Here is a 69,140-nt window from a genome sequence, read left to right as displayed (position 1 = left end):
ACTCCTCCATTTCACTCGGAGGCATACGATAGGTGGGTAAAGAAATGGGCGCCGCACCAGGCATGAGATCGATAGCAAAGTCAATCTCGCGCTGAGGAGGTAATCTAGGAATTGCCTCAAACACATCTTCAAACTCCCGAACTACCGGCGTGCTAACTAACACCGATTTAGCCATACTCTCCAACAGAGAAGTATAATTATCAAGACAAAAAGGGTAACTGACCTGAACTGGGAAAGTAACTATCTCGCCCTCAGGTCCATGGATTATCACTGATCTGGCTTCACAATCAATCTCTTCTTGCATCCTCGTGAGCTAATCCATACCCATAATAACATCGTAATGATAAAGAGGTGTGATAAAGAAATCAACACAAATCGATCTACTTCCTAGATCGACCAAACAATCCATACAACGCTTGTTCATAGCAGAGAAAATCCCCGTAGCGGTAGTAAGCGTCACTCCTTGCATAGAAACAGTGCTCAAACCCAAATGCCTAACTACCGCATATGATATAAGAGAAGTAGTGGACCTTGTATCCACCAACATAGAAACGAGAATACCTTCAATGTGCATTGTAACCTCGAAGGATCTTGGCACCAAGTCAGACATAGGCTCTTTAACTGAGAGCGCATGAACTCGAGCCTGCTGCTAACGATTCGGCGGAGGAACCATGGGCCGCTGAGGTGGCCTGAAGCTAGGTACTGCAGGTCTGAAGGATGGATAAGCTGGCGCTGAACGAAGAGGTGGAGGAGAAATAACCTAAGGCATCGGATGGCTAATCCTCTGCGGTGGAGTAAAACCACTGGCCCGCATACGTGAAAAGTAAAAATGATTCAAATGCCCCATCTTCCCACAATACGAACAGCGAAGATCAGCTCGCATTTGTTGAGCAGGCAGCGCTGAACGCCTAGGAGGAGAATCTGTCCGCAGCCTCTTGCCGAGAAAAGGTGCACCCTCCTCATAGGAAGAAATGCTAGCACAGCATATCTTCGATCGGATCTCAGGCCTCAATCCCTCAGAAAAGCGCCGCATCCTCATCGGCTAATCGCCCAGAATCAAAGGAACATACCGACCTAGCTCAGTGAACCGGTTCTCATACTCCGTCATCGACAGCCCTGCATGGCGGAGGCGAAGGAACTCACTCTCCTCATGTCAGTACGTAACCGGGAAATACTTCTCGTGGAAGCGTGCCTCAAACGCCTGCCACGACCCACAGGAGGAGAGTTCTCACTCGTATCCTGTGCCTCAACCTCTTCCTCGTCTTGCTCTGTTTCTTCTTCAATCTCAGCACCACCTTCAGCATAACTCTCATCCTCATCACTCTCTGACTCATCCTCACTCTCTGTGGCCTGTCGACGAGGACCAATCTCCATCTGCTTAAGGGTCATCAGATTAATATGACGAACAGGAACCGGCTTCTCTGCTTCAAGCCTATAGCCAAACTCATGAGGTGACCAAAAGGAAGCGATTCGGTCCTCCTAGTCGAACGAGAGATAAGGATAATCTGACGCAAGATGTACGTTGGCACACACAACTTCTCTCCTTGCCCCACCTGATACAGAAAATCTACCATCAGGCGCGTACACTCGCTGCGATTGCTCCACCTAGGATATACATTGAACGTACACATGTGGTGAAGCAAGCGGAAGTCATCCGTCATGTTGGTAGCCAGAAGACTCTTATTAGGCTGCCATTCGACCAGACGACCACACAGGAACCGGGTGCGACGGTCCCTCTCAAGCATACTGTTCAAATTCTTCTCGCTGGCATGCACCTCACCAAGTGGCACATTCAGGAGTCGGGATTTCAAAGCGACGTTGACCGTAGCCTCCCGACCGCTACCACAAGGAATCTTAAATTGCAGAGGCTCCAGCGAAGGATCACGAATATTGGCATAAAAAACTCGAACAATACTTGCATTCGCGCGATACTCGCCTTCAAACAAGGGACACCAACCAGCCCCTTTTAGACGCTCCAACAATAGGAACTCACCAAACAGCCGCGGATCAACATGAGCCTCAAAAGGACTCTACGGCCTTCATAGATTTCATAAGACAACTCCGCCAATAAGGTCCTACCAATGGGAGTTCGAGGATCAAGGTCCCGCTTGGTCTGAAATTCACGAGCGGCGGTCGTGATCTCGGCGGCACCTCTCGGCCTCCGTGAACGGGTTGGGCGGCTAGGCCCGACTTCATCCACGGGCGCTCTTTTCTTCCCCATCAAAGAAAGAAGGGAGGAAATGGAAAAGATGGCCATGATAAACTCAAAGAGGGCCATGAGAAATGAGAGAAAGAGAGAAATAAGAAGAATGGTGAAGCTTCCACACACTTGAGATCCTAAAGATGGATTTGGGAGCCCAAATGAGAAGAAAAGGAAGTGTAAACAGCAATGGGGGTGAGGGTTTTGAGATAGGTTGGTAGGGTTTGCACGAAAAATGGAAGAAAAAGAAGATTTGGAGAAGATTTGGAGGAGTTTGGAGAAGAACTTGAAGGAAAGGAGAGCTTGGGAGGGAGGATTATGAAGGAAGTAGGGTATAAAAAGGGTTTAAAGTAGCAGACCGTGGAGGGGTGGGCCACACTAGGCCATACATTCGTCGGCCCGAGCCGGCCCGCTGATCGGCGAGGCCTCGCCGAACCGGCGATGACATCGCCGGTCTCTAGACCGACCGGCGATGGCTCCCATTTGGGCAAGGTCCTCCTGGTCCCTTAGCTCCTAAAAGATGTGGGTCCCCCCCCGGGCCCCACTAGAAATGCCCCGATCGGCCTCTTGCTTGATTCGACGCCTATCGGACCATTCGGGAAGAAATCTGATACAAACAGAGATTTCTTAAAGATTGAAGGGTTAAAATGAGATGATAAACCATTTAAACTCATTAATAGATGGTCTAGGAAAGGTTTCGGGTCGCTGTGTGTGATCAGGAGAGAGCACAGACTCGATCTCGGCAATCGTTTTCAGGAAACTTTCGCCGATAGAAGCAACGGAACACAAACACACAATCTACGATAAACTCGCACCCAAATACACTAAAGTGGCGACAGTGTGCGGTGTGTGACCATAACCCAGGTCTAGTTTAATCCAAATCATGCTCTGATACCAACTTGTAACGCCCTGAAATTCGGGGGTCGAGCATAACTCAGCTCCCGAGTTCCAAAACATCACTTATGCAATATATTGATTGATGGATGTATGTTGTCTGTATTAGTGCATAAAACATGGAATAGATTAAGCCAAAGTGCAAATATAATTCAGGGATAAGTGGAGAAAGCAAGTGGAAGACTTAAAGAAATATATGTGTGTACATGTGCAAATCCCTGAAATACATACACATACCAGGTCGTAATGTAAGTGTTGCTATCAAAATTTCAAGTATCAAATTACATCATTTAATTCCCAAAAGAAATCCCAGCATCCCTCGCATCAGAACAAGGCTCACTAGAACCCGTCTAAAAATTGCATAAAAGATAAAGCAGCCTCATCATCCTCGATCTCCCGCTCTGCCTCAGAGGTCTCATCAATATCTGCAGCTAAGACAGAGTCTGGTGGATGTTTAACACCGCCCCAGATCGTGGGAGTGAGTAATCAACTCAGTGGAACAATAAAGCAAAGGTTAACATGTTATCAGTTCAATCAAGCAGTAATGATAAGGCAGAACAATTAAACAGGTCCTAAGTACTCTTGTTAATGCAAGGATGTATGTAGAATGATGCGTGCCCTCACATGTACACCCTCGACATCTTCATCTTACGTTACGCATGACATCGCCTCAAAGTGCGCCACATCTACAAAGCACATGCAAATGCGGTGCATGAACATGATTACCAAGTTGTTATTAGTCCTTTTCATATAGCAGGATTGGGAAGCTAAGGTACCTACCTCATATCACCATCCAAACAGTGATCCATTATAGGGTCGTCAGTCCTAGGCATCTCATACGATCATATGGTTTTAGGTCATTACAAAGAGCTCGTCACCAATCAATGCACGCCTATCATACCATCGTTACTACACTAAGGCTCGTCACCTCAATGCGGTATCCAGGTATGCTCGAGGTCACTACAAAGGGCTCGTCACCAATCAATGTAGGCCGACAGCACGAATATAGTGTCCCATACCACCATAATCGGCTCACGAGTTTGGTTGCTCACTGGTCAATACGGGGAGGCTCGTCACCCTAGCATAGGCCGACAGCTCGACCACGGTGTCCCATACCACCATGTCCGGCTCATAAGTCTTAGCGGATCAAGGTACGATGGTTAACAGAATTTCATTGGTAAGTTCGGTCCCCTAGATTCAAGCAGTAGCATCCATACATGGTGAACATACATCGAACAATTGGGTTACTTGACAAACTCAACTAGCACGAGCGCACGTTGGGTTGAACGACATAGAGTGCGCAAACACTCTGCGTGGCCAAACCATTGCCGACAACTCTAATACGACTCGGGTTCGTCTAATCACGTCCTAAGTGGCGAAAGCAATCTTAGCCACGAACTTAAGGCCGATTACCAATTTCCTGGACTATTCATAGTCCCAAACACATTACACTACAACAGATATTTGTATTGAATGTAGAACAGTAATGGAACAACAACTTCAACCATGTAGCATATGAGTACTTGAAGAATATCAATTTAACATGAATGTAAGCATAAGTAATGCTTGAACTTAAACAACAAGGAATGTAACTTGCATAAAGGAAATTATATACACTAGTGGGAGAGTTGAGAATCGCTTCTCAATGCCCATACTAGGTTGATATATCACACTTTAGATCATTCAGACATTTCTACAAACACTTAGAATACATAATACAACATACATGACGTATGTTGAAATACACGCATTTGGACAATTCCTTTTGTCAAGGAGTTGTCACACATACATCTAGCATAAATACATGACAAATAATCATGGCAAACACAGGTTCATATTTTATACGCATACGGTACTTCCTACATATACATAGAATACACAAATCTCAATATAACACATGCATATCAGGAACACAAAATAAACATAACATTTGGCATGTGAAATCTCATCCATAACAAGAATAAACCATTCACTGGCATTGAAAGCCTTGAAAACCATAACCTATACGATTAAAGTCCGCACCTTAATCTAGAAAAGAACACCGAACTTATTTCAGACGATTTGTCTTCGTCAACGGCGACAAGATAACCTAAAGCAAGAATAAAAATGAGCTACAACAACACAAAGACTAATCTAAGCTCTAACACAGATTAAGGTTAGGTTAACTTACCTAAGGATGAACTCAGAATCACCGGAATAACGATTCAAAAGTGAAGGTTCAAGGATGAAGAAGAATAGGAAAGAATCTAAGATGATTCACCAACTTCTCTCTCACTTTCTCTCTTTTCCTATCTCTTTCTTAGCTAGGGTTAGAAAATTCGTATGGAAAAGAGAGCTAGGGTTTTAAGGTTTATAAATAGGCCTAACATTGATGAAAATAACCCCAAGGCCAAGGTATACTTAGGGTATAACCAAAACCGGCCTCTCACGATCCAACGGAGCACTTCCGGTGGGCCTATTACTACGAAAGGTCGGACTTAAGCTCCCTGACCATGGATCTAGGTTAGGCTGAGTTTTTGTACCGATCAGATTTATAGATCAGTCATGGCGGACCAGTTTCAATTCAACGGTCACCAAAACTCGATCAGGTCCACCGGCACTTTGACACGTCTGGGCCATCTTCCCTGATCCGAGGGTAAATTTGGGTCAGAATCCAAAGGTCAGATAGCTTAAAATCGTCACGCAAGCGACACAACTCAAATTTCATAAAATCTTATTAAATTTCCAACCGTTCTCACACTCTTCACTCCGGACTCAATCAAATCGACCCAGAACATCATCTGGACTTGATTTTTGAGGTGATAGCCAAGTCCAACATGGTGACCAATATAGCCTAAGATCATCATATCGGACTTTCGACACGCGGTCCAGGTCCGATCTAGATCTTCCAAAATTTTCCAAGAACAACTGGACTTAGCGATAAATCCCAGATTTCAAAGTAACCTAGTGCTAATGATTCTACAGGTTTTAAGTCATGCAGATCAAATTTAAAGTGATTGATGCAAATTTCACAAGCAATCGAGTTTAACACTAATTACCCCAAAAACAACTTCTAAGGAAAATAGAGGTGATACTCGGGTCTTGGCACAAAATTTTTGAGGTCATTACAAAAACTTGCCAGGTGAACCTCATTACATGAAAGGAAAGACTCATACAAGATGGCCCACTTAAGGTTTTTAAGCCCAAAAATATCTGAGAGTTATTTTTTAGAATTTAGATGCTGCATTAAATGATTTGGGAAGGTGGTGGACCCTACCGACGTGGTCCCACATAAATTCTATGTCAAACAGACTTTTATACAATGTTGGTTTCTAGCCATCTTCAATTTAGATTTATGATCATGTGAGACCCACATCTGGTGAAATGAAGGATTCATATGGTAGCTCTATGTATGGGTTTTAAAAGGTATAAAGCGATCCTCATTGGTTTGGTGAGTACAATTTACGGTGATGGCCTAAACATGCGTACTTGGAGAAACTGTGCGGGAAATATAGTGCAGAACTAGTTTTGGCCCAATCTTGAGTATGTCCCCTGATCACAGGTGACCACCTTTCAGTGTCCCACCAGGTGCCCTAATTTGTACTATATATGTACTTCAAAAACTATAAGCTGGGACCAACTGGTTGTGCACACATAATATTTGGTATAGGGCCAAACATAAGTACTTTAATTTTCTGCACAACTGTGCCTTACCCCATTTTGGGATCCACTCCCTGATCATGTGGGGTCTAATTTGGCCTAAGTAAAATATTATTTATCTATTCATTGGTATAGGTTAAAGGTTCCAAGTGGCGGCCTACTCATATCTCCAACATGTGGTCCACTACAGAGGCCCAATGTTGGTACAAAACACAAATAATCAGACAATTTTCAGCAATGGGGTCTGTCACAACTTAGGGCCAAATTTCCAAACACTTAGGGAATAATTCCTGACAAAAGGGTGGGACATCCCAACTCACTTATATAAGGATTAAACATTCCCTAGAGTGGGACCCTTAACTACAGAGTGTGGGGCCTACTACAAGGTATCAAAGAGGCCTACATGCAATACAGTCAAGTACAATGGCAAGTGGGGCGCACATGCTAGTTTCCAGATTCGATAAACTAATAAAATGCATAAATCACAAGTGATCCCACACCCAAGTGGGTCAAAAAGAGGATGAATGTTATGTATAACATATATCCAGCATAAACATTTAATAGCACATGAAATATATTGATCAAATCTCTATGATCATATTCTCTGTTGAAAAATTCAATCCAATGGATGGTTTAGTAATACATCATTTAAGCTGTATATAGGTTTCCAACCACACAAAGCCTTGGATCCATCTGGACCATACAAAACAATTTAAGATTTATCCTTACAGACGTATTTGTCAAATCAGAATTCTCTAAATTTTATCATGAAAGAATCTAATCATAGGGACCATACATATGATTATTAACTATCTCAAGTAAGTTAAGAACAAATATCAAATGCATCTGACCGTTGGGATCACGGATATGGCCCAAACAAGAATGGTCATAACAAGCCCCCAAATACATTTATCGTATAAGACCAAGATCTCAGTTGTCCGAACTCCCAACTAAGACCGTTGAAATTAAAAATGGGTCTGTTTTAGGCAAATCAGAATCCTGCATGTGCTGCTGGATAACAACCAAGTTAACTTGATGCTATGGATGATTGGACCGTTGGATGGCTACGAAATATAGTCCAGAGTTAGTTCATATTGTGGTTAATATTATTCCCAAGTTTCAACTCTGATCTTAGCAAGGTCGATTTTATAGGCATTTTACAAGTTGTTGTCCAGATAAAAAAATGGGATTACATATGAAGGGTATGGATATAATGTTCACCATGGTGGACCATACTGACATGGGCCACTTTGCTGACCACTATAGCCATAAATACATGCACATAAGAACTCCACACTAGTGGGGCCACACATATCAAGAAAATAAAAAGAGGAAGAAAGAGGAGGATGGAAGGAGGGGTGTAGACTCACCTCAATGGATGGATGGTTGGATGATGATGTGTGGTCCACTCCCTCTTGATCAATAGTGAGCCACACCTTGGCCCCAGTCTCTCTCACTCTCTCTTAAAATCTCAGAATTTTTCTAATTATAGGAAAATAATAAGTACAAGAGAGCTCCTGATCTTATATAGGGAATTGGGGGTTGAGGTGGCAAGTTTATGAGATCTTATTGGTGCTAAAAGTGAGGTGGAATGTGATGTATGGTTTAGGTAGTGGATGAATGAGGTGGATGGTGCTAAGCATGTATTGGCCAAGGTGGAAGAAATCTAGACATGCATTAGCTAATGGATGGATAAGGGTTATGGGTTATAGGTGATGCATGGTGGATGATGAAGTGGAGTGTTGTAATTGGTTGTTTGAAGTGATGTAGTACAAATCAAGACATGCATTGGATACATGTATAGGATGAGGTGGACATGAGTCATGATTAGTTTCTAACGCATGGGGAGAGAGCTAATGATGAGTTTTAGGATAGAATCCAATTTTATCTTATAGTGTTTGTCTTACATGTGCTAGCTTCTTATTTTGTCATGTAACAATTGTCCTATTTGTTGGTAATTTTTATGTTCTAAAAGTGAGCTTTAGGGCCACATGGGCTCAAGTCCAATGGGCCTAGTATAATAAAGGTTGCTTATGTTACTGGATACATAATTTGGGCCTTACATCTAATGGGTCATATCTCATTAACGGAGCGTCGGATTGATGTGCGGTTTTCACCATTACGATCGCAATGACAAAGCGGTCCACATGATAAAGGTTTCAAGATCATCCGGAACAAATCACTTGGGTGAGTTTTTTAAGTGCACTAAGGTGCAGTATATGGTCTATCAATGGTGCGAGTTGGGACACGTGTGCATACGAGCGATGTTGCAAAAGACCGGGATCCCACAGATATGCCTCATTTATGGTTTGGGCCTGGAAGGACAATCCAACACCACTACACCAACATAAATCTCAAGCACACAACTAGGTAGCGGCTATAGCTCAACCTGTCCATGAAACCTCACATACAAGTACTAGATAGAGCACGAGTAGCATGCACGAGTTGATGATGAAGGGTAGGCCCACACATTCATGGTGGCCCACACTCCTATCTCTATCAATCTCAGTATCCCTCCATCTTTCCATCTTCCTCTCTCTCTATCTCCATCTCCCACTCAATATCCCTCTCTCACTCTCTAAAATGAAAGGACAAGGGTAGAAAGGCTTTATATAGCTCTAATCAGAAAGTCAGTATATTACAAAAGTATTAAAATTTGAGGACGGTCGGTCGGACCAACTGAAACTGACAAAGTACCATTTCCTTAGGTTCTCAAATAATTGAACCCAAGGGTTGATAACCCCAAGTGTAAGGCTGTGATGCAGTAATAGCTCAGTGAGACCAAGGTCAAATTCTCATGAAATGGGGAACACAACCTATAACCAATCTAAAGGTAACGATTTGCCTGAGTTTTTAATCCAGATACGTAAATGAGTTTTAAAACAATAAAAACAAAAGACTAAAGATCCAAGAATCCACACATAGTACTCACAATATCGCATTCATTAATTTAACTTTTATAACTCAATTGGAATCAAAGTCTTATCCTATCCAATCAGAAGATAATTTTGTTAAAACAATCATCAACACCAATAAAACATAATTTTAATTGAACGATCTTCTTATAAAGCACTCATATCTCAATCGCAGGGAATCAAAAGTGTCAAAAGCATCCTTAGGAGACAATATATCAATTAATAACACAAATTGATTCCTTCTTGTAATTAAGCATTGTAATTGCACTTCCAAGAATCTAATGTGTACGGAGTTGACAATGGATAAAAGATGAAATAGTACAAAAGCTTTAAAGTAATATCCAAATTTATTTCAATCTACTATCATAATTTAAACCATTGTTATTGAATCAAATAAACTAAATAATGTAATTAACAACAAGCTTCATCCCTTAGCCTTAACTACTAACATCCCAGAGTAAAAATAAAGAAAAACTAAAAATGACAAACTAGAATTGAGGGATTGAAGATGAATGGCGTCTTCATGGAAGCTCTGCCACCCCTAAGTCACTCTCCCAAGCCCTAATTCATCTGTAAAATAACCTAAAACACCCATTTAAATATAAAAAACTCCTGCCAATTTTAAATTGACTTCAAAATTCTACACTTTTGTTATGCTTCAGTCGCATCGAACATCACTTTGGTTGCACTGAAGTCACACCGAGTCCAGCTGAATTTTCCTTTGGCCGCAGTTGAATTTCATCAAAATTTGTTTGAAGTCTCTGTCTCCCTCAGGTTGCACCGAACCCTTCTTCGGTGGCACCTAACCTAACTTTGGTGGCACTTAAGTGTTGAGATGAATTAACTATGAAAATCATTATTTATTGCTGAACTGTTTTTTAAACTTTCGATTAGACTGAATCAACCTCAGGTGGGACCGACCTGTTTGTAATTTTTATTATTGAATCGTGTGATTTTTCAGTATTTTCTCCATCCTTTGTATTTGGTTTTCTTTAATCTTTAACACGTGAAATCTTTAATATTTTCTTCCAAATCTCTAGTTCTTCATTGGTAATTTTTTGAGTTTTAATTCCTCCATTTTTTAGTTTGTCACTTGAAATACACCGAAGGAAGTTTCTCAACGTGAGTTTCACAACTTTAGTTTGCTCAACAGTTTGTGGGTGGTGGGCACTACGAAACTAAGTTGCGTATCAAACCAATTCCACAAAGTCGCTAGAAGTGGCTAATGAATTTTGTGTCACGATCAGAAGTAATGGTCTTGGGAATTCGGTGCAGTCGCAGACCTCTTTGAAGAATAGATTCATCACATGTGTTGCATTGATGGTCTTCTTACATGGGATATAGTACGCCATATTTAAAAAATGATCTACCATCACGAACACCAAATACAAGCCACATTGCGTTCGTGAAAGACCAAGCATAAAGTCCATAAATAAGTCATCCCAAGGGCTGTCGGGCATATGTAATGAGGTGTAGAGGCCCTATTCTGAGATTACTCCTTGGAGGTCTAACAAACATAACAACGCTACACTGCTTTACCCTTGTCACGTACCAATTATAGTCAGTAATATCGTTCCTCAACAAGAGCTCATGTCTTTTCTCACCCAAAGGTGTCTACCAAGGCTACCTAAATGTAGCTCATGGATAATCTACTCCCTCAGAGAACTTTGGAGATGCACAATTGATTCCCTTTGAAGAGAAAACCATCTTGCATATGTAGGTCACTGGAATAACCCTCTTGGCACCTCATCCATGCATCCTTAAAGTCCTCATCCTTGACATACAACTCCTCGAGACAATTGAAGCCAACTACATCATTTCTCATCCTAATAAGTAGTGTTGTATGCATCGCAGTTAAGTACATCAACTAGCTTGTTCCGCTATCCTAACTTATGCTCTAGAACGAACGTAAATTCCTACAAAAATGCGATCTATCTAGTATACACACGATTCAGGTTAGCTTGACTATTAATAAACTTTAAGACTTGGTGGTAAGTGTAGAGAACAAACTCTCTTTGAATCAGATAATGTTGCCAATGTCGCAACACTTGAACCACTGCGTATAGCTCAAGCTCATATGTCGACCACTTCTTTCAACCTTTGCAGAGTTTCTCACTATAGAATGTTACTAGCCTGCCTTCCTATGATAAAACTCCTCTAATTCCGACATATGAGGCGTTACACTCAACCTCAAACAGTTTTTCGAAACTGGGAAAAACCAAGACCAGTGTTGTGGACAATTAATGTTTGATTTCAGCAAAGCTCTTATTAGCCTAAATGGTCCATTGAAATGGCCATTTTTTCATGCAATTTATAGTGGGTGCGACTATAGTGCTAAATTCCATGTGAATCGATGATAGAATGTTGCCAAACTTGTGGACACTCCACACTTCATGAATGTTCGTCGGAATCGACCATTCCCTGATGGCTCGCATCTTTTCATCATCCACATGGATGCACCTAAAAATCCTAAGAACAATATGCTATCCATTAAAAAAGTACACTTGTTCAAGTTGGGGAACAACTTGTTAATTGCTAGGACTTGTAGCATCTACTTGAGATGTTCTCATGCCCCGTTTCACCCTCGCTATATATCAGGATGTCATCAAAATATACTACCACAAAATGGCCCATGAACAACTTCAATACTTGATTAATCAGATGCATAAAGGTGCTCGGTGTGTTCGATAGACCAAAGGGCATGACCAACCACTCATACAACCCTTCCTTGGTCTTGCATGTCGTTTTCCACTCATCACCGGGCCAGATACGAATATGATGGTACCCGCTCCTTAGATTAAATTTTGAGAACACCTTAACACCTTATAGTATATCAAGCATGTGGTCAAACTGTAGTATTAAAAACCGATATTTAATGGTAATCTTGTTAATTGCCCGATTGTTGACACACATGCGCTAGCTCCCATATTTGTTCGACGTTAATAAGGCTAGCATGGCACATGAACTCATGCTCTCCCTTAAAAGACCCTTACAGATCAATTCCCCCACCTGTCCTTGAAGTATCTCACGCTCTTTCGGACTCATCTGATAGTGAGGGCGGTTGGGCAAGCTAGCTATAGGGACAAGGTCTATGTGATGTTGGATGTCCCGCATGGGGGTAATCCATCGAGTAATTCTTCAGGCAAGATTTCTTTGGATTCGTTTAACAACAACCTTAAACTTAGAGGAATGTCTAAGGGCTCCAATTCTTAGTCCTTTACCATAATGGTATACACCTCGTTGGTTTCCTTGGATTTCTTCATGAAATCTCAAATGGTCAGGAGGGAGCTCCCCTCCACTTTAGAAGCTTCGAAGTGGTTCTTTGGTGCCATAGGGGCAAGGATAATCTTTTGACCATCCTTCACGAAGATGTAAATATTGTTTCTTCATCGGTGGGTCGCATCACGGTCCAATTGCCATGGTCGACTAAGTAACATATGACATGCTTCCATATTGACCGCGTCACAAAGTACTTGATCCTTATAATTCCTACCAATTGAAAACGAGACAGTGCATTATTCAATTACCCTAGTCTCATTCACCTTTTTTATCTAGCAAATTGAGTAAGGGTGAAGGATACTTTGTCGTAGGTAGCCTCAACTTGTCCACCATCACCTTCGAGACAATGTTCTTGTAATTGCTAGTTTATGATTACATCACATACCTTGCCATTGACGGTACACCGCGTAAGGAATATATTGTACTAATGTGATGCACCTCCTTCCTTGGAGTGTAGAATAATCGCCTCACGACTATGGATTTGCCATGATCCTTGACCAACCATTCTTCATCACTAGCTCTTTCCTCAGCGACTTGTTTATCTTCATTAAATACATATCCTTCTTCCACTGCCTCACCTTCAGTGCCCACTTCGTTAATGACCAAGTGGGCTGTGGGACGTTGATGACAGGTGTTTAACAAGTGGTCTGGTTGGCCACAATGGTAACAAACGTTCAGCCTTGGTCAACCATAAGGATTTGGAATCCTACTCGGACCCACTGTTGTGGGTGTTGCACATTGAGGCCTAGATGGATCGCTCATGTGTCATGGTTTGTGGTTGAAGGAGGTTGATGATACCCTCTTATTGGTTCCTTTTCTTTGGCCAATGCTAAATCCTACGTGGGACCTGTTATTGGGGACCGAGTCAAAGGATACGACCGAGTAGGAACTCTTGCAAGCTGTGTGTCTGCCCTACTGGCTGATTGAACCGCTTCATCCATGGTCCTGACAGGGTGCATCTGAACTTGGTTTTGAATTATTGGCCATAAACTGCCTATGAACCGTGCTACCTTCTGCGATTTGATCTCCGACAAATCATTTCATATTGTCAACCGCTTGAATTCTTCAGTGTAATATGTGACAGTTTAATTCCCCCGCCGACAATTTTGGTATTTCTGGAACAGTACCTACTCGTACTCACTGGGGAAGAATCGTGTTCGAAGCAGCCATGATCAGATGGGCACCTTGTTCTGTCGGGCACGAGAGAGTTGTAATTGATCCCACCATGCAAAGAACCGGATTTTAATTTAAACGCTACTAATTTCACTTATGTTCTGGCACGTTCGTGTAATCAAAATGCCGTTCTACTTCGACTAACCAATCAAGAAAGTCTTCTATATGTAATAAGCTATTAAAACTAGGGAGTTCGGCCTTACCTCGATAGTTTCTTTCAGCACGATCAGTTGATCGTCTCCATGGACTGGTCGTTAGGCAATGAAATCACCGATGTCCTTGTTGCTAGAGCTCAATTCATCTGGGGTAGCCCTACGATTTACCTCCGAAAGTGCTCTATAGAAATAAGGGTTATGTCGTACAACGATTACGAGCAACTAAGTATCACCTTGGGCTCGGGGTGGAATTTGCGCATCCGCAATACGATTGAGAGTCGCTTGTAGCCCTTAAATGGTTAACTGACTCTCCTGGTGGAAAGCTTTCATTCTTCTAAATAAATAACGAATCCCTGTATCACCATCCACAAGATTTTGGTCCATTCTGTCGTTAGTTGCCATCAACCCAAGGAGAGCCTTCCCTTTGATATCAATTGATGCAGGGAGGGACGTGATGATGTCAATCACTGTCTTCCTCAGGGAATAACTACTTTGAATCCATGGAGCTCTCTAGACTCCTCTAAATCCACAAGTGATAAAAAAATAGAAATAATTTCTAATAAATTTGAAATAAATTAATTGATGAAAAAAAATGTAATTACAATCCCTTAAATAATGAGCCTAAACCCAGGACAAATTTTTAGGCTTATACTCCAATTCAAACTCCCTAAAAACATGACTTACTATAAATAGTAAACTTACTATTTATAGATGATCACCATTCCTACTAAACTTCATGGTTTTTGGCCAAAATTGTAAGCGTCCAATTTAGCCTGACCATATTGTTCTCCTAAATTTTCTAAGCCCTTTTCATGTTAGGGACAACTCCTAAAACTTGAAGGATTAAAACTTTTAAAACATGCTATTTATAGCAAAAAGGAAAATAAAATGGACTTTTAATTATCGATCTAATGAAATATCGCAAATCCAGCATAAGTTGGTAAAGTAGCTTCTCTTACCCTAAAATCATGTATGATATGTTGACAAATTCTGCGCCTTCTTTGGTCCATCTTAGCCATGAAAGTGTCTGCGACCCCCTCTACGTGCGTTGTAGAGCTAGCACAGCTTCAGACACGGGCCCTAAATCTCAAACGGGGGAGGGGCGATGCCAAAGCACTTTAATCCATCTATCAGTCTTGCTAGGGTCAAGTCAACCTCAGAGGGTAGTGAGATACCCTCGTCGCATAGGCCCGTCAGGATGTAGACATCGAAGCTGGAAAGTGTGGGTCTAACCTCTGAAGTTCTCTGCCAAGGCAGTCAAGTGTCCCATGTTGGACTGACCCAGGCAGATTTTGAACAAAGCTGCCCAACGGTGTTCGGTTCAAAAATTGAATAAAAATGGACTCTGACTCCTCTTATGCCATTTGTTGCGGATGCCTTTCCTCCTCGCAGTTTGGGAGGCGAGGCGCCTCCTGTAGTAAAGTCTGAAAGATGGGGGCCTTCCTGAGGGATGAAAGCAGAGTCATTCATCCCATCATCAGCTGGAGCAGTCCGTTACCAATTGGTTCGGCTAGTGGAGTGCTGCCACCAACCTTTACCTTGGCGGCCATGATTCTGCAAACCATTCAAATTCGAATGCCCAGGTGAGTGCGTTTGGAATCTCCTCTCTTGTATACTTCTAAAGCTGGTCGGATCATTGGTCATGGCCGAATGTGGAAAAGTGCAAATCCTCAAACCTTATGGAACCAGATCCCACCTTAGGTCAAACCATTGGAAACGTGCCCACATCTCCCCAGTGGCTAGATTCAAGTTTAAGTATGTGGGGCCACTCTCTGTAGGGAAGCCTGAAGGTAACCATTTTTCCAAAGAGTCGGGCCCAAATGGTTTTCAAGATGATGCACATGGCCCATGTTGGCCACTTGAATGGGTTTTGATTCTTTGGCACGAGAGATGGCTTGAACCCATGATTGGCCACATGAATTAATAGGAAAAGAGGTTTTTCTCTATCTCTTTGGAATGTGAATGGGACTCAAATGATCCATATGGCCCACACTTTGCCATGTAAAAAGCAAGGGAAGAGGTGGATTCAAATGTTTAAGTGGGCCCAAGTAGTTCATCCCCTCCATCAAACAAGATTAGCTTGTATTCGGCCACAAGATCAAAAGCCCGAGCGGTTCCAAATAGGTCATGTTGCCCATGATGGACCACACAAAGTACTCATAATGCCACAAATGATGGGCCCAAAATATCCAAACCAATGTTTGGGTGGCCTTGGGGCACCAATATGTCAAAGCCATCCAATGATTACTTGGGCTTATGCAAATGGGGCCCAAAGGCCTTGACCATTCTTCACATTTAAATGGGGCCCAGAGAACCCATGTGTCACACCCCAAGTATATGGTTATGATGTAGTAATCATCTCGGTAAGACCGAGGTCGAATCCACAAGGACTGAATCTTGTACGTATTCTGAAAGTAACTAGAACTAGAACTAGACGAAGATGTAATCTAAATCAGGAAAAATTAAGAGAATAATTGTGAATAGATTAATTAAAAACTAATAAAAATAAAGGTGGGAACTAGGGTGCTAAGGATCCACTTGTAGCAATTGGGAAGCTACCTTGCATTGATTCAAGGACATAACTGGAATCAGAGTCCTATCCTATTCAATTGGTAAGAAGAGATTTGTTAGATTTCTGAACTTCTCATGGATCTAATTATCATTAAATAAGAATGGTGAAGATTTGGAAGTAATCCCGTCACTTAACCATGCCCAGGAAACTATGACAACAACAACAATTTACCAATCTCACAGTCAATCATAAGAGAATTGTGAAAGTTAGGAAGGATTTCGTCACCCTACCATGCCCATGGGATGATGGTGAATAATAGATCTTACTAATTTCACAATCTCATAATGAAAAGAATATATTCAAAGCTATTGCAGATCTACTGTAATTTGAGTCACAATAAACCATTAAAAAACTAAAAGTATTCCTTAATAATCAAACTAGAATCCATAAGAGTTCAATAACCATGAATCAAAGCAAAGCCACCTTCCTAATCATGTTACAAGCTTCACCTCTTAGCCCTAGATAAAAGGTTTAGCCTGACATGGTTAGGCTAGCTCTCTCAAAAACATAAAGAGAAAAAAAAACCATAAAACAAGAAGGAAAGAAAATAAGATGGAAGAGGGAAGGACTCGGTCGACCCTCTCTTATGCTCTCGTCCCAGGATCCAAACTCTGATTTCCTTGATGATGCCTCTCCTTTCTCTCTCTCTTTCTTATATAAACATGTAACGTCTTGAAAAAATCCATACAAGGACCTGAATACCACCTCAGGCAGAACCACCTAAGGATCGTATCCTGTCGTTATTTAGGCAGAAATTAATTAAGTACTAAATTAAATAATCAGTGGATTAAGCTCAGGCCACCATTTTCACAAATGAGAAGGCCTAAAATCATTAATACCACTGACTCAACATTACATAAAGACTTAGGAAAAATCCTAAGAGCCGGTTGCTCTCGGGAGTACATTAAAACTTTTTATTAGACTTTGACCACACGTCAAGGATCCAGTGATCATGAAACCATAGGATTATGTCAGTCCTACTTTTCTTGACAACCATCGTAAAAATTAAGCCCAGATAGTGTCCAAAAACGTATAATTTGAGCGCCGAGTGAAGTGTGTGAGAAACATGAATATCTTTAGAAAACAAAATGAAACTTAAGTGAGTTGGGCCGTTCACTCTCACGCAAAATTGAGGATTTCGGATAGTCAGTTTCTAACCAAAATTCACCCACGGGGAAAGAAAATTTCCCTGCATATATCCGTATAACTGTGGCCCCGATTGGGGAAGTATGACCGTTGAAATGACACAGGTCCTCCACGGTCGAACGGCTTATTCGATCGCACTGAAATCGTATCCTGTCATACATGCATTGTGAAGAAACATACCCAATAACGTAAGTGGATCGTGGGCCTCCTTATCAGCCCTGTTTGTCAAAAACAGTCGCTAAAGCGGTATAAAATAAGTATACCGAGGCCCTGGGGCCATTGGCATCACTTCTGGGCTTATAAATAGCTCTTATATCACCCCTCCCCTCTCTTATACGAATTTCCTAAAACCCTAAGGGAGAGAGGAGAGAAAAGAAGAGAAAAGAGGAAAGAGAGAAGAAGGAGTTTGAGGGATTGCTACAGGAATCCTCTCCCACGATTCCACGCTCCAAATCACCTCCCCATTTCATTACACGATCTGTTTCGGCTACGATTTTGGGTAAGAAACCCTAACCCTAATATCGTTGTAGAGATTCAGATTGATTATTTGTCAAACTAGCTAACCTATTATGCCATTTAGGTGCCCAACGTTCTGTTTTCAGGAACGTAGTGTCTAGACCGAGTTCGAATCGAGTAGTCCGACGAAAGGTGTGGATTATAAATGTTTAGGTTATGGTTATCAAAGCTTTCAATGTCACCTATTTATACCTGACTTGATTGCTGCCGTATTGTCCTAGATACGTTAATTTCAGTATAATATACATGTATGAACTATGTTGAGCAAAATATGCATTCCATATGTTTGTTGAAATGTTTGAATGAGCATTTGAATATGATTTGTGCTTGCCATAATTGCTGACCTAGGATTAATCATTGTTATATGTATGTTGATCTCTTCGTATAAGGAATTACTAAAATATATGTTGTAACTAACCTAGTCTATGTATTTGGTGAATTATAGTCCAAATGTTTGATGAATTGTCTGAATGAGAAATTTGTTGATGTTTTGTATTTGTTAAGAGTATTAAAATAGGATTCTTTATTACCTTACACATATGTATAGTTTCTTTCATGTAATCACATTTGTCTCTACGAATGCATTGATAAATTGCACGTGTTTGTTAACATGATCAATGTGTTAATGAAATGCTCAAATGAGAAAATTACTTGGATTGTTTGTTAAATGATGAATTGATAATCACATGTGTTTATTTACTGCATCTGAGTAAGATTGGGGCTACAACGTAGCCTAGGAGATTGGTAAAAGTTCTTCGTTCGGGTGGCCGAATTGGCCTCGCCACATTGGGTATACTCGATGAATCCGGGTCGCACGAAGATTGTCGATAGTGGTTAGGCCACGAGGAGGGGTGCTTATGCACTCCATGTCGATCAAGTCAGCGTGTGCCCATACTAATCGAACTTTCCTAACAAAGCAATTGGCCTATTATATGTTTACCATGTATGGACACTACTGCTTGAATTTAAGGTACCCCTCTCCAATGTAAAGGCCCACTTTAACCATGGTACCACGATCCGCTAAGACTCATGAACCGGGCATAGTGGTATGGGACACCATGTTCAAGCTGTCGGCCTACACTGGGGTGACGAGCCTCCCCATAGTACCAGTGAAAAATCAAGACTTGTGAGTCGAGCATGGTGGTATGGGACACCGTATTCCTGCTGTCGGCCTACGCTGAAGTGACAAGCATCCCGTAGTGACCGCGACTACAATTTGCCTATCTTATGTGCTTAACTATGAGTGACGAACCTATATGGATCCTTCGGTTCAGGTCAATGATATAAAGGGAGGTACCCTAGCTTCCCAAATTTGTTTTATGAATAAGCTTAATTAAGTACTCGGTTAACACGACCATGCATCGCATTGCATTAGTTAGGATTTGCTTTAAATGCGATGAAGTTTGCATGGGAGGCAGTGATGTCATGTGCAAAATAGATTGTCGGAGTCACTTGTGAGGGAGCTTTAATGCGAAGGCATACATCATTACTTGCACTCCATTCCTGCATTAATAAGAGTAGTTAGGAAATGATTGTTATGATTGCCTTATCATTACTGCTTGATTGACTTAATAACAAGTTAACTTTTACCTTATAGTACCACTGACTTTGTCACTCATTCCCACTTTCGGAAGGTGTTTTAAAACACCAACTAGACTTTGGTTTAGTTGCAAGTGCGAATGAAGTCTATGCGACGGAGCAGGACTTTATGGATGAGGAGGAGGAGTTCTCCTACTTTCAGCTATCGGGTGGGTCTATGTACACCTCGTGCTGATGCGCAGGGACTGCAAGGATATCTGGATTAGTTGGATACATCTATCTTCTGCATTTTGTATATTTTGAAACCATACTTGTACATATTAAACCCGGTTACGTAATCATACTCTGAAGGTTTGTGAGACTCCCACATACTTGAATATATATGTTTCAGACTTCCACTCGCTTAATTTAATTGTACGTGGAGTATGATATGTTATTTTGGTATAATCTCAATCATGCTTAACTCATTAATATGGACAAAATCGGAACATCATCATCCATATTGCATAAGTGATGTTCTGGATCTCGAGAGTAGAGCTTTGCTCTACCCTCGAAATCCGGGGCATTACAAGTTGGTATCAGAGTGTGATTTGGATTAAACTGGACCTGGGTTATAGGTAACACGACGCACTCTGACTTAGGAAGGGGTCGATGGAATTTAGCAACCATATTAGGATCCCAGCGTTTTGCCGATAAGCGAGACCAAACATTGTAATACAGTTCTTGACGTACACCTTAGGGACTTAACTGGCGTGCATCAACCTATGTCACCTTCAGGCCATCAGTCGACAGGTTTGATTTGTGAGTTGACGAATTCCAAGCTTGAAACAGATCTGAATGGCACGAATACGCACACGTTGGACCCCGAAACGGACCCTATGAGCCAAAGGACCCAAAACACGAAATTTGGCGGGGCCCAGGGGGTCCTACAGGCCAAAACCCATTACCGGGTAGGGCTGACCACCACCCCATGGTGGCGATACCGCCGGTAAAACCCAAGAAGGGGTGGCGGCACTGCCCGATCGGCGGTGCACCACCGGCAAGCCAAGTTGGGAGCGGCGGCACCGCTCGATCGGCGGTGAACTGTTGACCAACCCAGCCGGGCGCGGTGGCACCGAGGCGGTGACGGCGCACCGCCATCCATCCGGCCATATGGGGCCCCTCTCACGTGTGGGACCTCCCATTTAATCCCCTAAGCCTCATTTTCTCCCCATTTCACCCTTTCCTACCCCACCAACACCTCCAAACCCTCCAAATCTCCCTTTCTCTCTCAAATCCCCATTTTCATACACTTAAATCTCTTAACTTCTCTACATCTCACACCCCTCCACCACTATTCCTCTAAAAACTACCCTTACATCTCTCATTTTCCATTATTCTCACTCATTTGGACACAAAAACCCTCTTTTTGTGTCTCATAACCTTCACACTTTCAAATCCACGTCATCCTTAAAGCTTTTCCATCTCAATGGCTCTCTTTGAGATTGTGACTACCATTTTCACCTTTTCAATGCTTCTTTCCCTTATGGGAAAGAAGAGAATGATCACAGATGAGGCCGGGCCTAGCCGTCCAAGCCGATCTAAGAAGAAGACAAGTGTTAAAACAAGTGCAAGCGCCGAGGCACATGCGAATGCTGAGTGGAGGTCAAAGTGGGACCTCGATCCTCAGATCTCGGTAGAGAGGTCCCTACCGGCGGGCACCAAACTTGGTAAGTTCTGAAATTGCAAAGTTGTTTTCGAAGCACATGTGGATGAGAAGTTATTTGGGACGTATCCTGTGATCGACCGCCTCCTGGAGAATGGGTAGGATCCCATATTTGAGGGAAAAATACATGCAAGTGAAGACACCGTATGAGCCTTTTATGCTCACATACGGGACCCAATTTTAAAGCCTCTCCAGTTTACTATTCCATTGGGGAGACATGAAGCCAGAGTCGATGTGGATGTCATGGCCCGTATCATGGGAATAGAGCGTGGTGTTGTACATGCCAGTGATACTAATCTTGCTAGTGTACGGGAGAGAGATCGTCGCACACATTTCCTTTGTGGTCAACTTGTCAATTGGAGGCAAGGAAATAGCCTCACATCGCCATGTATGACAGACGATTTCTCTTGCTCCACCATATATGCACATACAATGTATATCCTAGGTGGAGTAATTGCACAGAATGTATAAGATTTATGGTGGATTTCCTGTATCGAGTTGGACAGGGAGAAAAAGTGTGCCTGCCTACTCTCGCCTTGACATAGATAATTAGTACTATACAGTTTATTCGGGGGATGCCTTCCTCCCATTCGGCCGACTCATCTGCAAGATTGCTCGCAACTTCAGCTTCAGGCTTTATATGGATAATCTCGCCCCTATCCATTTCATCACGGAGACTACACTCAATAATATGGGGATAGACCCTAGGCAACGCCAAACCAAGATTGATGAATACGGGGATGAGATAGAGAAGAGGAAGGAAATGAAGAAGAGGAAGGCAGTGACGAAGAGGAGTAGGAAGAAGAAGAGCAGGCCGAAGACTTAGACGGGGGACCTCCTATTGCTCCTGAGGACTGCCATGACTGAGCCACCTTCGAGGCCTGCATGGCTAAGATTGAGAAAAAATTGGGCCTATTTAAAGCAGAAGTTTAAGGAGAACCAAGCCTATCTGAAGAAAAAGTTTAAGAAAATGTCTCGCACCCTAAACGCCCTCCTATGCTGTATGCAGGATAAGGGTGCGCCTCCGCCTTCGCCGGAATTGAAGGAATAGTTGTATATTTGTAGTTGTTTTCCTTATTTTTATAATAGCCTTCGATAAGCTTAGTTTGAATGTTAGGTTAGTAAGTGTTAAAGCTTTTTGTTAATTAGCTTACATGCATCCTCTGTCATAGTACATGCAATGCTACATCATATGTATTGTGACAAATTTTGGTTAAATGAAATGCATGAAGCTCCTTTTGTTTAGAAATGTGTAGAATATTTGGAAAAAGTTGATGATGTTATCCTAATCCTATAAACGTTGCACCCTATGTTGTATATAGGGAATGTCTCCTAAAACCACTCGAAATATGGCACGTCTCCCACTTGACGGATCGATTAACGGGGCTCCTCCCCCTAGCGATAGCCACACAGACCCTAGTTTGGGCCCGGGTATCGAGATAATGCCAGATTCACAACCGGCCACTGGCACCACAAATGGGTCAACACCGAGTGCACCACCTGCTTCAGGCGGCCTCTCCCCCTGATAGGTTAGAGCATATGATGCTCCTAATGCAACAACAACAACAATTTTTGGCCACTATAGCGGGGGCCATTGCACAAAACATGAATATGGTCCTGCAGATGCCACCCGTACATCCTACTGGGGCTATGACTGTAAGTGGCTTATTTGAACGCTTTCAATGCCTCCGTCCTCCCACTTTTACGCGTACTCATAGACCCGAGGAGGCTGAATACTGGTTAGATCGCATATCCAAGATATTAAAGCCACTACACTGTACTAAAGCAGAGCAGGTTGAGCTAGTCACTTATATGTTTGAAAAGGAAGCTTGCCTATGGTGAGACAGTGTCCTTTGAACCATTCCCATAGGATTTGTGTGGACGTGGGAGGGGTTCGAAATATATTTTCACGGAAAGTACTCCCCCCTCACTTACCATAATGAAAAGGAGGGTGAATTTCTTCACCTCAGACAAGGAGGAATGTCAATGGCAGAATATGAGAACTGTTTCACGGAGCTGGCTAGATATGCTCCTTTGATTTTGGTAAATGAGCCGATGTGAATGTGGCAATTTTCAGAAGGGTTACGAGCTGACATTCGCACCAAGATGTGTTGCGTTAGCATTCCCAACTATGTTGAGCTAGTGAACATGTCCCTACGAGCTGAGTAGGATGGTGAAAGGGTATCTCGAACATACATGCCAATGGTCCCGAGGCCTAGGCCTGAATTTCAGAACAGGTTGTTCCTCGGCAAGAGGTCGCATGTGAACTCGCCTCCCAGATCGATGGCTCCGCCGACTCAGCAGAGGTGAACTGATCTTTGGTGTACTTATTGTAACAAAGCGAGTCATGCTGACCCCTTTTGTTTTACCAAGATGAGGGACAATGGCTACACACCGCCTCAGAAGATCAACCACCCACCACAACACTCCATTTCAGCTCCACCTCTACGATCTGTACCTTCGACACAGCCATTTAACCGACCTCTCGTATCTCGAAATAGGCCACCTCAACGGCCTATGGCAACGCAACCAAATCGTCCACAAGAAGCTCGAGTACATGCATTCACTGCTGAAGCATCTGAATCTACGGTTGCAGTGCCACTCACTTTTGAAGTCATTGCCCACATTCAAGGTACACCTATATTTCTGTTGGTGGAACTGGATCCACTATTTCTATGATAGTATGCTCTATAGTTAAGCGATTAGGGTTGGACACTACCCCTATGGTTGGGGTGAGAGTCATCGCTGCAGTAGGAACTTTCTCAGATGCTACTAAGCTTTGTAAGAGTTGTCCGATAAACTTAGGAAGCAGAATGGTGCGCATTGACCTGATTGTCACCACAATATACCATTATGACATCATCCTCGACATGGATTGGCTCACCGAAATGAAGGCAGAAATGGACTGTGAGACCAGATTGGTGACAGCCCATGGGCCCGAGGGCATGACCTTCACCTTCCCAGTTCAGGTCAGTTGGCCCTACCGCATTAGTTGTTATGCTTCCCTATTGGAAAACTGTGATGGTCTGTCCCTTGAGGACACCCCAGTAGTCCAAGATTTCACGAACATGTTCAAAACGATCCCTAAACTACCTCCTCAGTGTGAGATCGACTTTACCATCGACCTTGTGCCAGGTACGACACCTATTTCTTTATCGCATACCGCATGCCTTCCTGTGAAATAGAGGAACTGAGGAAGCAGACGACACCTATTTCTTTATCGCATACCGCATGCCTTCTTGTGAAATAGAGGAACTGAGGAAGCAGATTGACGATTTATTGGACTCGGGTTTCATACGACCGAGCGTATCTCCTTGGGGAGCACCCTTGTTGTTTGTGAAAGAGAAGGATGGATCATTGTGGTTGTGTATTGATTATCGCAAGCTAAATCATGTTGCGATGAAGAACAAGTATCCATTGCCCAGAATAGATGACTTGTTCGACTAACTGAGGGGGGTGCAGTATTTTTTTTAAAAGATAGATCTACAGTCCGGTATCATCAGTTACGCGTCAGGAATGAAGACATGCAGAAAACAACTTTCAGGATCAGCTTCGGGCACTACGAATTCCTCGTGATGCCGTTTGGTCTTACGAACGCACCGGCCGTATTCATGGATCTCATGAACTAGGTATTTCGGCCGTATCTTTACCAATTCTTCATTGTATTCATAGACGACATTTTAATATACTCAAAGAGTCAGAAGGATCACGAAGAACACCTGCGAGCAGTCCTTGAAACTCTCAAGCAGAATTAATTATTTGCACAGTACAGAAAATGCGACTTCTGGAAGGAAGAAGTCAAGTTCTTAGGACATGTGATTTCCAAAGAAAGAATTGCCATGGACCTTGCCAAGGTGACCGCGGTACAAGACTGGGAACAACTCGGCTCAGTTATAGAAGTGAGGAGTTTCCTCGGACTTGCCAGCTATTATCGTCGATTCATTAAAGACTTCTCCAAGATAGCCCGACCATTGTCGCAACTTATTCGGAAGGATCTTAAGTTTACTTGGAATGAGAAAGCAGAAGCAGCCTTTCAAGAATTAAGGGATGAGCTGACGTCTGCACTCGTGTTAGTATTACCAGATTAAGGGGTTAGATATACTATTTACACTAACGCTTTTTGAGGCGGTTAAAGTTGAGTGTTGATGCAGAAGGATAGGGTGATCACCTATACCTCACGACAGTTGGGGAAACACGAAGAAAACTACCCCACCGATGACTTGGAGTTAGTGGCAGTCATTTTCATGTTAAAGCTTTAGAGACATTACCTCTACGGAGAGTAGTTCGAACTCTTTTGCGACCACAAGAGCCTTAAGTACATCTTTACATAGAGAGACCTGAATATGAGGAAACGAAGTTAGATGAAAACTTTGAAAGACTTCAAGTTCGAAGTCTCCTACCATCCTAGCAAGCCTAACCTTGTGGCTGATGCACTGAGCCGCAAGAAAACTATAGAATTTGCTGCTCCACTAATGATAGGAGAGTGGAATATAGTGGAGCTCATACGAGATTTCAAATAGAAGCTAACAGTAGAGGAACCATTTGAGAGCGTCACACACTTCCACATCTAGCCACTTATTGATGACCGAATCATTATGGGTCAGAAAGATGATGAGCTACTGTAAAAAATGAGAGAGCATGCAAGCGATTGTGAAGACTCAGAATGGAGGATTGGCTTAGATGGAGGCCTACAGTATCGTGGCCGCCTATGCGTCCCGAACCTTCACGACTTGAGGAGAGAAGTTATAAAGGCCGCACATAGTTCGAAGTTAGCAATGCATCTGGGTAGTACAAAGATGTATCGAGATGTGAAGCGTTCATACTAGTGGGACAACATGAAGGCACAAATAACAGATTTTGTGTCCCGATGCCTCACGTGCCAGCAAGTCAAGGCTGAGCATCACCGACCCCATGGTTTTCTTTAGCCCATGCCCCTAGCTGAGTGGAAGTGGGATTTCATATCTAAGGATTTCATTTTCGGGTTACCAAAGACAAGAAAGGGGCACCACTCCATTTGGTTAATTGTGGACCAGTTGACGAAATCAGCCCATTTCCTCCCAATTAAAGTTTCTAATTCGGCAGATGATCTGGCCAAGTTGTACATCAAGGAGATAGTACGACTGCATGGGTTCCTATAGAGATTGTGTCGGACTGAGACACATGATTCATGTCTATCTTTTGGACTCGAATCTAAGAAGCCATTGGAGTGAAACTGAAGTTCAGTACCGCATTCCACCCACAGACCGATGGGCAGACGAAGCGGGTAAATCAGATACTTGAAGACATGTTGTAGGCATACATGCTTGACTTCAAAGATAGCTGGGATGACTGTCTCCCTTATGCCGAGTTTGCTTATAACAACAGCTTCCAAGCAAGCATCGGCATGGCCCCTTACGAAGCCTTGTATGGACGCCCCTGTTAAGCTCCGCATTGTTGGGTGGAAGTGGGCGAGAAGAGCTTGGTTGGCCTAGATTTGGTCCAGGTAACCTTAGAAAAGATTGACATTCTTAGGCGTCAACTCCTTGCAACCCAGAGTAGACAAAAAAGTTACGCTGATATAAGATGGAGACCGTTAGAATTCAAAGTTGGGGACCACGTATTCCTTAAAAGTTTTCCCAATGAAAAGAGTACTTTATTTTGGTAGGAAAGGGAAACTCATGTCGAGATTCATTGGTGCATTCCAAAATCTAGACGGAGTGGGTGTGGTGGCATATTGTCTCACTTTGCCCACTCCACTCGCAAGTGTGCATAATGTATTTCATGTATCCATGTTGAGGCAGTATGTTCCTGACCCTACCCATATCATAAAGTGGGAGCAAGTACAGCTAAGTGAAGACGCTACCTATGTACTGCGACCAACATGTATTTTAGATAGGAAGGAACAGGTGTTGTGCAGCAAGGTTATCCGGCTTGTAAAAGTGTTGTGGACACACCACACTGAGGAGGAAGCTACTTGAGAAACGAAAGCCAAAGTCCATAAGAACTATCCTCAGATCGTCGAGGAATATGAAAAGGTACTAATTTCGGGGACAAAATTTTTCTTTAAGGGGGGTAGATTGTAACGTCTCAGAAAAATCCGTACAAGGACCTGAATACCACCTTAGGTAGAACCACCTAAGGATCGTATCCTGTCATAATTTAGGTAGAAATTAGTTAAGTACTAAACTAAATAATCAGTGGATTAAGCTCAGGCCACCATTTTTACAAATGAAAAGGCTTAAATTTATTAATACCATCGACTCAACATTACAAAGACTTAGGAGAAATTCCAAAAGCCGATTGCTCTCGGGAGTACATTAAAACTCCGTATCGGACCTAGACCGCACGTCGGGGATCCGATGATTGTGAAACTATAGGATTATGTCCCCCCTATTGGACTTGACAACCATCGCGAAAATCAAGCCCAGATAGTGTCCAGAAATGTACAATTTAAGCGCCGAATGAAGTGTGTGAGAAACACGAATATCTTTAGAAAATAAAATAAAAATTAAGTGAGCTGGGCCGTTCACTCTCACGCGAAATTGAGGATTTCAGACTGTCAATTTCTAACCAAAATTCACCCATGGGGAAAGGAAATTTTCCTACACATATCCATATAATGTGGCCCCGATTGGCGAAGTATGATCGTTGAACTGACTCAGGTCCTCCATGGTTGATCGGCTTATCCACTCGCACCAAAATCGTATCCTGACATAGATCCATTGTCAGGGAATATACCCTATGGCATAGGTGGGCCGTGGGCCTCCCTATCAGCCCCATTTGTCAAAAACAGTCGCTAAAGCGGTATAAAATAAGTATACCGAGGCCCTGGGGCCATTGGCATCACTTCTGGGCTTATAAATAGCTCTTATATCACCCCTCCCCTCTCTTATACGAATTTCCTAAAACCCTAAGGGAGAGAGGAGAGAAAAGAAGAGAAAAGAGGAAACAGAGAAGAAGGAGTTTGAGGAATTGCTACATGAATCCTCTCCATCGATTCCACGCACCGAATCACCTCCCCATTTCTCTACACGATTTGTTTCGGCTACGATTTTGGCTAAGAAACCCTAACCTTAATATCATTGTTGAGATTTAGATTGATTATTTGTCAAACTAGCTAACCTATTATGTCATTTAGGTGCTCGACGTTCTGTTTTCAGGAACGTAGTGTCTAGACCGGGTCCAAATCGAGTATTCCGACAAAAGGTGCGGATTATAAACATTTAAGTTATGGTTATCAATGCTTTCAATGTCAGCTAATGATTTATACCTGACTTGATTGTTGCTGTATTGTCTTAGATACATCGATTTCGGTATAATATACATGTATAAACTATATTGAGCAAAAGATGCATTTCATGTGTTTGTTGAAATGTTTGAATGAGCATTTGAATATGATTTGTGCCTGCCATAATTACTGACCTAGGATTAATCATTGTTATATATATGTTGATCTCTCCGTAAAATAAATTACTAAAATATATGTTGTAACTAACCTAGTCTATGTATTTGGTGAATTATAGTCCAAATGTTTGATGAATTGTCTGAATGAGAAATTTGTTGATGTTTTGTATTTGTTGCGAGTATTAAAATAGGATTCTTTATTACCTTACGCATATGTATAGTTTCTTTCATATAATCACATTTGCCTCTACGCAATGCATTGATAAATTGCACATGTTTGGTAACATGATCAATGTGTTTGATGAAATGCTCAAATGAGAAAATTATTAGATTGTTTATTAAATGCTGAATTAATAATCACATGTGTTTATTTACTGCATCTGAGTAAGATTGGGGCTACAGTGTAGCCCAGGCGATTGGTAACAGTTTTCCATTCGGGTGGCCGAATTTACCTCACCACATTGGGTATACTCGATGAATCCGAGTCGCACGATGATTGTCAACAGTGGTTAGGCCATGAGGGGTGCTTATGCACTCCATGTCCATCAAGTCAGCATGTTTCCGTACTAATCGAATTTGCCTAACAAACCGATTGGCCTATTGTGTGTTTATCATGTGTGGACACTACTGCTTGAATCTAAGGTACCCCTCACTAATGTAAAGGCCCACTCTAACGATGTTACTACAATCTGCTAAGACTCATGAGCCAGGCATGGGTATGGGACATCGTGTTCGAGCTGTAGGCCTATGTTGAGGTGACAAGCCTCCCCGTAGCGACCGGTGACCAACCAAGACTCGTGAGCCGGGCATGGTGGTATGGGACACTGTGTTCGTGCTGTCAGCCTACGTTGAGGTGACGAGCCTCCCATAGTGACGGCGAGTATAACTTACCTATCGTTTAATTAGGAGTGATGAACCTAGATGGATCCTTCGATTTGGGTCATTGATATAAAGGGAGGTACCCTAGCTTCCCAAATCTGCTGTATGAATAAACTTAATTGAGTTTTTCGCTAACACACCCATGCATTACATTGCATTAGTTAGGATGTGCCTTAAAGAAGGTGAAGTTTGCACAGGAGGTAGTGATGTCTTGTGTGAAATAGGTTTTTGGAGTCGCTTATGAGGAAGCTTTGATGCGAGGGCATATATTATTACTTGCACTCCATTCCTGCATTAACAAGAGTAGTTAGGAAGTGATTGTTATGATTGCCTTATCATTACTACTTGATTGACTTGATAATATGTTAACTTTTACCTTATAGTATCACTGAGTTAGCCACTCATTCCCACCCTGGGACAGTGTTTTAAAACACCAACCAGACTCTGGTTTAGATGCAGATGTTGATGATGTCTATACGACGGAACATGACTTGATGGATGAGGAGGAGGAGTTCTCCTATTTTTAGCTCTCAAGCGGGTCTATGTAGACCTCGTGCCGATACGTAGGGATTACAGGGATAGTTTGCTTAGTGGACACATTTACTCTTCCACATTTTGTATATTTTTAAACAATACTTGTACATATTAAACCCGGTTACGTAATCATACTCTGGAGGTTTGTGAGACTCTCACTTACTTGAATATATATGTTTTAGACTTCCGCTCGCTTAATTTAATTATATCTGAAGTATGATATGTTGTTTTGGTATAATCTCAATCATGCTTAACTCATTAATATGGACCATATTGCATAAGTGATGTTCTGGATCTCGAGAGTAGAGCTTTGCTCAACCCTTGAACTTCGGGGCGTTACAAAATAGCAGTAAGCAGCAGCTGGGAGTGGTTGTTGTATTAGAGACGGAAACCCGTCCGTTTACGCAGAAAGAGCTTACGCAACAAGGACTTTCGCAGCCCAAAATCAAACATGGTCGGTGATGTTCACCGCGGATGTCTTCGAGCAAACTCCCCTGGACGGTCAGTTTTTGCTCTCGTTCCATCCGAATGGCTTAGATCATCATGATGTTTGATGATGGTGGCCCACCAGAGTCGACCGCAACTCCCTGTTGCGAAACAGAGTCGCCGCAAGTAGACTCTGTTACATGCGTTGGCCCATTTATTGAGGCCAAGTCGAAAATCCACTCCGTCCATTGGTTTCAGAAAGAAAAACCATCCGGAAGGAGTGTTTTTGGAGTGAAATCGGTGTGGCCCACGAGCTTGTCTACTCCGCCGTCCATCTTACGTTTAACAGCTAGGATTTTGCAAAAGCTTACATGGTCTCGAAAGGTCACCTAGATGACGGTCATGGCCACCTCCTGAGACAATTGAACGGTTTGGATCATCGAACCAGATGATAAGTGGGGCCCATAATGCAGATCAGCGTCCGCATGGTACGGACGTTGTTCTTATGCAGAAGCTGGGTCGGGTCAACGCCCGCTAACCGACCCAAGCGGTACGGTGCACCGCAAGTTGTGCACCTTTTGTGCACTCGCACCATACATGTAAGATCCACCTTAATGTTTTTGATAAATCCGCTCCGACCATCTCTTTTCTCAGCTCATTTTAACAGTTGGGACCAAAATTGAAGCATATCCAGATATCAGGCGGGCACCAAATCACTATTTTATGGGATGATCTGTCCTTTGGGCTACTTTCACAGGGATTTGATGGCTAAATTTTGACATGTACGGTTAATTTATGGTCCTCTGGCCATGCATGAAGTTTTGAACCAAATGGATGGTGGAAACCCTGTGATCTTGCATTCTTGACGTCTTTCAGGCCACTTGAGCTTCAGTTTCTTAATTTTCTCGGATCTCTGGCATGCAAATTCATCGATCTCGGTCCCCTGGGGTCCATCCCTTGCCTTGGTGAATTCTGACCATTAAATCCATGCTTTTAGTACCTTGTTTCAGTCCAAGCTCGTAAATCTACCTTGCGGCATAAACACAGTTAAATTGGGCCGTTAAACAGTACCATGTTCGTAAATCCAGACAATAACTGGGGTCTAATATGCAATATTTGACCCTCAACACCCAAAGATTCGTCAAGATTGAATATGCAATTATTGCCTCAAGAACAAGAGCCCAAAGTCTTGGGGGAGATCTTAAAGCTTCAAATGGGCCCACATGGGGCCCATTTTCATTTCAAGAATTAGAAATCCCAAGGGTGGTTTGGAGCTTTACAAAGTTTGAAAATGGACCCCTCATGCAAAAGGCCCCATGAAGAGGCCTCACATGTTTCCAAAAGCTTCAAATGGACCACATTTTCATTTCAAGAAATTAGAAAGCCCAAGGATGCATGGTTTGATGCTTTACAATTGGGTCCATGAAGAGGCCACACATGTTCGCAAAAGCTTCAAATGGGCCACATTTTCATTTCAAGAATTAGAAAGCCCAAGGATGGTTTGGAGCTTTTCAAAGATTGCAAATGGGCCCATGAAGAGGCCACACATATTTCCAAAAAGGGAAAAGTCCAAAGATGGTTTGGAGAATGGGGTAAACATGTTGCTAAAGAAGGAAGAGCCCAAGGATGGTTTGGAGCTTTTCAAAAACACAAGCTGGGGCATGAAGGTAAAGAAGAAAGAAGTGCGGCCATCCAACATTTGGGTCATTAAGTGCAAACATCAATGTGGCCCTTCATTGCATCCAAGCCATGCATGAAAAAGAGAGGTTTGGGATGATTCAATGGCCTGGATTGGCCAATATCAAACCCCAAACATAAGGTGTGGCCCATTTCCATCAAAGAAAAAACTAAAACAAAAACCAAAAGCAAAAGTCTTGCTTAAGGATTTTATTAGAGGAGAAGGCAAGAAGAGGAAAAGGCAGAGGAAAGAGGGTAACGGGAATCACAACCAAGTCTGAATGCTCTTTTCCCGGTGGGTTCGAAGCTACCAGTTTCCAGACTCCGCCGCTGCACACGGCATGATTCACGACAACGCAAGCGACGGCTTCGACTTCTTGCATGTGAAGGAACGTAAACGGATGGTTTGGCTCACTTCTCTCTTAGTGGAAAGGGATCGCGAAGATCAGGGAAGTGTTGCGAAGAATCTGAGCCAAACTCGGCAAGAACTCGATCAAAACAGCGCTCGACTTCGTTGTCTTCGCTAATGGGTTGTAATTGTCTGATTTTGGTTAACAGAGGGTTATGATTTACGTATTGAATGGTTCAGATTGCTCAAAGAACCGCTCCCTTGGATCGGGAATTGCTGCAACGAAACCGATTTATCATGCGCTTATACTACTTTGCAGCTCTGCTGCACTTGGGTTGTCACAGCATGGATACAAAAATACATGTTTAATCAACAGTAGGAATGAAGATCAAGGTCCCTGCTTCCTTGAACCGGTGGATCGTAAGTCCAGCAGTATATTGATCATAGTTGAGATGGTGATATTGACGGGTAGTGCCGTCAAGTCGGTGGTGATAGTACTGTTTATGGATGTTTCTACAGTTGGCATACAATTATTTTATACATTTCACACGTAATCACATTTCATCATTCTTTATTATATCACTTTGCATAATTTATGTCTTACAGTAGTTTCTCTTATTGTATTTCATGTTAGTTTATCTTGCATGATTATCATAAAGACAATGTACTTATTAAGCCATAAAACTTATTTGTCTTTTAAATACTCCAAGTAAAGAATCTAATGAAGAAAAACTGGTTATGTTGGAAGACAATTTAACTTTTGGTTTTTTGGATTGTATATGATGTATATATGTATCTCGCAGTTAGATGATGTACTTTTGGACTTTTGTAGTACCCAGTTAACTTATGTACATATATTACTTATCTTTACTATGATGTTTCTCTTTTGTGGAGAATGGATGATGAGATATGTCCTTTATATCACTTTGTCAGACACCGAGCTTGGGACTTAGTGTATGAGCATTGAGTATCAATCCTGAGTTCGGCTTGTCACGCACCAGATTCGGTGGGTATAGCGGTTGTACAGGACTACCTGGTCTAGGGTGTGATAAAAAGAGGGTCATGATCAAAACTCATCGATCTGGTCCATTGAGAATATGTTGGTGCCAAAGTTGAAGTGTATGATCGATCTCATGAGGTTAGGGGTCTTACATCTACATTCTAGAGAAGGCTTGAGATCACGTTCTTCTTGTAATAGAGCTTTGGAATGCTCATTAGAGTAAAGGATCATTAAGAAGATAATTAAATCTCTTTGGGATAGATCTTAGGAGGTATGGTAGATCTTGGGATACATTAGAGTCTCTCAAACACTAAAAATTCATCAATTTTCCCAATGATTGAATACCCATTTATAGAAGAAAAAAAATTTGCAATAGTTATAAAATGACTAGTTCAATGGCTTTGTCAATAGGATCGAGTGGGCCTTTGATATGATCGAACTGGCCTTCGATCTGATCGAGAAAATTCAATAATATGCAGTTTGGTTGTTGAAATGTTTCTTCAATTTTATCAAGGAGATCTTCGATGATATCGAATCCTATCAACGGCCTGTCGATATGATCGAGATCCACTCAAAAACTATTGTATTGGGCTATGAGTTTACAACAACTAACACCTCTAAAGCCTATCAAATTATGATCAATTTAAGATCTTAAGGTTATGTGATGATCAAGCAAAGGTTTACCTATTTGGGAATGGATCAACTAAAGGCTAAGGCTATTTTGGACCTGAATGTGTCTAAGGTTAGGGTCACCAAGGTATCTCAATTTACCTTTTTCTTCACTCCTTAATGCTTTAAGTCTTCATGTGTTTTTGGTCTTCAACTTCCAAGGGCTCAACCGACTTACTGACACACGTGATTGACAAACAAGTGCACTTACAATAACCGGTTTTGTATTAAAAAGAATAAGCTCTACCATAAAGCAAAACTTATTAATTTGGACCAACACATCCTCCACTACTCCTCTCGGTATTATCACAGGGCAATCAACAATTTATAAGGCTATCTTGGTGGGTTTTAATTCATCAAGTCCTAGTTGCTTGCATATCAAGTAGCTATGACGTCAACACTTTCCCCTAAGTCTAAAGATGCTTGTTCAATCCATAAGTTTCCTATTATGTAAGAGATGATAGGGATGCCCGGATCTTTGTATTTTTTGGGGAGTGTTTTATTTGATGATAACACTAACATGTTATGTCAAAAATCTCTTCTTTCGTACGTTTAGCTTTCACTTCACCATACAAAAATCCTTCAAATTTTGGCATATGAGAGAATTTTTTTTATGGCATTCATGAAAGGAATGTTGATCTTCATTTATTTGAAAACCTTTAAGATGTCTTGATTATTAACCAGAGGTTTGGATGAGAGCAATCGCTGGGGAAACAAGGCTACAACTTTATGACCGAGTTCGAGCTCATTTTCATATTGAGCATTACTAGGTTCATCATCAACCTTAGAATTTTTAGATTCCTCGGGTTTCTCAACCTTCTTAGAAATTGTTTTATCGATAAATTTTTCACTTCTAAGAGTGGTGATGGACTTAACACACACTACATATGGGTTGGAAGAATTTGAATCAGCCACCTCATATTGGCCTTTAGGGTTCGGTTACGATTGGGCAGGGAAAGTCCATTTCTCCCTAACATTGAGGTGGGATTCAATTTTGTCAATAGACATTTTAAGCTCTTGCAAGATTTTCAGGGTAGACTGATCTGCATTTGGCCATGCATGAATGCTTGTAATGTATCCTCAAGGGTCTTCTTCAGTGGAGGCACGTAAGGTGTACTACTAGAAAGCCCTTGGGGATTATTACCCACATTCACTTGAGCTTGCAACACCTCTTGAAACGCAGGAATTGTAGGAGAATCCTTAGTTAGGTGTTCATTGCTCTCACAAATTCCACATGCACTCTCAACAACCTTATTGGGTTTAGCCACATCTACTTTCCTCAATTCCATGGCCTCGACCTTTCGTGTGAGACCCACTATCTTTGCATTTACATCATCCTCCTCCTTAAGGACATGAATTCCTCCTTTCTCCTTAGGCACAAGCTTGACATTACTAGTTTTGTTAGATGCATCCCATGACTGGGCATTCTTAGCTAGTTGATCGAAGTAATCTCAAGCCTCATCGGGATCCTTGCCCATGAACTCACCGTTGCACATCATCTCTACGAACTGACACATATTAGAACTCAGTCCATTATAGAAAAAACTAATGATTTGACACATTTTGTAGCATTGATATTTATAAGTAAAAGCTCTTTAAATCTTTCCCAACACTGGAAGAATGTTTCATCCTCCTTTTGGAAAAAGTTCATGATGTTCCGTTTCAGTGTATTAGTTTTATGAACTGGGAATAACTTTTTCAGAAATTTTTAAGTCATTCGGCCCATGTCCCGATAGATCTTAGCCTTAAGGAGTGTAGCTATGATTTGTTTCTCTCTTTCAAAGAGAAAGGAAACAATTTCAGTCTAATTACGTCTTTAGAGACATTGTTGTAATGCATAGTTGTGACAATCTCGTTGAATTCTTTCAGATGTAAGTATGGAGTTTCATAATCAAGTTCATGGAATTTAGAAAGTGATTGAATAGCACCCAGTTTGAAATCTATATTGCCTTCATTTAAAGGAAAAACCATACAAGATAGTGTGGTTGCTCTTATAGGTTGCAGGTAATCACGCAATGTCCTAACTGAAGCCACATTGTGCACTTCATTCTCACCATAATTTGGCTCATTATCAACTTGATTGGGTGCATTCACAATCATGGTTCTGTTTGAGTAACAAGTACTCAGATATTTTCTAGCAATACAGTAAATAAACAATCCTTTAACTAATCCTTCTTCACTTAGAAGTCGAAGTGTGTGATCACGTGTCCATTTGGACATGAACATACACAAAAACCCTAATTTTAAAACCTAACCTTAGAAACAAAATCATATAGTAAGTCAATAATCTAAAAATCAATAGAAGAGAATAAGGGAACAATGTTACCAGAAGAGAAGACACGACTCAAATAGTTCTTACAGAAACCCCAAGTAATTATTGTAAAGTGTTCTCAATATAGTCCCCAGTAATGGCACCAAAAACTTGTTATGACAACCCCAAGTATAGGGCTATGAAGTGGTATAAACTCAATGAATCTGAAGTCAATCCACAGGGGTTGAGAAGAACACTCCTGTAACTAAACTAGAAAGTGAATATAAATCTGAGGGTTTTCCGATTAGGAAAATTGGAATAACGTAAGAATTTTTATTAAAAAAAAAAAAAGAACAATCAAGTAAGGATCCAGGGATTCCAAATTAATCAACTCTTAATGTAATTCGCCAATTCAACTTGATCACTCAATTAGAATCGAATAAGGATTCATTCTAATTGAAAGAAAATTCTGTTAAACCAATAGAAAATTTCCAGACAAGATATATCAATTGTAATTGATCAATTTCTCATGAATATCTAAGTAGTTGATAGCAAGGAATCCAAAGCATCTATTGTACTTTGAGTTAACAATAGATCAAGGACTTTTACAGATCAATTCCTTCACCAAACTAATAATTCAACCAAAATAATCTCAATTCAACTATAAAATAAATGCGAAATATATAAATATTACAAAAATCTCAATCACTTGAGTATTGAAACCTTGATTCTAAATAATTCGTATGACAACCTTTACCTAAAATTTTAGGTAGGACAACTTTATTTCATGAATGTCTTTAAAATTAATATTTCAAACTGGCAAGAGTATATAAAAAGGATTACAACATTCACCACAAGAATGAAATAATAAATAACATCTAATCATAAAAATAAAAATAAAAATAAAGCATTCACCATGTAGTACAAGGAGTTATAGTGGTTCGGTGCTAAAAACAACCACACCTACTCCAACCCCAAAATTACTACCATCATAATTTTAGCTTTCACTATAAAAAGATTTTCACAGGGTCACCTTAACAACTTAATAAAGTTCCTTATGATTTTCCCGGGCTATCATAATAAAAATTCTACTGAGATTTTCACACGGTATCTCAGAAAAACATAAAAAGAATTTCAGAAAGTATAGTTATCTTCAAATGTAAAAGATGTAGTAAAAGCTTGTAGCAGAAGAACTTCTTTCTTAAACGTAGATGGCACACCTATTACCTAAACCCATTCTCAAATCCAAAACCTATAACCTAAACCTGAACCCATTCCCAAATCCCAAGACCTATAACCTAAACCAAAACCAAAACTTATAACCTAAACCCGAACCCATTCTCAAATCCCCAAAACCCAAACCGACACCTAAACCTAAACCTAAACCTAAACCTATAACCTAACCTTAACCTAGACCTAAACCTAAACCTATAGCCTAAGCTCAAATCCCTAAACCTTAACCTAGACCTAGACCTAAACCTAAACCTATAGCCTAAACTCAAATCCCAAAACCTTAACCTATAACCTAACCTAAACCTATACTTGTAACCTAAAACTATTCCCAAATCCCAAAACCTATTACCTAAACCTAAACCTTAACCTAAACCAAAACCAAAACCAAAACCTATAACCTAGACGTGAACTCATTCTCAAATCCCAAAACCTTTAACCTAAACCTAAACCTTAACATAAACCTATAACCTATAACCTAAATCAAAACCTATAACCTAAACCAAAACCATAACCTATAACCTAAACTCGAACCCATTCTCAAATTCAAAAACCTATAACCTAAGCCCAAACCTATAACCAAAACCAAAACCAAAACCAAAACCAAAATGTATAACCTAAACCCGAACCCATTCTCAAATCCCAAAACCTATAACCTAAACCGAAACCGTAACCTAATCCTATAACCTAAACTCAAATCCCTAAACCTTAACCTATAACCTAACCTAAACCTATACTTATAACCTAAAACTATTCCCAAATCCCAAAACCTATTACCTAAACCTAACCTCTCCCTAAACCTATAACCTAAACTCAATTCCCTAAACCTAAACCTACGCCTAATCCTAATCTCAACTCCCTAACCTAAACCTAAACCTAAACTTGAAAACCCAAACTTAAACCCAATCCCGAACCTGAACTCGATTTCCTAAACCTAAACCATAATCCATTCTCAAATCCAAAAACCTATAACCTAAACCTAAACCAAAACCAAAACTTATAACCTAAACCCGAACCCATTCTCAAATTCCAAAACCTATAACCTAAACCCGAACCCATTCTCAAATCCCAAAACCCAAACATAAACCTAAACCTAAACATAAAACCTAAACCTAAACCTATAACATAAACTCAAATCCCTAAACCTAAACCTAAACCTAATCCTATTACCTAAACTGAAATCCCTAAACCTTAACCTATGACCTTACATAAACCTATACTTATAACCTAAAACTATTCCCAAATCCCAAAACCTATTACCTAAACCTATAACCTAAACTCAATTCCGTAAACCTCAACCTAGACCTAAACCTAAACCTAAACCTATAACCTAAACTCAAATCCCTAAACCTTAACCTATAACCTAACCTAAACCTATACTTATAACCTAAAACTATTCCCAAATCCCAAAACCTATTACCTAAACCTAACCTTTCCCTAAACCATAACCCATTCTTAATTCCCTAAAGCTATAACCTATAACCTAAACCTAAACCTAAACATAAACCTAACCTAAACTTATAACATTTCCTAAATCCTTTAACTTAAACCTAAACTTAAAACCTAAATGTATTCTCAAATTCTTAAACCCAAACCTACACCTAATCCTAATCTCAACTCCCTAACCTAAACCTAAACTTGAAAGCCCAAACCTAAACCCGATCCCGAACCCGAACCCGATTTCCTAAACCTAAACCTTAACCTGTAATCAAGTTCCCAAAAGCTATAACCTATAACCTAAACCTTAACCTAAACCTAAACCAAAACCTATAACCTAAACCTTAACCTATAACCTAAACTTAATTATAACCTATAGCCTAACCTTAACCTAAACCTATAACCTAAACCTAAACCAAACCTAAACCTATAATCATATGGTGAGACCATTTCTTTTATGTCAATTTCATTCCTCTTTGAGTTTTTTTTTAATTCATTAAGAAAAAATAGTGGTTATACGTGATGCACTTCTTTCACTGTCTTTCTTTTCTCTAATGGGCATTCTAATTTATGAATGACATGACTGTTTGTAGGATGATGGAATATACGAAGCTGCTGAAATTTGGTGAAGTCGAGCACATTTCTCTAATGAAGCCAAAGATTTGTATTTTCAGCATTATTGTATTTGTAACTGTAATTGATTGTAATTGTAATTAATTGAATGAAGGATTGTAATTGTAATTGAATGAATGAATGATTGTACAGGTGGTATTTGAATGAACAGGTGGTAATTGAATGAACAGGTGGTATTTGAATGAACAGGTGGTATTTGAATGAACAGGTGATTTAATTTTTCAATGTACAAAATAGCTACGGATACTGACCGTAGCCACTAGTCAGACAGGTGTAGCCTTTTTAATTTTGGCATATTGCTACGGACTTTCAGCTACAAATAATATCCGTAGCTGTTTGAAGTTTTTGCTACAGATATAATTGCTATGGATTATATCTGTAGCTATTTAACATATAGCTACGGATTTAATCCGTAGCCAATAATCAGATAGGTGTAGCCTTTTAAATTTTGGCCTATTGCTACGGACTTTCAGCTACAAATAATATCTATAGCTGTTTATTTTTTTTGCTACAGGGGAAAAGGCTACGGATTTAATCCGTAGCCATAGACCTATAGCTACGGATTTAATCTGTAGCCATAGGTTCCAGACCTATCGTTATGGCACCTACGACGACGGTCGTGTTACGGACTAGCTACGGACTTAATCCGTAGCCTTAGGTCTAAGGCTACGGATTAAATCCGTAGCCTTTGCCCGTTTTTTTGGTAGTGCACCAGCTCGAGTGGATAGTGAAGCAGATGCACGGTTCGACTCAGGAACCGAAGGCGTGACTGGAGGAGCCATAGGTGGAATCACAGGTGTCGGCCTAACACCAGAATGAGACAGGCCTGACTGTGGATCCGTCTGGCTATCGCTTAGGGGAGAAACCCCGACAAGCGACTCGATCAAAGAGAAACGGGTCGAAGTCTTCGAACCCTTAGGAGGCATACCCTACATTCAACAGAGGATGCAACTTGTAAGATTCAACATCCACATAATCCACCCACACAGCAATCACAGCACAACTTCAACCATAAGCAACATGTATTCCATTTAACAAAATTATCGCGATACAAGAAGTGCAACATTACATGGATCATGACAGGAAAGCATGTAAACTAAAACATCTACAACTTCAAACAACAAACAACTACTAACTACTATGCCAACAACGGCAAATAAAAAACAAAGCAAAGGATGACTATAACTGTAGCTACAAGTAGAGGCGGGCACCCTTATCCTACAAGCAACACAGGATAGACTTCAGAGTTCGAGTCACCTTCTTAAACTTATGCTTCACAAGGCCTCGAAGATCCACAATATCCTAGCATAGAACAGCCTGCCCTTCCTCAAGCCGAGCGATACGGGCATCCCTGGCAGCCTGATCTGCGCTCTGCTCTGCTGCCACAGGGGGAGAACTCTCACTCGTATCCTATTCCTCAACCTCTTCCTCGTCCTGCTCTGTTTCTTCTTCAATCTCAGCTCCACCTTCGCCATAACTCTCTTCATCATCGCTCTCTGTCTCATCCTCACTTTCTGAGGCTTTTCGATCAGGACCAATCTCCATCTGCTTAAGGGTCGTCAGATTAATGTGGCGAACAGGTACCGGCTTTTCTGCCCCAAGCTTATAGCCAAACTCATGTGCAAGCTTACAGATAAGTTGGCCGAATGGGAGCGATTCGGTCCTCCTAGTCGAACGAGCGATAAGGATAATCTGACGTAAGATGTACGTTGGCACACATAGCTTCGCTTCTTGCCCCACATGATACAGAAAATCTACCATCAGGCGCGTACACTCGCTGCAGTTGCTCCACCTTGGATATACATTGAATGTACACATGTGGTGAAGCAAGTGGAAGTCGTCCGTCATGTTGGTAGCTAGAAGACTTCTATTAGGCTGCCATTCGACTAGACGACCACACAAGAGCCGGGTGCGACGATCCCTCTCGCGCATACTGTTCAAATTTTTTTCACTGGCATGCACCTCACCAAGTAGCACATTCAAGAGTCGAGATATCAAAGCGACGCTGACCGTGGCCTCCCGACCGCTTCCAAAAGGAATCTTGAACTGCAGAGGCTCCAGTGAAGGATCATGAATGTTGGCATAAAAAGCTCGAATAGTGCTTGCATTGGCGCGATATTCGCCCTCAAACAAGCGAAACCAACCAGCCCCTTCCAGACGCTCCAATAATAAAAACTCGCCAAATAGCCGCGGATCAACATGAGCCTCAAAAAGGACCCTACGGCCTTCATAGACTCCATGTGATAGCTCTGCCAACAAGGTTCTTCCAATGCGAGCTTGAGGATCAAGGTCCCGGTTGGTCTGAAATTCACGGGTGGCGGTTGTGCTCGTGGCGACACCTCTCGGCCTCCGTGCACGGGCTGGGCGGCTGGGCCCGACTTCATCCATGGGCGCTCTCTTCTTCCCCATCAAAGAAAGAAGGGTGGAGATGAAAAATATGGCTGTGATAAACTCAAAGAGGGCCATGGAAAATGAGAGAATGGGAGAAATAAGAAGAATGGTGAAGCTCCCACACACTTGAGATCCCAAAGAAGGATTTAAGATCTCAAATGAGAAGAGAAGGGAGTGAAATCAGCAATAAGGATGGGTTTTGAGATGGGTTGGTTGGGTGTGCACGAAAATGGAAGAAGAAGGAGATTAGGGAGAGTGTTTGGTGGAGTTTTGAGAGAAACTTGAAGAAAAGGAGAGCTTGAAAGGGTTTTTTGTGAAGGAAGTAGGGTTTAGGAGGGTTTAAAACTGAGCAACCATGGAGGGGTGGGCCACACTAGGCCCCAAATGCATCGGCCCGAGCCGGCCCTCCCGGCCTGGCCCGCTGGGCGGCGAGGGCTCGCCGAACCGGCGAGGTCATCGCCGGTCACTGGACCATCAGGAGATGGCTCACCATTTGGGCGAGGTCCTCCTGGCCCCTAAGCTCTAAAATGATGTGGGTCCCCCCTGGGTCCCCGTGGAAATGCCCCGATCGGCCCCTTTGTCCGATTCGACGCCTATCGGGCCATTCGGGTTGAAATCTGATGCATAAACTGATTTACTGACAATTGAAGGGTTAAGATGAAAGGATAAACCATCTAAACTCATTAATAGATGGTCTAGAAGAGATTTTGGGTCGCTGTGTGTGATCAGGAGTAAGCACAGACTCAATCTCGGTGATCGTTTTTCGTAAACTTTTACCAATAGAAGCAAGGGGACACAAACACACATTCTATAGTAAACTTGCACCCAAATACACTAAGGTGGCGACAGCGTGCGGTGTGTGACCATAACCCAGGTCCGGTTTAATCCAATTCATGCTCTGATACCAACTTGTAACGCCTTGAAATTCGGGGGTCGAGCATAACTCAGCTCCCGAGTTCCAAAACATCACTTATGAAACATATTAAATGATGGATGTATGTTGTCTGTATGAGTACATAAAACATGGAATAGATTAAGCCAAACTGCAAACATAATTCAGGGATAAGTGAATGAACGTAAGCGGAAGACTTAAAGAAACATAAGTGTACATGTGCAAATCCCTGAAGTACATATACATACCAGGTCATACTTACAAGTGTTACTATCAAAAATACAAATATCAAATGACATTATCTATTCCAAAAGAAGCCCAGAACTCCTGCACATCAGGACATGGCTCACTAGAACCCGCCTGAAAACTGCATGAAAGAAAATGCAGCCTCATCATCCTCGAACTTTGGCTCTACCTTAGGGGTCGCATCAACATCTGCAACTAAGACAGAGTCTGGTTTGGTGTTTAAAACACCGTCTCAGAACATGGGAGTGAGTGATCAACTCAGTGGAACAATAAAGCAAAGGTTAACGTGTTATCAATTTAATCAAGCAGTAATGATAAAGCAGAACAATCAAACATGTCCTAAGTACTCTTGTTAGTGCAAGGATGTATGTAGAATGATGCGTGCCCTCGCGCGTACACCCTCAGTGTCTTCATCTTATATTACGCATGACACCACCTCAAGTGTTCCACCTCTTTCAGGCACATGCAAATGCGGTGCATGAACATGATTACCAAGTTGTTATTAGTCCTTTTCATACAGCAGGATTGAGAAGCTAAGGTACCTTCCTCATATCAATGTTCAAATAGTGATCCATTCTAGGGTCGTCAGTCCTAGATCATCTCATACGATCACATGGTTTTAGGTCGTTGTAAAGGGCTCGTCACTAATCAATGCACGCCTATCATACCTTCGTTACTACAATAAGGCTCGTCACCTCAATGTGGTATCCAGGTATGCTCGAGGTCACTACAAAGGGCTCGTCAACAATCAGTGTAGGCCGACAGTACGAATATAGTGTCCCATACCACCATAATCAGCTCACGAGTTTGGTTGCTCACTAGTCACTACGGGGAGGCTCGTCGCCCCAGCGTAGGCCAACAGCTCGACCACGATGTCCCATATCACCATGTCCGGCTCATGAGTCTTAGCGGATCAAGGTACAATGGTTAACAGGATTTGCACTGGTAAGTTTGGTACCTTAGATTCAAGCAATAGCGTCCATACATGGTGAACATACATCAGACAATCGAGTTACTTGACGAACTCGACTAGCACGAGCGCACGTTGGGTTGAACGACATAGAGTGCGCAAACACTCCACATGGCCAAACCACTGCTGACAACTCTAATACGACTCGAGTTCGTCAAAACACGTCCTACGTGGCGAAAGTAACCTCAGCCACGAACTCAAGGCCGATTACCGATTTCTTGGACTATTCATAGTCCCAAACATATTCCACTACAACAGGTATTCATATTAACAAGTTAGAATAGTAATGGAACAACAACTCAAATCATGTAGTATGTGAGCATTTGCAGAATATCAACTTAACATGGATTTAAACATAAGTAATAATTGAAATTAAACAACAAGGAATGTAACTTGCATGTGGGAAATCATACACACCAAGAAGAGAGTCGAGAATTGCTTCTCAACGCCCGTAAATAGTATAATATATTACACTTTAGATCATTCAGACATTTCTACAAACACTTAAACTACATAATTCAACATACAGGACGCATGTTGAAAAACACGCATTTGGACAATTCCTTTAGTCAAGGAGTTAACACACATATAATTAGCATAAATACACAACAGATAATCATGGCAAGTATATGTTCATATTTTATACGTATACGGTACTTCCTGCATATACATAGAATACACAAATCTCAATATAACACATGCATATCAGGAACGCATAATAAATATAGCATTTGGCATGTGAAATTGCACCCATAACAAGAATAAACCATTAACTGGCATTGGAAGCCTTGAAAGCCATAACCTATACGATTAAAGTCCGCACCTTACACCAGAAATAGATCACCGAACTGATTCAAACGATATGTCTTCATCAACGGCGACAGGATAACCTAAGGCAAGAATAGAAATGAGCTACAATAACACAGACTATTCTAAGCTCTAAAACAGATTAGGGTTAGGTGAACTTACCCAAGGATGAACTTAGAATCGCCGGAATAACGATTCCAAAGTAATGGTTTAAGGATGTAGAGTAACAGGAAAGAATCTTGAGATGATTCACCAACTTCTCTCTCTCTCTTTCTCTCTCTTTTCCTCTCTCTTTCTTAGCTATGGTTAGGAAATTCGTATTGAAAAGAGAGTTAAGGTTTTAAGGTCTATATATAGGCCTAACATTGATGAAAATAGCCCCAGGGCCAAGGTATACTTAGGTTATAACCAAAACAGGCCTCTCTCGATCCAACGGAACACTTCTGGTGGTCCTTTTTCCACGTGCGGTTGGACTTAAGCTCACTGACCATGGATCTAGGTCAGGCTGAGTTTTCGTACCGATCAGCTTTACAGATCAGCCGTGGCGGACCACACTCAATTCAACGGTCACCAAAACTCGATCGGGTCCACAAGCACTGTGACGGGCCTGGGCCATCTTCCCTGATCCGAAGGTGAAATTGGGCTAGAATCCAACGGTCAGATTGCTTAAAATTGTCGCGCAAGCGACATGACTCAGATTTCATAAAATCACATTTAATTTCTCACTGTTCTCACACTCTTCACTCCGGACTCAATCAAATCGACCCAGAACATCATTTGGACTTGATTTTTGAAGTGATGGTCAAGTCCAACATAGTGACCAATACTGACTAAAATCATCGCTATCGAACTTTCGACGCGCGGTCCAGGTCCGATCCAAAGTTTCTAAAAATTCCCAAGAACAACCGGATTTAGCGATGGATCCCAGATTTCAGAGTAACATAGCGCTAATGATACTACAGGTTTTGAGTCATGCAGATCAAATTTAAAGTGATTGATGCTAATTTCACAAGCAATTGAGTTTAACGCTAATTACCCCACAAATGGCTTCTAAGGAAAATAGTGGTAGTACTCAGGTCTTGGCACAAAATTTTTCAGGCCATTACAATATCCCAGACGAACAGTTCTGCAATTAACGTCATGCGACTTCTCGCCTTTGGTTGCCCCGAGAGTCAGATGGACAAAAGAGCAAAAAGGTAAGACATTACTAGTAAGTTCACCGATGTCTGTATCACCCCAATTAATCAATGGCAACAGGAGCGCAGAGAAGTCGAATGGGACTCCATTTTCCCCTTTTTTCATAAGGCCTATTACCTCGACATATTCTCGCCCCACTCCAAATACAGCTTCGTCAAAGAGGGGAGAAGCCACAGTACATAAACCAGGAAAATATGCTAACTATGAAAGACCATATGAATGAAATAGCGGGAGCGCAGAGAGCACTAATGGAAGAATACAGAAATCTCAAAGAAGCCTTAGTGACTCTTACACACAATGTAGCCTAGATAGCAACTTCCTCGATGATGGGCACAATAAATAGGTAAGAAAACCAACCCGAAGGCTTTCAACCATCGGGGGCAGGATCACTAGGGTCTGTCCCAACAGCGAGAACTATGACACAAGACGAGGTGAGACAAGTCGTCGAGGAAGCCGTCAGAGTAGAAAGGGAGCACGAGAATACTGGCCGTTTCAGATACCGAATGCTGTATCCAAGAGAAGTAGAAGGCATCCCGTTCATAGCCAACTTTAAGCATCCAGATTTTTAGAAGTTTAATGGAGAAGGGTCACCGGAGGAGCACTTAATGCACTTTATTACTAGTATGGGAAATTTTTCTACAATACTGGAGTATTGCTTGCGATTGTTTGGATCATCTTTGACAAACAAAACATTCCGATGGTATTCCGGCTTGGCCCCAGGGTCGATACGCAATTGGGAACAAATGCAAGACGCTTTCATGTCAAACTTCTTCTCTTCAGAGCATGATGTTAGTATTGCGGAATTGGCTTCTGTATGACAGAGAGAGCGGGAACCGATAGAGAAGTTTATATATAGATGGAAGACATTGGGGGCTTTTTGTAGACAACTGTTGGAGGGAAAGGATCAGGTCAAAATGTGTCTGAACTCCATGGAAATGAGAATTGCATTCGGACTCACCAGTACTAATATCAGGACTTTTCATGACCTAGCCACTAAGGCTCATGCTTTAGAGCTGATGACTCGGAAGATGCTAGCGTTTCACTATGAAACAGCTAAGAGAGGACCCAGCAAGATGGCCGCAAATACCGTCGATCATGAAAAGAGAAGCCAAGATGCAAGAGACTTAAGAGATAAAAGGTCGGAACGAAAAGAAGAATCGAACTAGCCAAGGAATAGGTACAGTGGAAGGGTTTGTTTCGATAGGGAAGATGTTGTCCCTATGATGAACCAATTGTTCAAAGCCGGTACGATAGAATTATCAGCACCCCAGCACCCCGAAGATGTGAAAAGAACAAGAAAGAGAGATTTTTGCTGCTATCATCGCCTGGTGAGACATCCGATGAAAAATTGTTATACGTTGAAATGTATAATACAATAGATGATAGACAGAGGTGAAATAGTGATCGAAAAAGAAAAAGAAAGGGATGCAATAGCAGCAGTGAATATGCTAAAAATCTAGGAAAAAGTCCAAGAAAAGAAAGAGAAAGAAGACCGTAAGACGACAAAAAAGGTAGCGATGATTATGCTACGATCGGGAAAGAAGATAACAAGCCTTACGAAGCAGAAAACAGGAATTATAAGAAGGGAAGTTGTTGAAAGACAGGACGATAATGATAAGAAAGAATAGAAGAACGAGACAACGAAAGTGACTTACGATGTGGTAAGTCATTTGAAGGGCATACCAACTCGATTAAGCATTTATGATGTGCTTAAGTTGTCAGAGGAATTTCGGCAAAGCTTGGTTCAAGCGTTGTCCAATCATGATGTCAGAGAAACCTTGTTGGCAGAGATGGAACACAAATAGTATAAAGAGCAAGAAGACTGTCTGCCAGTCGTTTTCTTCTCCAATGATGATTTGATCTGTGATGCAGGACATAACAGGCCGCTAATGATAGAAGGCCATATCCGTGGCAAAAAGGATAAACAGATTATGCTTGATAATGGGTCTATAGTGAACCTCTTACCACTCTCAATGTTAAGTAAACTAGGTTATCATCATTCTGATCTACGCCCTAATAGAATGATGATACAAGGCTTTAATCAAGATGGGCAATGTGCACTTGATAAAATTACAATGATGTTGGAGATAGGAGAGCTAACTACTGATGCCGTGTGCCACATTATAAACGCAGTAACGACATACAATTTTCTCCTAGGAAGGCCATGGATACATCAGTACCACATTGTACCGTCTACTCTGCATTAATGCTTCAAATATTGTAAAGATGGAATACAGTATAAAATAATGGCTGATGCGAAGCCCTATACAGAAGTCAAGGCCTTCTTTGCAAATGCGAGTTGTTATAAGGGGTTCGCTAAAGAAGAAAGAAAGAATGATGAAAATAAAGTTGGACATTCAAGTAAAGGTGATGAAAGAAGAAACAGAAAAGGTAGAATCATCCAGAGCTGCAAAAATAAAGAAGAAATTCTATTTTGTGCTGAAACACCAGAGACAACCAGGGCAGAGGCTGTTAACTCTATTATTACCTAAACAGTTGAAGATTTTACAGTCCAATTATATAGTGCCATTGCCGTATGCTGAAAGAAATAAGCCATTTTTGGCTATTCCGGGAAGATTTCATGTCAGGGCCAGCGCAAAATACCAGGAACCAATAGAATTCTACGCCTCAGCAGAAGAAAAGATAGGGGAAGAGGATAAGAATAATGTGTATTACGGTGAGCTGACACCGCAAGATCTTAAAAAATATAGACCGGCAAGTAAGAAGATAATGAAAAACATGGGTTTCGATTATGAAGAACTCATTGACCTAAATCATAGGAGAGGAATTCAGATTCCTATTGGGGTTAGTCAGAAAAAATGAGGAATATTTCAAGGATTGGGGCTGAATCATCGGGGAACATGGTCACAACTGAACAGTTAGCAGAAGAAGATCCTAAAATAATTGAGCATCCTAAAATGGCCCTAAAGCAAATGGAAGACGGGGGTAGCCAACAATAGACAGTTTGTGAGAAGTAAACCTGGGTACAAAAGAAGAGTCAAGGAACACATTCATTAGTACCAGTCTTTCTGACCAAGAGGCCGAGAAATATGTTCAAATTCTCAAAGAAAATAGAGACGTCGTCGCTTGGACATATGAAGAGATGCCGAGGATGGAGCCGTTAGTAGCAATATATCGGTTGAATATTTCTAAGGAGAAAAGTCCGGTTAAACAGGCGCAAAGGCGATTTCACCCGGACTTAGTTCCCTTGATAGAAGATGAAGTGAACAAACTGATAAAAGTTGGGTTTATCAGGGAGGTCAAATATCCCAAGTGGATATCGAACATTTTCCCAATGAGAAAGAAAAATGGATAAGTCAGAGTGTGCGTTGGCTTCAGGGATTTGAATGAAGCCTATCCGAAAGATGATTTTCCTCTCCCGATACTAAATTGCTGATTGATAGTACGACTCAGTATGCTATCATGTCCTTCATGGATGGCTACGCAGGTTATAATCAAATTAGAATGACACCTAAAGATGAAGAAGCAATAGCGTTTAGAACTTTGCTGGGGATTTATTGTTATAAAGTTATGCCATTTGGTCTCAAAAATGCTGGGCGACGTATCAGAGGGCAATGCAAAATATCTTTCAAGATATGATGCACAAACATGTTGAGTGTTATGTTGATGACTTGGTGGTCAGGTCAGGTAATCATCAGGAGCATCGTGAACATTTGACATCGATCTTCCGTCGACTAAAAAAGAAACAGCTAAAAATGAATCCAGCTAAATGAACATTTGGGGTGTCTTCAAGAAAATTCCTTGGTTTTGTTATCAGGCATAAGGGCATTGAGATCGATACAGGGAAAGTTAAAGCCATTCAAAATATGTCGCCACCAAAGACAATAAAGGAATTGAAAAGTTTACAAGGAAAGCTAGCGTACATTTGCCGTTTCATTTCAAATTTGGTAGGGAGATGTCAGCCATTTTCTCATTTGATGAAGAAAGGCATAGAATTTGTATGGGATCAAGCCTGTTAGAATGCGTTTGACTCGATAAAGGAATTGCTGAAACAACCGTCAGTACTGACAGCTCCGATAAAAGGGAAGCCGCTTATTTTGTATATATCTGCAGCCGAGAACTCTTTAGGAGCTTTGTTGGCATAGATGAATGAATCTGGGAAAGAGACCGCTCTTTACTATTTAAGAAGAACTATGATGGGTGCAGAATGCAATTACTCTCCAATCGAGAAAGAATGTCTGACGCTAATATTCACGGTGCAGAAATTTAGACATTATTGTCTCTCCTATGACATAACTTTAATCTCAAGAGTAGATCCAATAAAATTTCTGATGACAAGACTGATGTTATCTAGGAGATTGGCCAAATGGATGTTGTTACTTTTGGAATATACTATTATGTATGAGCCGACATAAGCGGTAAAGGGGCAAGCAGTGGCAGACTTCCTTGCAGCACACCCCGTAGAAGAGTGCGAGACGATTAGTGATGGATTTCCTGATGAACAGGTTATGTTAGTTGAATCGTAAAGCCCATGGTAAATGTATTTCGATGGTGCTTCTTGAGCTCAGGAGCGGGGGCAGGAGTTATTTTCATCACACCTCAGGGTGACTTACTACCTTACTCCTTCACATTGGGAACCGCATGTATAAACAATGAAGCTGAATATAAAGCTCTCATCATTAGAATGGAATTTGCTCAAGAAATGAAGATAAAGATGCTGCATATTTTTAGGGATTCTAAATTGATCATAAATCAATTGACGACTGAATTCAAGATAAGAAAACAAGAGCTCTTGCCATATTGCTGAAAAGCACAACAGTTACTGGAGCAATTCTTTCATGTCAAAATCAATCATATACCGCAGTCTGAAAATGCAAAAGTAGATGCTTTATCCAGCCTGACAGTGGGTTTGTCTTGCCCAAATCGAAGCCCTCTCCAAGTGACTATAGAAGAAAGGAAATTTTTACCATCTTCAGAGGTCATTGATGAAATTGTCAAGGCACTTCCTATATCGTGTTTGAAGATAACAACAGATGATTGACGTCAACCTTTCATATATTATCTTAAATATGATATCTTGCAAGAAGACTCAGCGTAGAGATAACAAATCAAGCAAAGATCAAGCAAATTCATCATATGTAGTGAAGTACTGTATAAAAAATCTTACAATGGGATGCTACTACATTGCCTAGATGAATAAGGGCACAATCTGGAGAATGTGGGGCACACCAAGCTGGCCGAAATTTATTTCATCGGATACATCAAATGGGGTATTATTAGCCTACCATGTTCAAAGATGTTATAGATTATGCAAAGCGATGTCACGAATGTCAGATTCACGGAGATGTTATACACATTCCTCCAGATGACCTACATCAGTCGGTCATCTCTTGGCCTTTCTCTGCCTGGGAACTTGACGTTATTGGTCCTATAAATCCTCCTTCATCCAAAGGAAAACAATATATTTTGGCAGCGATAGATTATTTCTCCAAATGGACAAAAGCAATTGCATTGCGCATTGTCAAATAGAAAGATGTGGTCAATTTCATCCAGCACGCAATACTATACCGTCATGGTATTCTGAAGAAAATTGTCATGAATAATGGCACTCCTTTCAAAAACAGAGGCATGGAAAAGCTATGTCAAAAATTCAACATTCATTATTCATTTTCAACACCTTACTATTCACCGACCAATGGATTAGCAGAGACGTTTAATAAAATGATAGTCAAGATACTGAAGAAAATAGTGATAGGAAATAAGTGTGATTGGGACAAAAGGTTGCAAGAAGCATTGTGGGCATACAGAACTACCCACCAGACAACAACAAGAGCAACATCGTATTCATTGGTTTATAGTGTAGAAGCAGTGATCTTGATTGAAACACAAGTAGCATCACTCAGAGTGGCAGTACATCAGTCAATTAAAGATGATGAAATGCAAAAATAAGGCTGAAGGAGCGGGATTTGCTCGATGAGAAACGCCTGGCAGCCCAACAACAATTGCAATCGTATTAGGCAAAGATATCGACCGCTTTTGATAAACGAGTCAAGTATTGCTCTTTCAAAAAAGGGGATATGACATTGATGTTGAAAAGACCGATAGTGGTCATCCACAGAACAGGGGGAAAATTTGAGCCCAAATGGGATGAGTCGTATATAATAAAAGAAGTATACTCCAATGGACCGTACAGAGTCGAAGATCAAGATGGACAAGGTATCGGTATACCGGTCAATGCTCGCTTCATCAAAAGATATCGTCCCTGAAGATACTACTGATTTTGATCCAAAATATTATCAGAATAATGCTTCTAAATCAAAAGGGGGCAAGAATAAACAAGGCCATGGTTATGTACTGTCAGATGAATGAATAAAGAAGAAATTTGTGAGCGCATTAAGACTATGCACCAACAAGTGTTACAAAAGGAAAGTGACCATCGTTATCATCATCAAGCGAGATCTACAATCTACAAAATTTTGTTGAAATTGGTATCATCACCAAGTGGATATATTGTGAATAACACATAGTCAAGATATTAGCAGAAGTGGTGATGTATCAATCTCAATCAGAGATATCTATCATTCTTGCAACAATGATGGCCATCTATCATTATCTTTTAAGGCAGCCTAGTCAAGCCCCTGAAAAAATGGCCAGCTACGCATAAGACCAATTATTTTCACCATTCGGGCAGCAGTGAGAAGCCAGTGGCCCTAAAAAGCCCGTAAAGGCCATCATATACATACCCATGCAGGCAGCAGACGGAGCTAGTGACTAAAAGCCCTAAAAGGCCAAAAAGTCATCAACGGCCAGTCACGCATGAGACCAGTGCTGTCTATATAGCTTTTCGATAGCGTCACGGGGAACGGATGAAAATGCCCTCCTATGAATGGGTCTGACCTTGCAGGCGAAGAAAACGTAGGCTGTAGTGTGAGCTCTTTGGCCATGTCCATAGATAGGCTAACCATGCGTAAGACCCCTAGATCTCTAGCTTGATTTTAGTATTAACTCATAAGGAAGGGCCTAAACCTACTCATTGATGGACTGACGACCCTAGATTTGGCACCACAAAGGTCGCCTTGTGTGCCCCGTGAACTCTAAAGAGTTACTGCGGCCAACCCTGTGTGTAAATCCAACCGAGTTCATGGCCCCGGTAGCTTCATTGGGCCCCTCTGATGGATCGCAGTTTGTGAACTCGCCAGGCTGTGAGAAGTCCAGTGAACTCCTAAAGTTACAGAGACTATCACGTGAGACTCAACTCCACTACTCAAGAGTCTAAAAAACTCGTGGCTTCACTACTCAAGAGGATAAACTGTATGATTATCTGACTAAACTAAAACTTTGCACCGCCAATTAAGACAGGAATCATATAAGAAATCCCTTATTAACAAGTCATAAGAGAATATTTTTTTTTAAAAAAAAAAAAAGAAGGAAAGAAGAAAGAAGAGGCATAACACATCAATTAGAAATCGTATAAACAAGACAAGAGCACCATTATCAAGAATATTATGAAATACTTGTATAACTAGCAAAATTCCAAGAGTACTTGTAGTGACAAGAGAGAAAATATCAAAGTTTTACATCTCACAGTTCTCCTGTTATGCCTAATGCTACTAAGTATTGTTGTAAATTTTCTTGGAGATTAACTTGAGTAGCCATATGTTCTAGTATGGCATTGAAAATAATTCTGGTAGGATCCGGGATACCGGCTAGCTTTTCTTCCAAGGAAGCAATGAGTTCTTCATTCTTGGCCAATTCAGATCTTTTAGCATCCACGAAATGAAGACTACATTACATATTTTCCTGTACTCTTTCAATTTTCAGATCTTCCTTTAGACCTTGCCTCTCCAACTGAGCGATTTCTTGCTTCAAAAGAGCAATACGATTATGAATAGTCATCTTGTTATCAGTAAAAATATTAAGTTTCTCTCGTAAAGATAGTTGTTCTTGGTCGTGACGAGAGACAATGGGAGCAATCTAAGAAACCTTCTCAGAGTATGCAAGCTACTTCCTGTACTCCAAAATTTTGGGCGAGACAATCGCAGTTTCAGCTGATGATAGAACAATTATTGAATTATGGAATCTTAGGAGAGCATTGTGTACGAAAGAAACATTATCTTTAGCCATCCGTGCAGCACTGTCCAAACCATCTAAAGCAACGGCCAGATCTGACCATTGATCAGGATCTTTGAACATCTCGACAATAGCTAGTATGGAATTCCTGATCAATGCCAATTTATACGCTGAAATCTTCTCCAGGGATAGCATATTTGATGAAGTCCCAATAAAACTAGAACTTGCCATACCACTTTGAGGTAAGTTCCCTATTAAGAAATAAGAAATATAGAGTTATAGCAAAACTGTAAGTGCAGATAATATGGAAAGTGTCAATGAAGAAAAGGATATACCTTCTATTGGTACCAAAACGGTGAAAGGTTGTGTCTCTCTAACAAGAGGGGGATTAGGTTCCACCATTTCAGCTAAAGATGAAGCACTAGCTTCAGTACTCGAATCAATAGTGGCGGGAGTTAGTATATCAGTTGATTCCACTGGAAAAGCAATTTCACGTGCCACTGCCCGTGGAGGCATTGAGAATCTCGGTGGAGCCACTGGCATGACGAGAGGTAAATCTATGGGCTATATTGATAATATGATCACCTGAAATAAAATATGTAAGAGAAGAAAGGAGAAAAGAATGAAAGAAAATAAATAAAATATATATATATATAGCGAGATTGTCTTACATGGCGAATAACCATATTCCTTGTAGTCTATGGGTTCGTCTTCTTCTTCCCCCGCTATAGGTGAAGTCTTTGTAGGAACAACCTTAGAGGTTAGGAGGATATATCCTTCATCAGTAGGAACATCTTCTACAATGACATCTTCTTCGCCACTAATATCAACTTCCCCCTCCTCAGAGTCATCATCTTGATTCTCTTCTTCCACCTCATGATCATCAGAAATAGTGCTTCCAGATGAAGAAGTTGAACCTTCACTTTCCAAATCTCCTTCGTTGGATTCTTTAATAACAACCTATTTCCCTTTAGAAAGAAGAGACTGGTTGCTTTTCGGTTGAGGATTTTCGCTGGCTAAGACCGGAGAAGTAGAAGCAACGGTCCCTTCTTGGGGAGAAGCTTGGGCATGCGCTCAAGATCATGTCATTGGTGAAAAAGGACTAGGATGGACAGTCCTGGGGGTAGGAGAAGAGGTCGACTGATGTTGAAGATGAGTAGACAAGGTTGGCTGGTCTTGAAGATTGGCAACGTTCTCTCGCATTCCTCTCTTCTTGAATGGTGGAGAGGAACTTTTTCAAATTCACGAATGACACCGTAAGCTATCTACCCTTCAAGGGTATTGTCAGGCTTCTTCTCATGGATAGGTTCATCTACGGATATTTTGATGCAGTGATGACCAACGAAAGGAGCATGACTTGTCTCCGCTATGAAGCCTACTCTCTCTTCAATTGTGCAACCCCTAAGTCTTGGTGGTGGAAGCCAGATAGGCTTAGATACTAGCAGGCCTTTCCTTACCAGATATGACTGGTGAACCCACCATCTCGTGTGGTTATATGAAGCTCAAGGAATTCGGTTGTAGGTCGGGATGATGAAAGAAGAATTAGCCCTGCCTAATAGTTGCTTCCAGACCATAACCCAATTAAATGGGTTAGTGCTATAACTCTGTATCCTTCGAGTTATAAGTCCACAGTCTTCGGGAACTGCCTGATCGAAGCCAAATTGATGAGCAAAATGACTGGGATAGTACGGTTCTCTCTAGAATTCTGTTCCCTCCCTCAATAGGAGACTACATGATCTAATCGACAGAGAGAATGCCCTTTTCTCCCGAGGTGAGTTATTCTGTGTCCGACTTGTCTGTGCCCATTGTGTAGCGAGGCAGACATAAATGAAAACAAATAATCTTGGCGTCGGAAGAGATGTCATCTTTCGCCCGGTCATAGGCCCTCTTCGCCATGGCTCTCTTTTGAAAGAACCAGAGAGGAATCTGAGAAGGATGAACGTAAGCTTTCTCTGACACTTCGAAGGTCCAATGGAAATAAACGCCAAGCCAGCCGAGGAAGTAATGCCATGGCATATAGGTAGAAGCAGAGTCTACGCAGGGACTTTTTATGTGAGAAGCGATCTCTCCGAAACGTCTATAAATTGAGCATAGAGCTGGAGGAGCAAGGGAGTATTTGATTCCTTCGCCATAGCACTGGCTATTACAAACAGTGAGAGGAGGATGACATCTGCTGACTTAGAGCTGGGAAAAACTACTACGCTCAGCCAGTAAGCGATAAATGCTACAAGCTCCCCATAAATTGAATACTCAGCGCGATCTTTTATATTCTTACGAAGGCGTTCTAGCTCTCGCGAATGGTTACCATTAATCTTGAAAGAAAAGGCGAAACAAGTGAGATTGAGATTATGTATTAAGATGCAATAAAAAATGTTAATTTGAAAAGTAGGAAGATTACCGAAGAGCTCTACTAAAATGGGCTAGCCATTATTTAGGGTGAATCTTGTGGATATTCAAAAACTTGGACATCTCCTTAAAGAGTTCAGTGGTTGTGTCCGAGATGGAGGCGATACGGTCAGGTGAAGAGACAAAGGCTAATTCATCATTAGTGGGGACAAATTCATTAAAGAATTTTTCGGTTATCGGTAGATTGGTGATCATATGAATATCCCAGAGTGTAATGCTCATTTCGCTTTCAGGAAGGTGGTGGAAGGGCACTAATAGTTGAGAAAAGCCTTTAGAATGGAGGATCCCTTATAAAAAAAAGATGTGATGTTGCTTCGATTGCGGTGTAGATGTCGATCTTGGACAAACTCCCTGCATGCTTCGCAAGAATTGTCATGGCCCATTCAGAGTAATAATTGCAGGGAGTTAAGAGACCCCTTGTTCTGAACTCTTCAGGACTCCAAATGAGGCGACGGTCACTGAAACGCTATTGGAGCATCTTGTAAAAATAGGTCGGATATAAGCTATGGGGATCGTAGGATGGGGTGAGGAAGATCATAGAGTGAATGTCACCGATTTGTTGTCTCGGTTTCGTTGGCTGCATAATGCATTCCAGTAACATTGGTTCTCTGAATGACCAAGACTCCGAATAGGCTAGTCTTTGTCCATCTAGATCATCCCTAGGCTCGCAATTCAGCATGGAATGGTGACGATGGATGCTGACTGGAATCACCACGATAACTTACTTATAAGGGTTGTCAAATTTTATGACACCCTCGATTGCACGGACTAATTCGCAAGAATTATATAATTTCTTCCGGTTGTGCTCCTTGATTTTCTCTTGAAATTCTTGAGCCTTGTTCCAGCTATTCTTCCTTGGTCGAGAAGGGGGTAGAATATCTTCCCTAGCAGGAGGCTTTTGGTTGATGGTCTAATGATGTGCTGTTGTTTTCAGTCACTGCTCCCAATCATATTCACGACCATTTTTGGGAGGTCTTTCAAGATCGTCCATTGCAATGGCTCTGTGGATGGGGGATGGTAGCACGTTGATACGTTTGGTGAAGTCGAAAGTAGCGAGCAGTGGCTCCTTAATGTAGGAAGGGCGCATAGCAGTTATCTTAAAGCACTTATGCGAAGGTTGGAAGGGAGATGCCAGAGATTCTGCGGCTTGAAAAGACGTAGGGTTTGGTAATTCTTGGTGAGAAGGCTGATTAGTGGGAGGATTGACAGGAATGTAGGTTCTTTTCGTGCGGGGGATAATGAAATGTGGAGGTTCAGAAATTGGCTAAGTCTGAAAATGGCCAAGTATAAGTTGTGCGGGTCGCGCAACTGATACTCATTGCACGGGGAAGAAAAAAAGAAGCAGAGTTTTGCCGTAGAATGAAAAGTGAAGATATGAAATACAACCGACTATTTATAGAGGACGGGGCCGAGTAAGGTACTCGGGTGTCTATTGTGCAGGTCGCACAACAACTTTAGGAAGTCCAAAAATTTAAAGGTTGATCCTAATTCTTTGATTCCAATAAACAAATAAAAGATCAAGGGGGCATCTGTTAGAGCATAAAATAATGAAGAAAGATTGAAAAGGAGAAGATAAAAAAGGAGTTGGAAGAATGAGGAAGAAAGAAGAAGATCAAGCACCTTGTTCAGTAGTTGTGTAGGTCACGCAACCAGTAGTTGGTTGCACGAACCATGCAAACAACCAAATTCATTATACGGGCCGTGCAATGGATTCCTCCATTGCGTGGGCCACGCTACTGACTTCCCTGTTATGCGGGTCGCGTAACTAAGATCAGATAAGGGTTGTTATGGATGGACAAATCTAATGCAAGGTGGGACCCATGACACAAAGATCGAGGGTTCGCACGAGTAGAGGCCTATAAATACCCCACTCCCCTTCTCATTTGAGGGAGAGAAGAATTTTGGAAGAGAAGAAGGGGAAGCAGTCATTGGTTGCGCAGGTCATGCAATCAATAACTTGTTATGCGGGTCGCGCAACCAGGCCATTATATGGCCAGTTACAAAAAAGGCCAAAGTGCTGCCAAAATCATCCAATTCGATCTTTGTCGCTCCAAGATCTCCTTTTGCACAAGGGACATGCCCAAAAAGGGGGGAAAGATCGAATGATCAGATCAGCACAACACTCCTCCTAAGGAGATGACCGAAGCAGATGTCGAAATGCTGTCGAATTTAAGATTCGACATTTAAACTTTGCCAATTTCAATTTGTGTATCTCAAACGATCTATCTTAGAATAAAGGATATTAAAGGATATAAATGATCTCAGTACTATTAATACAATGATTGTTTTGTATGATCTGTCTTTATTATGTTCTAATGAGATAATTTCCCCAAATCAAATACATTTGTTTCTTGTTCGAAATAGTCTCTACACCTCAAACAATTTTTTATGCGTATAAGCATTACTGATGTTTATAATTTTTAGATGGTATAACTTTTTGTAAAGATTTTGATTACATACTGAAGCTGATATGAAAATATTTGTAGATATACATATATGGAAGATTATCAAAAACTGGAGATAACATGTCCTATTGTAAGACCCGTATCCTAGACCATACTGTTCCGTAGGCTTCCGCGGTCTTCTCGGTCGAATTCCAGCAACCTTCGACCTTTATCCGATGTTTGCGCATGATCCTAAGCCGAGTCCTGTTAACCCGAGTCGACTCAACCCGAGGCTTGTACCCTAGTGAACGAGCTGTCGCCGTGATTCCGATGCCGCGTCTCGCGCGCCGAGGCGATATCTAGGCTAGGAGATGTGGGCCCGTGTTGCAAAACCCAAGAGAATCTCTACCAAATGTCACATCCATCAATCAATCAATCCCATCAAGGGTCAAGTACAAGTCAAGTATACATCACCTCACACCTATCCCCAAGCAACCCCAAAAGTCAAAAAGTTCTTACACACCCTATACCTTTCTTACACCATCTACCCCTAAAGTCAAAAAGTTCTTACACACCCATCACTCACCACATCCATCACCCATCTCTCTCTCTCTCTCTCTCTCTCTCTCTCTCTCTACAACCATCTATCTCTCTCATTCTCAAACCACTTTCCCAAGCAAGAGAAAAAAATCACACATCCAACATTCTCTAGCCTCCATGAGAGCTTTGTGTATGGCTCACTTCCTACCCTCTCATCTCCCATCTCAACCATCGAATCTCCATCTCTTCCGTTAGGATCGAAGCTAAGGAGCAAAGGAAGCCAAGGGAGTAAGAAGAAGTGGACGGTGGGTGATCTTGGACCCACATTTTTCCCTTTTGTTATTTATTTATTTTATGATTTAAGGGCCACATATGGTGGGACCCACCTTAATGTATGTTTGTATATAAGAGCGGGCCATAGTGGCGGGACCCCTCCGTCATCGCCGATCTCTCTCTTCTCTTTCTCTCTTTCTCTCTTTCTCTATGATGTATGGCCCACCTATGATGTGTGTATTTTTTCGATGCCATCTAAATAAGTAGGCCACCTCGATCCCTATTTGGGGCCTGCATGACCGGATGGTCATACAGGCCCGGATGAAAGGGAAACACAAATATTAGACTAGTCCAAAATAGGCGGGCCATGTGGGATCCACCTTGATGAGGTGCATACCCACACCGTCCGTCTAGCGGATGCACTAGTGGAGGGCGCAGCTAATAGTGAAGTGTTAACTGACAGTGGAGGTGTACTGATGATGGGTGTGTGCTGACAGTGAAGTGTGGACTGACGTGGGGTGTGGTAGTAGTGAAGTGTGGACTGACGTGGGTGTGCTAACTGTGAAGTGTGTGCTGACGGTGGGGTCCATGAGACCCACCCACGTCGTCCATCCTTTTAGATGGGCCACACTATAGTGTATGTGTTTTATCCAAACCATCCACCGTCCTTGGACGGTGGGACACACCCCACGTGTGGGGCCCTCCTTGATGTACGTGATCATCCAGGCTACCCAAGGGCCTAGATGTTACATGGATATAATATCTATATTATTATATTATTATATTATATATATATATATGATATGTGAGGGTGGGCCCTATGTGGGACCACCTCTGCCCTCTCTTTAATACATAAAAGTTGCTGTGTAGTAGTATATAATATATATATATAATATTATATATTATATATATGATAGGTGAGGGTGGGCCCTATGTGGGACCCATCTCTGCTTTTTTTTTTAAAAAAAAAAGGGCAGCAAGCTACACATGAAGTAGCTACGTGGCTGCTCTTTAGACGTGAAAAGGCCAAGCTATATGTCCTAGAGGGGGGGTGAATAGGACAATGCCAAATAAAAACTTATAACAGTGGAATAATAAAGAAAATGATAGCCAAATTAAATAACAATGCAGGAAATTAAAACAACCTCAAAATTCAGATCTTGAGAGGTTGATACAAACGTTATTCTAAGGACAACCTTACACCAAAAACAGAGTTTATGGTAGGACAACCTTATTTCTAGAAAGGTCTTTGTATCAAGTCTCAAATCGAAGAGGAATACAGAATTAAATATAAACTGAAATGAAATAACTTGTAATTAAAAATGTATTATTCTAGGGACAGCCATACACCATAAAAATGGCAGGGCAACCTTGCTGGAACAACTTTCAAAATGAAATTGAAAATCAAGCTTATAAAGGAATAGCAGAAAGTAAATTCTAAGCTATTACAACATTCTCACAAAGCTTGAAATAATTACAACATTCACCACCATACATACATCCCACAAAAGGAATAAAAAAAATAGAAGAATAGATCCATCAACCACAACTCAAAGGTTTATAGTGGTTCGCCTGTGTGTTCACCAACTGTTATCCAACAGCCACACAAAAAGCTACTCCACTCCTAATATCCTCACACAGGGGATATTAGCGTTCACTAAAGATAGGTTTTCCCAAGTTCACCCAAAACCCTTACAATTGGGTCTTTGTATGTGGGCTTACACAATTAAAAAAACCCCACTTCTGAGTTTTCCTGGCTTTCCTCAGATAACCAATATAACAAGATTTTTCTGGCAAATCTTGAAAGAAACCAAAATAATAGAAAGGAATTTACAATATGTAAAATACCTGAAAATCTTGTAGCAGCCCGGTAGAACCAAATCAAAGTAGATGATTGAATGTCCAAGTTCAATGTCCAGTACTTGATTACAATGGTTCTAGTTCTAATAGATTTTAAATTAAACCAAATAGGGCTTGCCTTAATTGATTTTGATTCCAAAGAAAGGGAATAACAATTCCTCTTTTCAAATCAGATTGGAATAGTAGAAACAAAATCAATTAAAATAAAGCTAAGGAAAGAAGATATTAAATAAGCACACTTAGCTTAGATGGAGCACAGAATTATCTCTCAGAAGTTCGACGAAGATTGGCTTAAATACTTTTATTAAATCGATAATTTCTTCTGAGATTCGTGCACTATTTATAGGTGAGAAGATCGAGTCTTCGACTGGTCTAGAGTGCTCTTCGACTAGTCGAAGCTCTAACAGATATTTGAAAAATCCGGCGGGATTTTCTTTGACCGTTCTACGACTGGTCATAGCTCTCCTACGACTGGTCGTAGCTCACCTACGATTGGTCGTAGGTTTGCTTCGACTGGTCGTAGGACCTGCAAAGGTTCCCTGGACTTCGAGTCGTAGATTTTACGACTGGTCGAAGATCAGTCGACACTGTTCCTACGACTGGTCGAACAGATTCCTGGACTAGTCGAAGGCTAACAGATTTTATCCGGAATATGTAACAAACTTACGACTGGTCGAGGAATTTCTTAGACTGGTCGAAGCAAGTCTAAGACTAGTCGAAGAAGACCTAAGACTAGTCGAAGAACAGACCAATCACATGTAAAATAACATTTGGCTTATGTATCCGAAATGACCTACTTCTAAGGTCAACCTATGGTCAAACAAACCTCAATTATGAAGTATGGACATTGAAGCATTAGGAACAAGTGACCTTGAAGTATCAGTCTTGAAGTCTTGATGTAGTTGAACTCTTCATGTAACTCAATCTTGAAAGTGGCTTGAGTTTCAGCTTGAGTCTTGAGTTCAGCTTGACTTTCAGCTTGAGTCTTGAGATCAGCTTGAGTCTTGCCTTGTACTTTCTTTTCAGCTTGAGTCTTGTTTTGTGAGCAGCTCTTTCATTCAAGAGTCTTGTCTTGTGAGCAGTTCTTTCATTCAAGATCTTGAGTCTTGTACTTGAGAGCTTTGCTTGTTGTGAGCTTAGCTTGTTTATGAATGTTGATCCTTGAGAAAGCTTCACTTATGCAAGTTATATATAATAGTGATTTTGGCACTACAAATTTGACAACACACAGGGATAGAAACTATAGCACTTACAATCTCCCCATTTGTCAAATTAGTGACAAAACACATAACCATAATAAACAAAAGGATAACAACTGGTTAATACCTGCAAATCAATATTCAATTTTCAACATTCAACATTCAATTTTCAACATTCAACCAGTTTCATTCAACAAGATCATATACTCAAGATCAAACATATATTCTCCTTGACACCCCACTCCCCCTGAGTAACATAACCAATGCTACTCCTCTCATAATCATATTAACAACAAACCATTCTCCCCCTTTTTGTCACAATATGACAAAGGAGAACTAAATAAAGGAATGAGAGTAAACATGAGGAAGTAAGAGAGTCAGAGAGTTACTCAAGATAGCATCACATATACCCAGCATAAATATTACATTAAGAACAAATATCCAGCATAAAATCCAACTCAAACTCAAGCAAACAAGAGCTAAGTAATAAAGTTATTACATACCAAAAGTTTCATAGAAACTAGTCAGAATTAGAACTTGAAGAAGGAGCAGGAATAGTAGGATCAAGTTGGTGCATGCCTTTGTTCAAGCGCCTTATTTATTTGCGCATGTATTTGAATTGCAAATCATGAGCAACAGACATGTTCTCCAACTTAACATTAATATTCTCAACTTTATCTTCTAATGCACTCAGACGTGCATCAACATCAGATGGTACAAAATCTGGATCATTAGCTGAGTCAGAATCCAGTTCCTCAAAAATGTATATACACTAATTCATATATCTTGCAAATTATACAAAAATTAGAATTTAATCTAGCAAATATATACACTATAATACAAGAAGGCATAAATTATCAAATTAAAATGCACATGCCAAGATCAAATTTCATCTTTTTGAACCTGCTTTTATCAAGAGGTTTTGTGAAAATATCAGCACGTTGATCTTCAGTAGGAATATATTCTAGAGATATAACTTTTTCTTCTACTAATTCCCTTATATAATGAAATCTAATGTCAATATGCTTAGTACGAGAATGCTGAATAGGATTTTTTGAAATATTTATCGCACTGGAATTATCACAATGTAATAACATAGAATCCTGTTTAATTCCATAATCACTTAGCATTCGTTGCATCCAAACAAGCTATGTACATGCATTACCGGCTGCAATATACTCAGCTTCAGCTGTTGAAAGTGAAATAGAATTTTGTTTCTTACTAAACCAGGAAACTAGACAATTTCCAATGAAAAAACAACCACCACTGGTTGATTTTCTATCATCTAGATTACCAGCCCAGTCAGCATCCGAGTACCCAGCTAATTGGACATTGGTTTCATGAGGATACCAGAGACCTAGATTTATAGTACTTGCGACATATCTAATAATTCGCTTGACAGCAATCAAGTGAGATTCTTTTGGATCAGATTGATATCTTGCGCAAATACCAACACTTAGAGAAATATCAGGTCTACTAGCAGTTAAATATAACAAACTACCAATCATACTCCGATAAAGTTTTGAGTCAACATTTTTACCATTAGAGTCTTTTGATAGTTTCAGGGTAGTACTCATAGGAGTATCGAAATTCTTGCCATTCTCAAATCCAAATCTCTTGATTAAATTCAAGGCATACTTAGATTGAGAAATGAATATTCCTTTAGGTTGTTGCTTTACTTGCAATCCAAGGAAATAAGTCAATTCCCCAACCATGCTCATTTCAAACTGTGATTTCATCAAATCTGCAAACTCAGTAGTCAAGTTAGTACAAGTTGATCCATAAATGATATCATCAACATAAATCTGTACCATTAAGATATGATCATTATGTTTTTTAACAAACAGAGTTTTATCAACAAATCCCATTTGAAAATTATGAGTTAAAAGAAATTTTGTTAGTTTCTCATACCATGCCCTAGGTGCTTGTTTTAATCCATAAAGTGCCTTTTTAAGCCGATATACATGATTAGTATTTTTGGGATCTTCAAATCCCATTGGTTGTTCAACATAGACTTCTTCATGTAAATCGCCATTTAGAAAAGCACTTTTCACATCCATCTGATAGATCTTTATCTTTCTAAAACATGCAATGGATATAAATAGTCTGATAGATTCAAGACGTGCTACTGGTGCAAAGGTTTCATCGAAATCAATCCCTTCAATTTGAGTATAACCTTGTACCACCAGTCTAGCCTTGTTTCTAATTATATTTCCACATTCATCAGACTTATTTTTGAAAATCCATTTTGTTCCAATGATGTGTTTATCTTTAGGTCTTGGTACAAGATACCAAACATCATTTCTTATGAATTGGTTGAGTTTATCTTGCATCGCAACAATCCAGTTCTCATCAGCAAGAGCTTCTTTTACGTTTGATGGTTCAATTTGGGATGTAAAACATACATAATTACATATATCCTCAAGTTGTCTACGGGTGCGAACACCGGTGAGAGGGTTTCCAAGAATTTGTGTAGTTGGATGATCTTTAACAGTCCTCAACTCAGAATCAGTTTGATTCGATGAAGTATCAGGTTTATCAATGATTAGTATTTCATCATTATCTGAATTAGAGATTGGTGTGTTTAAGTGATCATTAATGACAACATTAATGGATTCTTGAATCACACCAGTCCTTTTGTTCAGAACTCTATAAGCTCGACTGTTTAAAGAGTATCCTAGAAAAATACCTTCATCACTCTTCGTATCGAACTTTCCCAAATTTTCACGATCACGTAAAATATAGAACTTGCTGCCAAAAACTCGAAAGTATTTAACAGTAGGCTTTTTATTAAACCACAATTCGTAAGCCGTTTTATTATTATCTTTTCTAGTGTAGACTCGGTTAATAATATAGCAAGCTGTGTTGACTGCTTCAGCCCAAAGATTTTTAGAGAGCTTCATGCTATTCAACATAACATTAGCCATTTCTTGAAGCACCCTATTCTTCCTTTCTACAATTCCATTTTGTTGTGGAGTTTTGAGAGCAGAGAATTCATGTAATATTCCTTGGTCGGTACAGAACTTCTCAAAATTGCTATTCTCAAATTCAGATCCATGATCACTACGAATTTTACTGATTTGAGAAGATTTTTCAGTTTGAATCCTTTTGAGAACTTTTCTTACTTCTTCAAGGGTTTCAGATTTATCCCTTAAGAAGACTACCCAAGTGAATCTGGTAAAGTCATCGACTATTACCAAGATGTACTTTTTACCACCACGACTTTCCGTTCTGGTAGGTCCTATCAGGTCCATGTGGAGAAGTTCGAGTGGTCTTGATGTGGTATTTGAATTCACCTTTTTGTGTGAGTTCTTTGTTTGTTTGCCTATCTGGCACTCACCACATATTTTATCTAATTTCTGAAGTTTAGGTAAACCTCTTACAAGTTCTCGTTTGCTCAATCGATATAAATTTTGATAATGTACATGTCCAAGACGTTTGTGCCATAAGTCAGTCTCGTCTGTATGGACCATGTAACATGTTTGATTAGATGAGCTGGATTCACTAATAATATAGCAATTTTCAGACGTTCTACGTCCAGTTAATATTACAGAACCCTTATTATTTAATATCTCACAGCTTTGATTAGAAAACCGAACATTATGGTTATTATCACATATTTGTGATATACTAAGCAAGTTGTACTTTAGGCCTTCAACGTATAAAACATTTTTAAACACCGGAAGATTAAAAAGTTGAACCGTACCTTGGCCTATTATCTTGCAGTTGCTACCATCACCAAATGTGACTGAACCATCAGTCATCTCTTTCAGATCGGTGAATAAAGCTTTGTCACCTGTCATATGTCTGGAGCATCCACTGTCTAGGTACCACTTTGAATGACTTGTTGCTTTGAAAGCAGTGTGAGCAACCAAGCAGGTGACTTTAGGAACCCATTTCATAACTGTTTTGGGTTTAGGAACATAGTTGGTCTTCTTTTGTGTATACTTGTAGGAATGACCTATAGAGTTAGATTTTAATAGCTCCTTGAGTAAATCAACTATCTTTTCAGCTAGTGGATTTCGATTCTGATTAAAGTTGACTTGGCTGTTTCTAGGTTTTTGAAAAGTTTTTGAATTTTTTGAAAAATCTTGATAAGTATTTTTCCCTTTTGAGTTTGAGGACTCTCCTTTAACAAACATAGGAGGAGTATACATTTGTTTAGGAGATAAATTTTTATCATAGCCCAACCCGGATCGATCGCCACATTTTCTTGATCCGGATAACAGTTTTTCTAACTTTGGATCACCTTGGGCATATTTCCATGTGTCCTTTAAACTTAGAAGAGAAGATACTTCAGTTTTAAGATTCTCAATTTCAGATTTTAAATCAACAATTAGTGAGTTTTTGAATTCCAAATCACATTTTGATTTTTCAAAATTATCTGAAATTTGTGATTTTTCTAAGACAAGTGAATCAAAACAATTTTTGAGTTTGGAAAACTTTTCTTTTTGAAGTTTAAGTTTGACAGCAATTTTACAACTTTCCTTATATAGGGCATTGTAAGCGTCTTGAAGATCATCTTCATTTTCACATTCACTATTCAGATTTTCTTCACTTGTAGAGTCATTATCTGAAAATGTGAATTTGGCTAGAGTCATAAGAGCTTTAATCTCATTGCCCGACTCAGTTTCAGAATCTTCTGATTCAGAAGAACCTTCAGAATCAGATGATTCATCCCATGTAGCCAACATACCCTTCTTCTTGGGTTTGTCCCTTTTAGGACATCTATTTGCTAAGTGCTCATATTCTAGACAGTTGTAACATTGACTATCTTTCAAGGTTTTTCGAGATTTGGGTCTAAACTTCTTTTTGTCATTTGATGTTATTGGAAGGGATTGGAAGTTAAATCCTGGGATTGGTCGGGCGTGCCAAACAGAGTCGGTGATCAACAGCCAATGCCTGAGACGCGTTTGGCTCGAGGGATTGGAAGGGATGGTAAGGTTTAATCCCAGTATTGGCCGGGTGTGCCAAACAGACTGGATATATCAATCCAGGGATATAGCAATCCCATGTATCTGAAGACAATCCACTGACAACACCATCAATACCTAGAAATCCAGGCCATCCACCATAATACCTTTCAATCCCTTTCAATCCACCCAGCCAAACGGGGGAACGGACTGGCTACTCCCCCTGACACCAGCCAATGGCTGGTGGTCGGTGCTCTGTGGGCCCCACCATGATGTATGTGTTTCATCCATGCCGTCCATCTATTTTTACTGATAATTGTAATATTTGAGACCAAAAATGAGATATATCCAAATCTCAAGTGGACCACATTACAGGAAACAGTGTTGAATGAGCGTCGACCATTAAAAAAATTTTGGTGGCCATAAAAGTTTTGGATCAAGCTGATTTTTGTGTTTTCCCTTCATCTAGGTCTGTCTGACCAAATCAACAGATTGGATGTCAAATAAACAGTACAGTGGGCCCTAGGAGGATTTTAATGGTGGATATCCAATCAGTATTGTTTTCATGGGGTGTGGACCACCTGATATTTATATCCTTCTAATTTTTTCGATAATACCATAGAATGATCTTTAAAAATGGATAAACGGAATGGATGAAAAACATACATCATGGTAGGTCCCACAGAGCACAGACCACCAGCCACGGGGCTGGTGGCAGGGGGAGTAGCCAATTCGTTCCCGCCAAACGGGCCCAAAAAATGCTTTGTGGGCTCCACCATAATATGTGTATGCAGGTCATTCATTTTTTTAACTTCATTTTAGGGCCAAAT

At 40.9% G+C, this 69,140-nt stretch overlaps 1 long non-coding RNA gene across 1 annotated transcript; it reads left to right on the top strand.

Moving 5' to 3' along the window:
* The first annotated feature begins 15,645 nt into the window (after positions 1 to 15,645).
* Positions 15,646 to 33,373, top strand: LOC131236322 (uncharacterized). The gene is made up of 2 exons (XR_009166686.1): positions 15,646 to 15,838; positions 32,463 to 33,373. It is a non-coding gene; the product is annotated as an uncharacterized LOC131236322 (long non-coding RNA).
* Positions 33,374 to 69,140: the final 35,767 nt, after the last annotated feature.

The sequence above is a fragment of the Magnolia sinica genome, unplaced genomic scaffold (assembly GCF_029962835.1).
Source record: "Magnolia sinica isolate HGM2019 unplaced genomic scaffold, MsV1 ctg366, whole genome shotgun sequence".
Taxonomy (NCBI): Eukaryota; Viridiplantae; Streptophyta; class Magnoliopsida; order Magnoliales; family Magnoliaceae; genus Magnolia; species Magnolia sinica.
Note: the sequence above shows the minus strand (reverse complement) of the source record. Positions and strands in the feature narration are given on the sequence as shown.